This window comes from Schistosoma haematobium, chromosome ZW, assembly GCF_000699445.3.
Source record: "Schistosoma haematobium chromosome ZW, whole genome shotgun sequence".
Lineage (NCBI taxonomy): Eukaryota > Metazoa > Platyhelminthes > Trematoda > Strigeidida > Schistosomatidae > Schistosoma > Schistosoma haematobium.
In genome coordinates, this window is record NC_067195.1 from 42,619,777 (window position 1) to 42,691,865 (window position 72,089).

The following is a 72,089-nucleotide window of genomic DNA, read 5'->3' on the forward strand; positions in this document are numbered from 1 at the left end:
CAAATAGACATCACTTGGAGTGTCATTTAAAGACAGGGAGCACAGAATAACAATGTTTGTTCCGGTACTTGAACTCTTAACAGTATGCGCTCATAACTCCTTGAACGATAGAAACCCGCATGTTTTGATTTCACGACAAGCGCTTAACCTGAATATTTCATTACTGCGCTTAGCAATGCAATATGGCACTAAAATGAAACGTTTGTTCAGTGCTCGATAGTCTTGAACAGTACCATATATGATAACGGTATCTGTTTATAATTCATATATAGTTTAGTGAATGATGTATTTGGTGCATGATTCTCAAATAGACTAAGTCAGGTTTCTAATTATATCATAAAAACAAATGTAATTAACAATCTACACATAAGTGATACTCACTGATCATAGTTTTGAGTATGCAATATAAGTTCTATATATTTTTTCAAGCTAAAATTTATGTCCATCTCATTCATACTTATTATATCCTAATTAAATACACACTACAATCATTATTCAAATGGAAAGGTTCAAAACATTCAAGATACATTTACGCAAATATTGACTTTTATCTAGATAACACACTTCAGTAAAAAACAACAATATTATAATTCAAATTTAAAATCATGCCGACTGAATACATTTCCGTAAATTAAATGATGTTATTATAATTGATTTGATTGTGAAGTTCAAACATTTGAAAGAAGATCAGTGTAGTCAGTAATTCGCATATGCTACATCATCCAATGTCAGTAATCACATCGCTTAGGTAAACTGTTTCATGAGCTATTATTAAACATGTTCAACTATATAATTACTTTCAAATGACAATTAAGAGTACCACAATATCATTGTAAACTAGGGGAAAATATATTTGGTTCTTCATTAACAAAATATACAAGTAAAATAAGTAGTAAATTTTTATAATAGAATTTATCTTAATCTATGGTCATTCTACTTCAAAACAGGTCTCCGTTTACATAAATTATGGTAAGATTTTATCTACTATATAGATATTTAGTGAATAATCACTATATCTCAAATGACTAAGTAAACATGATAAGCTGTGGTACTTGTATTCTACATTCCTTTATTTAAGATTCAGTCTTACTTATAAATTCAAAGATTTCTCTTGTCTACAGAGAATATTCTGATCAAGTAGTCAGGCCATAAGTTGAATGAATGATAATTTCTGTTTATGGAGAAGTAAAAATAAGTCTTTTAAATATAGGGGTAATTAATAGGTAGTCTCATCCTGTATTCATAATCTTGTAAGATTATTTTTAAAAAGATGTTTGGTTTGACTAGAAACAGTAATTATATCAAAAAAAGACCTCAATATTGTATCCTAAGACGGTTCGGTATTTTTAAAATTTATTTTATATAACTCAACGGTTGTGTTATTATAAGTTCGAACAATTAGACTTTGATGTATCACTTGTTTTTCTTATAAAAATCAAATATGACTAATAATAGAGAACTTTAATTCAATAAAAACCAACTTATTCACATGATATTCTGGTGAAATTAAACAATTACTCTTCTTCTCCCTGGGTTATTCGTCTTTTATTATTTAATCAAAACACTATCATCGAGATCAATTTCGAGAGTAAATAATACCTTTTTTGTGTATATTAATACAAAAACTAACTCCCGTAGGAATAAAAAGACAAAACAGGTCTCATGCTAACAAATTCATATATATGTATATATACGTTCAGTGAAAAAAGGATCTAGATATTGAATTTCATATTCGTCACTAGATTTATGTTATTCGTTCGAATGTTATTGTTGCTTTAATTTTCAAAAATCGAAATCCTAGAAGACGGCACAAGATTACAAGTTAGGTGACAAAATAGTTCAAGAAAAACGGTTGTTCAGAATAATTACTTTCTGTAGTTAATGGCTTTTTCTACAAAAATATCATTATTGGAATCACTATAATATTGTTGTTTGAGTTAACTTTAAGGGGAGTAGACGATTCATACTCTTCAACCATTTTTTCCAGACTTTTCACTATATATATAAGTTATCATTATTTTCATTATAACAGTGGCACTATTTTTCACTTCATATAAAAACTTTGACCGGTTGTGTACTTCTTTAAAGCTGTTTTTGTATGCCATTTAGTTACATGTGAATGATTTACGAAACAAGGTTTTTTAAATATTCCATCGGTAAGATGAATCTATCTGCATTTATAAAATTTAGCGATTTCTACATGATTCTACAAAAATTATGAGTACTTTTTTACATTTAATTCATGTATGCAAAATATTTAGGGTTTGTTCAAATGCCAAACACTTTTGATCAATTTAAGAATTGACCGGAAAAACAATTGCGAAGAAAATCATTAAAAATAAAACTCCAAAAAGTACAAACCGGAATTAAATCAACAGGATTTCACTCAGTGACATTGATTTTACAATTTTTACTCATCTGATAACAAAATCTATGTTTTTGATTAAGTCAGTGAAAGAAAGTATCTTTAAGCCAACCAAATAATATTGTATCCCCTAGAACCATCAACTACATTAAGCAGTCATATTGATCACTAGTTGCTAGGCTTTTTTATGTGTTTACTAAAGAGTCTGAGCATCTTGTAGATGAAAGTGAAAAACTGCATGTTGAACAGTTCACTTTTTCGATTACTAATTCACTTTAAAATTTGATTGAAACGAGACTTGAGTAAGGGGCGGATTTGACGAAAATGTGTTTATCTTATTCAGAAGACAAAAGAATAGAAACGTAGATGAATAAAGATAACATGAAGACTAACGTTGATTCCAATACTTAATATTAGTCAACAAAGCTTCATGATGCGAATCGAGATATGCCACGAATTTTCTACTCTGCCTTGATCTAAAATACTTGACAGCTTTCTCATTGGCAGCTTTGTGTAATTAAGCATTTTTCTGAATCCGAACTAAGTTAAATTATGAATTGAGAAACTGGTCCAGAAAAATAACAATTCATCTTTCAATAACTATTTGACCGAGTAAAGCAGTAAAAAATAACATGAGTTGATAACATATGAAGCAATCTTTTCCGAGAATAAATGATAATCTAATAAATTTTTAAAACGCAAAAATAACATTTGGAGTGATAAAAACATCTAAACACCAGAATCATTGAGTTAGTAAACGTTATAAAAATCTACGAATGAATCCCATAAGCTAGGTAAATAATTAGAGTAATGACTTGATTAAGCTGAAATTCAGACACAATGAACTTAATGATTATACTAACGGCATGCCATCTAGTTTAGAATAAACAATTTTCAAGGAAAATGAAGCATTTCCACAAAGTTGTTTTTATCTAGTCATATGTATAAAATTAAATCACCTTAAAACGCCGTTTGTTTAGCAAAAAAAAGCTGTTTAATAACTGTCTCATCAATGTTTTTCACAGTTGCATCTGAGACATATGTGTCTATCCACCTTAACTGAATAACGAAGTATCAATTTGATTACTTTGAGTATCACTGTCCACTACAAAAATGACGTGGAACGCAGAATATAGAGCTATACTGGTTCTTCACAAAAAATTCCTCATCTGGTGTGTCAATTAGAATATAGAACATTCATCTGTAAACGCACGAATGCGTAGAATACCCATTTATTCTAAATTTTTACTAATTATATACCGTTAAGCATTACACAATCCGATAGTTATGAACTACATTTCAATAACAAATTAAGTCTTCGATTGTTCTGATTTCTTTGCTTATTCTTGATCGACTTCAAAGATGGACATAAAAACACTAAGAAATCATTTAATTAAAAAGAGAAAGAGCAAGAGAGATATTTTGAGCATTTATCATTTTAGTCTCAAGTTTGACCTGACTTCGATTTACATTGATTTGTAACACTGTTTATTACTTCTTTTTAAATGTATTCATTGAATTATATAATGCATCAGAATATGTTTTTTTGGTTATGTTGATCACCTGATCAGAGTTTCCCATAACTTTCATCTTCTAAATAATGTTCTATTTCTCGTAAGGACATACAGTCACAACAGCGAGGCTAGTATTACACAAAAAACATCCGGCAATAGTTTAACGTAAAATGTAATAATCAAAAACGTTCATTCAGTAAATATTGGATTAAAAAGTATCTTGTAATGCATTATAATTGACGTAACCTCCGTTTGACATTTGTGAACCAACTTTCATGATTTTATTAATGAATAAAGAAATTCCTCAAATACAAACAACGATCAAAGGTAAAAAACACCCGTGAACCACGTTTTTCTTCAAACTAGCAGCCTTTTGATCATCAGTCTGTCTTCTACTCAATTAGGTCACATAATGGTATTATCATCTGATTTCAACTTTGGTTAGATGCAAATCTCCACTGTTTCAGGATTTCACTTTAATTTAATCACTGAGTGTTATCGTTGTGTGTCAAAGTAGCGATGAACATTGAATAAGATGGTACTAATTAAAAACTGTTAATCATACAGAGAATTAATGAATTATATGTCACTACACTGATTGTTTGAATTTGCTTGCGATCCAGGATTAATTAATTTGGCAAACGTTTGTATAATTTCATAATTATTCAATTAGGGTTTTCAAAAGAAACTCAATATATTTATAACTTGTGTAAGCTTTACGTTTTTCCCAACTGGATATAGAATTATTTCCTAACTACTCAAAATTTGTTAAACCATTCTGTAATAAAATATACACATTTATCTGTAATTTGAATACATTTAACGTAAAAAATAGGTATAGCAGATTCCAAAAACCATACCCCACTCTATATACATGAAAGTGTAACATGTAGTCATCCAAGCTAGAAATGGAATATTTATGCATCAACTAAATTCAATGAAGATTATGATATATTATGAAAATGACGAAAGTTAGATATTAATCATAGGAGGTAAATTCAATTCAATTATAACTACCCCACTCCAAGTCTTAAAGGCGTTCGGTTTGTTCCCTTATTAAAGATGACATCTGGCATTGTTAAGAATTCCTGGTCTATGAATAAACAGTAATTCACCGCTTTTAATTTCCTCAATTGTTCTTCATTTATTACCAGTTACTTTAATTAAACATCACGAAGCACTCAGTTCACCTTAAGCTAAAACTCCAGTATTAGGAATAAATAAACAAGAAAAGAATATTTACACTTTTGTTTGCTACCATATGATCACGGGATGCTTTCAAAGATTATGAAGAAGTTCAGTTTCTCCTGTTTTATTTCCCCTCAGTTCTCTTTACCAAACTTTTATCTTCTATTTACATAGCGTGATAAGAAATAACGCCGTAACACATACATACACAAATACAGAACAACAAAAATCAACACCAAATACAAATTTATTCATCAAATAAAACAAGCAAAAAGAAGTAAAGGTCAGTTTATGATTGACATTCGAAAAGACGCTCCAACCCAATAGATAGTTCAATGTACAAGCTAACGGATGAACATCGGTTAGTCGCAAACATGCCTTTTAAACCACTTTTATTCACACTTATGTCACAAAAAAGGAGGAAAAAACAAACAAAATTCGTCAAAAAGTTTGTTATTCTTGAGTGTCTTTCATATAAATGATACTATATAATCGAAAAGTCTGGAAATATAGAGCTCTCAGAAGACTTTTGCAGAATCACAGTGTTGTTAAAATCAAAATATTCACAAAGGTTGTTAAAAAATATGTTGCGGATTCTTCAAAGAAGTAACAATAAAATATTGTGTAAATAAAATGACATTTTATAATAACTTTCACATCAAGTAATACCAAAGTTACTTTGTTACCAATTCAAATGTTTTAAAAGACAATGTACATTTTGCAAAATATAATGAAATAAAAAGTTGAATTCGAACTTTTATCACCTAGCATTACGTTTAGAGATTGTACACACGTAATACAGGCGAGTATCAACTTACAAACAAACGTAGGGTCAGAACGTCCCACTGTTGCTTCAACCACATAACATCACACAGAATACATCATAATGTCAGGTCAGTTAGGCTAGAGGCCAGAACTAGAGTGTATTATAGTCCCGAACTCATCAGATTTAAGATATCTACAGTTCTGTGTTTGCAATGAACTCAAACTTACTGAAGAATAGTTTTTACCTTAAGTAGAGCTTAGTAAAATCTCATTCAGTTCGCTAAAAATTGATAAATAAGTGCTAACTATGCAACTACATATATTATGTAAGCTCATTTACGAGAAACCCTTGCTACGTCTAATGCAGATCGTACCTGAAATGAAAACTACACAGTAAATATATTTTATGAGATTCTGAAGGTATTTGGTAATTTGCGTAGTGTGTCTCGTAGGCATCTGTATATTAAGAATTCCTTGATACAGAAAATTGAGCTTAAACCGTTAAGCGTTTTATTTTATATAACAAAATACTGATTTGTATAAACTACACTATAGTGGAGTGGCCAGATAAAATTTCATTACGAACCCACACCACCGCCATAGAAGCAATTCACGGACATTTTGAACACTATTTACCATCGTATAAGGAATCATTTTAAGCCTTACAAATGAATTTCTTTACTGGACGTCATTATACCCCTCAAACAATGAACCAATTTACCACCTGGAAGAATTCATTGATCACATTCGAATTTTATACCAGTTAAAGTTTTCTTATTTTAATCTTACTATGACTAAACACTGTCTTCTAATTGACCGAAAGTCTCCCAAGATATACATAATAGTTTACTTTGGTAGTTGGCACACTGTAACTTGGTTCGCTGAAATTTATCAGCATGCCGGACTATTGTAAAAAGTATAAACCCACTGAAGGCCAGTTATTGACTGAATAACTCTGAGATAACTTATCTGCCAATAGCACTAAATAGAAAGTTTCACATATTATTGAGGAATATTAGTTCCCTAGAGGTTGCACAAGCGTGAACGAAATCAGTATTACGTCATGACAAGCTGTCAAAGTCAATGTAGATAATCTCGAAAACTGTCACAAAATAAAGACGATCTGTTTAGTTTTAGTTTTAAAACGATATTAACCATTCTCTGACATCTTACACATTAAAACTTAAAAAAACGTGAATCTCCTTGAAAACAGAATTGAAAAACATACCGTGATAGGTTGGAAATCACTTTGAAGTTTGAAAACGACCGCGTATCGGTGCTTTAACCTGGTAACCGATCTTACCGACTTTTTCTCTCTTTTGTAACTTGAGTAGTCACGTTAGTAAAGTAACCCTGTTTTGATAGTGACTAAAGATCTATTACCATGAATGTGCGCGGTGCGACTGTGAACCTTATATGTTCTCCTACTGCTGAATTAGCTAGTTTTTATGCACTCTAATTACTCTCCAGCCAACTGCTTTAAAACCGTGTAGATTCATTCTATGAAAAACTTCTGATTGACGGATACTAAAACCTGTAAGCAAAGATTATGTTATCGCGCTTGCTGCACCTGAATATACTGTTTCTAAATCACATTATTTTATGTCAAAAAAATTCATTGCTAGACTACATTTTATTTCAGCCACCTGTGTTTTAGTGACCTTGTTCTTTTTTAAATTTTAGACCATATATTTCTCGGCAGAGACATTCCTTTCAATTTGGATATTTATTGATTATTTCATACCTTACAAGTAAAACTTGACAACTACTTACACCATAATACCCAATCATAAAAGAATCTTACGCAATTCACTATATGAAACAATTACGAATTTCAAATGTTCGCTTTGTGACTTTATTGAAATAAATAAATTCTAACTTTAAGGGTAAGTTCCCTAAAGATTTTAAAGTCTAAATGTATCAATTGGCTTAACAGCTCTTAGATATTTATCTCGAAGTTGATCATTAGTAATTATTGGATTATTATTTCACATGGTAAATTTTTTAAACAGTACACTTTAACTGAATATTTTTATAACATATGTCGTTTTAAACACATTCACGAGTAATCGTTTGAAGGTATTATCTAAACACTACTAATGTGTCATTTCATCAAAAAGTAACGCTATGTGCGGCGTTAAAAATACGGTTCATTGTAGAGGAGTTAAATCAGCTGAAGTTGTGAAAAATAGTTAACCGAAGAGACTATGACTGTGTTGTGAACATCGTGTTTTTTTTCATTTTCGGTCATTAAATGTGACGGTATTAAATTGAAGCTATGTTAGATGAAGCTTCCAGCGAATAAATCAATCTGTCTTATTCATTGAAGATCTTTTAGTTTACATCTGTAATGCAGTAAAGTATGAGAATTCGAATTAGTTCAGTTTCGTACAAGATTCTAAAATGCGCTATTTGTCCATTCTATAGATGAATACCACTTTACTGAACAACAAACCAAAAGGTATCAGGTGACTTTCTTCAAGATATTTCGTATGAGATAACTTACATGATAAATGACGAAGTCTTGAGTTTATGGGAAAGAATCGGTGCTCACCGAGGAAGTTAGATGATGATTGTTTCATATCACAAGACAACTAAAATAGGTCTATTACCGAAAGATCTTAATGGAATTAATAGCTTTGCTCTTATTTGAACTACAATGAATAAGCCACGGAGTACTTTTTATTTGAGGATAATTTACTTAGTGACATTTAATAAATTGGTGTGCAATGAAACAAAAACTTGACAGCAGATTTTATCAGTAATTATTTATTGTTTTTTTCTTATGATAGTTAACTAACCCATGAAGAAAAAGTTTAAAAATCTACATCTCATATTCTTCAATAGTAAAATACTGATTGATCATATATATTCAATTGTATATTCTTACAAAATTGTGAGCAAAAATATCAATAATCCTTTTGAATGTCATATTTTATGTCTAATTTAAGCAAAGAAGTCTGGTTCTTTCAGATGGAAAAAATGTTTAATTACTTACGACTTGCATTTATCTAATAATCGCAAGTGTGAAAAATTCATTTCCTTCCAACTGGTTTCACAATGGATAAAAAAATCAATGTGTAATAAAATAATATTAAAAACGACAATCAGTTTCTGCCTGCTTACAAATAGATGACGATTTATTTGCTTTTATAAAATTATTCAGCAGTTAAACATACGTTATTGGTATTATTAGCATTGTTATCATGGAAGTTGGGGGATTTTTCGAGAAAACCCGGCTCACTTTCAGCTACTTGTTTTGGTGGACCTATTTTAACATGTTCCGCCATTGTTGGTGGTAAAGGTGGTCTGCCACCACCGGGGTACCATGAACGGTTTAAATCACCTATATATTTATATGATGGTGATGAATGAAATATTGACAGTGATGGATGTATATTTACTGTTACTGGAAGGGAAGGCTTTACTAAATGCTGAAAGAAGAAACAAAAAACAACAATAGGATAATTATGGATGAATATATATATATATATATATAATAGGTGAACATAAGTTAAAAGCAGGTGATCTCGCTATGACACTAGTTGATAGAACTTTAAGCTTATGAATCTGCAAACTCTGTAGACTAGAGTTATCAGCAATATCACATCAAAGGAAGCTTCTTGTTTCAATTCCAAATACAAAGCCTTAAATCCATCATTGTATTCCATTACTCCATCAAGATTTGATGAACGTAATGCTGAGGTGTCAGTATCCAGCATTCAATGATCTGTTCTCTGTTGTTAATCATCAATAATATTTTTATGCTGCGCTTACAGATAATACATCATTGCATATCATGTCCATGTCATTTTTCAGTAGGTGGCGTTTTAGTTTCACCGAGAATATCAGTGAATTTATCTGAGAGTTACATTTGTGTAAACAAGCTTGTTTTTTATTCTACTACCACGATTGCAATTGTTTAAAACGAATCATACACGGTTTTACATAAAATGACTGTGTTTTTGTAACAAAAATGTCCCCTAGAAAACACACGTAATAATTAATTTCGCAATAAAAACAAAACATTATCATATTTTCAGCAATTGTATGTTTACTGATGTATTTCGGTGAAAATTTATAGATTAATTCAGTATTGTTGTCACATTTGAATTTACTATACGATGAACTATAATTAGAAGCTAAATGTTCTTTAAAAACATAAACGTGCCTAAGTGTTCAATAAAAATATCCAGATTATATTTCTATTATTCGTTAGGACTGTTGCATATCTGAAGTCTCTCCGATAACTACATTGTTCTTAAATTACCTAGCTAGTATTTATTAAAACACTATTGAGAAGTTCAAATATAATTAAAAATTACTTTTCACGATGACCTGATCATCAACTGGTTAACTACAGAAACAATGAAGCATTAGATGTTTGGTTTTTTCTAATTATCAAAGTTACTTAAAGGTAAACACCTACGATTTCACATGAGGTAGAACCCAGGATTCTCAGGTATCGTGGGGAATATTATTGTTTTAGACTTTCCACTCAGTTTCCAAGGATTATCATCTTCAAGTTTCGTCAATCCACAATAAGGTGCAATCACTTCTCAATGCCACCCATGAAATGTTGTTTCATCTATGGATTAGTTGACACCATCATCACCAAAAATGTCATCTAATGTATAATTTTAACCAATTCGCATGAAATAAATCATGTAAAAAGTTTCAAAAAATACTTATGTATCACTTTAAGAAATCAGTAGAACAAAACAATTCCAATATGGGGTCAAAAATGGTTGAAATAAAGTCTCATTGGTTGCTCGATAAAGAAAATTACTCATAACCTAAAAGTTTCTTGTTACAACTGATAAATGTCCAGAGTATAACTCTGTTTTTATCACTAAATCATCTTCCCTCGTTATTGTATTCAGCTGAATTTTGATAATTAATTTTTGTCAACATTGTGCCCTAATAAAATCATTCTCAAAAAGTGACCTAACTGAACATGGAGGAACAATTCCTTAAATTCGTTCTGAAGCGTCAATCCAACTGTAAATATTCTAATCACTGATCATTATTCATCCGAATATGGTGAAAACAAAAATGATTTCTATGAATAATTTATATTTTTAATTGATTGTTGTATTGATTGTTTGATTCCTCTCAATGATTTTTAGAACTAGCCTCCATCTATCTCTGCATATAATGGTTGTGACTGAAGGCAATATCGAGGCAGTCCGCAAAGTATGCATATATTCCAATAAGAGACTGATCAATTATAGTCTCTGACGTCGATGGTAAGATCCAAACGACTAATACAAAAATTAATTAGACTTCACTGAATTAGGCAAGCCAGTGGCTGTCTGAACTCATTAACTAAATGGAGAAAAAAGGGATGTCGTTTGAAGCGAACGGCAATGAGTTTGAGTCTTGGAGTGAATATCAACTATGAAATGTAGGCACATCTAGTTGACGAATCACAAATAGGACTCTACCACCATCTCTATTTCATACTTTTATCATCAGACTGTGTATTAAAACATTAGGATGAATGAACAAACCATATTGTCTTACAACTATCAGTTCAAATCAATTGATCAAAACAGAAAAGCCGTTATTCAGATATTGAAAAAAAAATCACAGAAACAACTGCTAATCTAAACTATGGATTAGTAACTAACAGTAATGATAGACGTTTTTAGAACTTGCATAATCACAATGGAAATAATAAATGAATACACTAGAAATCGGCATAATTAATATTAATTTAGCCTAATTCTTTATTCCTATATTTACGTTTTGACATAAACAGAGACAGTGTATAATACAGATATATTTTTTGAAAGTAATAAATGAAAATGAATAACTCGCATAATCGTTATATTTCATTCGTTTTTACTAATAATCCTAGAGGTTATACAAATAGGTATATATTAAAAAGTGGTTAGCAGAGATAAAGTGCACACACTCCTATGACTTGATTTTTCTCATGTTTGGTTTTTCCCGATTAATTGAAAACAACATGAAATATTGAATGCATAGGAGAACGAGAAAAACCGAGACAGTAAGGAAAGGAGAAAACTACTGTTTACATACTTCTTCCTTACATTTTTTGAATAGATAGTGTATTTAGAAAGACGGTAAAATTATATCAATATTATCCTGAATTTTATGCATTCTCGAGTTCAGTCTATTTACACGAAGGGTTATGAAAATAAGTATATTCCTAATACCATATGCATACATCACTTGTCCTATCAAAAAGCTTTCATCAAATGAAATATACTAATTTTTAAGCTAACTAAAAGAAATTAATTAATCAGCTTAACCATTTGGTATAAATGTTAAATAAAATCTACTCATATGCCTGTAAAACTTGCTTAACTTTACTAATTTTCATCTAAATAGTCTCACAATTATTTACCTCGTTGTTCGACAACAATTCAAAACGGAGTTACCACGATTATATACACAACGAATAAATACATAAATTATGCTCCTTGTTATAGAAACGAATGTGTACCATATGAAATTGAATTTACTCAATTTACAACATGATAACTGAAGTAAGAATACCATGACACAATGAAATTCTCACTGAATTCAACTACTAAAATATGTATCAGAAGACTGGTCACTTGAGAAAAATAAATTAGAATTTATTTCTATCACTTTTCCCATAAGTTCTTCAACGAATCGACTTGTTTTTCTCGAAAAGGATTTCAAAAAACATCTTACTACTTATAAGTAACTAACGAAGTAAAAAATACATTTTTCTTGTGTTTTCCATAGAAGTTGTGAAGCAGAGCATTAGAATATAAATCGGTCTTGTTATTATCAGTTATTTACCAAGATACCAAAATCCTCTGAATCAAATTATCCCCGTGAAGTTTTTTTTGACCTTATTACTCTGATGTCATTTATAACCTCAGAAGTGATGAGTTGTTGAAAGAAATCGCTGGCAGATGTATTTGATAACTAACATTTTGACGCACGTATATTAGATAATGTTGCATTCTCCATTTATTAACCACCGAGCATTGACCATCATCAGTCTAATGTAGTCTTCAGTGCTAATTGAATTTCACCAATTGATTTGGAATGTGCCCGTTAGTCTAAATGACGAGACAGTGTACGATGTTAGTTGGTTTTGTAGAGATCCAAAAAATCCTTGTTACTAGCCAGCTATCGATATCCACGAAGTATCAGATTATGATTCCTAGCGACAATGGTTTCAAAACTAAGACTGACAATATGTGAAAACTATTATGAAGCCTAGGTTCAGGGGTTTACATTAATTGCCTTTAACTTCCTTCAAGTGTTCCTAGCCCCTAGCTAAAGAGCTTAATAATAAGGCTTCATGAAGCAATTTTTATTGTTATTCAAAGAACAAGTGAAAATTTCATGATTAAATCTTACCATTCGTTACGATAATGCAATTCAACAGTAATTTATGAAATTATAAATCGATATAAACATTTCGAAACTAAACCTCCAATATCATTAGTCCGTGTTCATTTCTAGATTGCTTTTCTTAAGACTATCAATTTATAATTTTCTTTTCGTTACGTTTATATGCACACATAAAAATTCTGAAATATTTCATTTAATTGACAGGTCGATCATTAAGATGTAGTGTCAAAAATGTTAGGCGTTTATAGTTGTGGCATCAAATGTAAAACAGTATTCTAACGAACTTTATGGATGTTAATTAAGGTAAAATACTAGAATAAGACAAAAAGTAAGTGTTTGTATATCTCCTGAAAGTGAGGAAAATGTAGACTCCAAGGGAAGTAATGGCCCTGAAAAACTTTAAGCTGACTTTATTTTAAAAGAAAATCTATTCGACAGAAACTGGCATGATCTGACCAGTCACTGTATGTCAGTGAAAACAAACAGATCCCTTAATATTGTTTGAGAAATCTAACAACTTGTAATTAATTTACCAATTACACATTTATACACTAGACTTTTAGTTGCAATTTGTTTATGAGGGCTCAAATTAGCATATTGACATATTTTGAGCACACCTAATGTTGCAATATAATCTGAACAAGTATTTGCATTCTGAAGTATTCAAAATCCGTTTTTCCTTCCTGAATGTTTACATGCATATCTCGAATGACAGGCTTTAATATGATATAAGACAACTGATTAGTGTTTAACGTTTTTCGTTAACTTTCGATTAATATCAATTTACACTGAAATCTGCACTTCACTTTAGCAAACTACATTTAAATAAAAATAATAAATGAGTATTAAATAATATTAATAATTGTTGCAAATCTGAGTATAAAATAAAAAGAAAATCAACCTCGTTGCATGACTAAAACAGAAAAGTACAAGACTCAATCTCTTTAGGAACTTTAGGATGAGTTCGCTTACCTCAAGTAATATAATGCTGCAATATTAAACATTGTTGTGCCTCATCAAACAATATATTGCTTGAGGTTAATACAATTCACTTAGTTTATCAAAATGAAAGTAACAGTAAAAGTAAACAATGCTCCACGGTTTTTAGTAGTTCTACAGTTGATATCAGTGCTCGGTATGATTCATTTTACAACTGAACTGATATCCTCAAACCACCCAACTGAACAAAAAAGAATTGTTAACTAATGATTCCCTTTAAAATGAATTCTCAAACTTCTAGTGCGAAATCGTGATTGGTAGGACTAAACTATCGCGTACGTTAGACAGTTATTGCCTCTATCACTCAGTAATCCCACATTGACTAGTGTTCAAGATGTAAACTCTGTCTAAAATCCTTACAAGACCAGAAGGTCTTGTGTTTAATCTGGTATGTGGTCACAAGTACACAACCCCATGGTGTAGTAAACTTTTCGATACTTTACGGTATTCAACAATTCTCCAGTTAATATAATTATATAGCGAAAACAAACGTAAAAGTGGATTGCTTACTGCAAGTGAATTTACTTAATCAAAAGGTAATAAATTTATTTATAATAAAAAGGAAAACTTCTTACATCTTTGAGAGCCATTTGTTCACTAACTGGTCCATAGAGGGCCTCACAACCTGGAAAGCTTTGGGTATAAAGACCACCAAATGGTGCATAAACTTGATGTCCACCACTGGCTAACTCTTTTCTAACATACATACTAACCTATATGTGTGTAGATATAAATAAATAAAAAGTAATTATATCATTTGTAAAACAAAATAATCTAAAACATTACAGTTGACAATATTTGTAAGGCTTTCAATTTGTCAGTTTCATAAACAAAAGCTTTCAAGATATATTCAATGCCGTCAGTTGTTTCATGATCAACTAATGTACTGAAAAACAAAAGACAAAAAAATGAGAAGGTGAGAACCGACATATTTTTGGGTAAAAGTATATGAGTTAAAGAGGAAAAAGAATTAGGAACATTAATATACATATCAACAAAAGTATCCTGGTTAAATTATGTTATGAAGGCTTTGTACAATTCATGCGTAAATTAATGGCCTATGAAGTCAGTCAAACCAAAAGAGAAATAATAACCCATTAACAATACCAATCACGGTATATAAATGTTTGACTGAAATTAAAAGTGTGGACCATTAAGGTCGTAATAAGTGATTCTAATTATACGACCAGTATGTCAGCTGTTAGATCTGGCTTGGAGTTGTAAGTGTACACAATTATAGAATTTCTAACTAAGACTGTAAGTCTTCTCAAACTTTTACAATAGTTCCTTAACCGATATCACTGCTATAAAACGGGTCAACTAATGGTGATAATCAAACCGAAACAAAACAATTGATTCTGTTGTTAAAATGACTAAAAATCTATCCGTTCAATGGTAATTTCGGAAGTTTGTGATTAAATCACGATCAGGTAGAAAATTTACCGTGAACGTTTATAACATACATGATGAATATATCAGACTGTTAAGAACTTTCAGGCCTGACTGTAACCTACAAATCAACATAATCCCTTTAATCAACATAACTGGACCTGATAAACATAAAGACAAAAGAGGATGAGTCAGGAAACATTCGCAAAATGAATTGTCGAAACCTTGAGGAAGATGAGATCAAAATGACGACCCTTTTCAACCTGATATACGTAAAAATAAATTGGTAATCTTAACGTTATAACCCATATTCATGCGTATCATATATGTGAACATGAATTAAACTGAGAAAATATTGAAACCCTGTACAAATGCAACACAAAAAATGTCAAACAATCCTTAAAGCCATAGCATTCAAGTTATTAATCAAGCGGTCAGTATTTTATAATTAGTTAAATCGAAAAAGATGTTGACAAGCTACAATGAAAAAAGAGTAGAAGAGAAAATAACTACCGAACTATATACAGGCCTTATGAAAGGATAGCTGACATTAACAACCAATCAAATCCATCCATATCATGAGAACAAACTGCCCATCACTTGTAGAGAAATTCCAATAGCTCACTTCTTTTAAAAGTCGCCAGTGAAGACAATCAAAGGCTTTATAAGTGAAATATCTAGTTTAGAAAAGGCGTAACTATTGAGATCTTATTTATGAGCTAAACATCTCTAACAAAAAACATCTGTCACTCCATAGTTTGAAACCTCTCTGCACTTTAATAATTTATTTTCTAAAACTTACGTAAACTAAGCACAAAAATTAGTTAATTAATTGAAACAGTTAATCGAGTAACAAATAATTTACTGTTTAATGCAGTCTAATGCAAATAATCGATCATAATTGGTTGATTGTAAAATATTTAATATTTCAATTGCTTCAGCACATGTCATACGGCATAATCTCTACAAGGAAAAATAAACGAGAGAATTGAAGTAAAACAACGGGTAGAGTTTGTAGTCATGACTAATATTTAATATCAGACTATATTATTTATCTATAACAGTCCACTCAATGCTCAATTTATTCGAAATTATCAAATCAAACGTTGGTAATGATACATATATTAATAAAAGGATGAAAACGTACTTTTTGTAAAGCTTTTATCACCCGGACTCTTTCTGGAGCTGTTTTATAACAAGCTAAAATGGCAGCAGCCTAAAAATATGAGTGACAACGAAAGGGAAAGTAATGATCAGTAGCCTAGTTAATTAATAATAAAAATACTATGAAGTTGTTTTCATGATAGACAAGATATTTCAATGATTCTCAGATATTTTTATGGTATCAGATATTGAAATATGATGACGACTGCAGCCGACATAATTTATCCTATGCAATCAGATAAATTAGGAGCAGCAAATTATACTTTCATGGTGTATGTATGGGTCGAGTAAAAAGCAATCACTCTGTTGATATTTGATTAGTAATTGATAAATTAACAAACTTTCAACTAACATTTTAAAAACATGAAATGTATATATGATGGTTTCATTCGTCTACGTATGACGTTTATTTATCAGATGGCATTGTCGATATATTTGGAGCTGCTTTTTTATGCAATTAGTCATACATAGTCATTTAAAACCACACACAAAGTCCATCAGTCGAAGTTACAGTAGTTAACATTCTCACAAATAAAGGACTTTAAAAGTCTGATACAAATTAAAGTGGGTAATCAAATGTTAGAAGCACTCTTTGAAAAAGAAAGAATGAACGTGAGAACTCGAAGGTATAAAATAAATAAAGAAATTTGTACTGCATGAGACCGATTTTTGAGCTTGCTAGTAGTTAGTAATTCTCAACACATGTTAAAATTTCCTGTTTTAGTGGAATAAAATTTCTGTACAAAGGATGAAAATTTTTGCAAAGTCTAATGGTGGGACCGATAATGTCATAAGTTACATTTCCTTCAAATTACGTAGTAGGTTGAAGTTAGTTGATATTTTACATCTCCATGTTTAAGTTGTTAGTTATTTATAGTTTTATGTATGTATATCGGTCATGATTTCAATCTTGATATTTAAAATTTTATCATTGTGAGACTAATCCCTTTGTGTATATCACTCGTTCTGATATTTTAAAACACCAGCAAAGTTCAAATTAATTCACTATTTATTTTTCAATATTTCATCGCATGTATAAAAACTACTGCACTTTCCAAATTTGTCAACAATTCGACATGGAAATTCTCCATGACATGAAGGTTGGAATAACCGCGTTAAACCTTCACAAATAATCCAGACTATTAGTACATAGATTGGTATTTGTTCAAATACACCACCTGATTGATCACCTAGAATCAGGATTCGAACCATTCTATTTGTTATTCACCTATTTTACATGGAGAACCTTAGAGAAAAAAACATCTGTGTATAATAATTATACTTTTAAGAAAAATGTCTTACTGTACTGCGTCAAATACGTTTGTCAGTAAATTATATAAAAACTCAGTGACATGCACAACTAAACACAGTTTTAAGTTTTCATACCTAATATACGCACGGTGAGAATAAATGAATAATACACTATGCAAAGAAATAGTACGCAAAGTGATGAAAATTATCAAGAATAGAGAATGGAATATGAGACGAAGGGTTAAAATATAGAAGTAAAAACTGTGATATAATACTAACAAAATTTAAGAATAAGAAGAAAGACAATAAATCAATTCGCCCTACTGTAATCTATCTTGAGTCATGTTACCTTAAGTCTACAATTCGTAATCACAATTAACATAGGGATTTCAACTAAGCGGTTTAAACCCATTCACACTGCCCTGACTATCATTATACGACTACCTGAACTGATGTTATCTTTTATCTTTACCTCCTATAGCTCTCTTTCAACCTAATTCTACGTCAAGTACCATCAATAGTCATGTTACACAGTGGGTGGACATCCGCAACGTATTTCCCAATCATGTCGGCAGATGAAATTTTACATAATAGTCGGTGAATTTTACATCTCCACAAACGTTATGACCTTAACCTCAGCACTAATCACTTGGTTGTCCCAAATACATTACAGACTAAACGATTTCACTAAAATACTGTCAATCAGAATGATTCGCACCTAAATCATGATATCGCAAATCGGTTGAAGTTATAAATGGAAACTACTGGATGATAACTCAGTGGTCCGAAAATCAAATACTTTCTGCAAGGCCTGAAGGTTCAGGATTCGAGCCTTAGTGGAGTTGTGTAACCATACTCATAAAGTTTCGCTATAGGATGAAACAGCTGAGCAGCACTTGATGGTTCTTAAACGTTGTCTATCTCAAGTTAGTCCATAATGTAAAGCCACTGAATTTAATAATCTTCACTACCCAAAATACCAAAATTTGACGATCAATCAGAGAACAAACAAATATAGTGGCAGTTTGGCAGCTGCTCGTCTTCATTGAATGAGTGAATTTAAAAACGCTTGTCATGCATTTCAGGATGAGTTTCAAAAAATAAGAACTTCAAACAGACAGATTTCATTATATCTTCGTGACTTATTAATGTTTCAAACGACAATTGGGACTAGTATAAATATGAGGTATACTGAAACGACGTTGCAAAGAAGAAATTTAACTTTTTCAATCTCCAAAATCTTTTTATTGTCTACCTACCTGCCTTCCTGTAAGGTATCCTTTAGAATAATACAGCTTATCAAATTTATCTGAAACACTTGTTGATTCTGATATAAGTGTAGTTCTTAGATATTCAAATTCTGTGTCATTCAAAGGAATCTTTGTCATATTCTCTTGATTAGTTTACTTCGCCTCCTGCTTCCGTAAATTCTGAAAGTGCAAAGTTGTATATCATAAGAATCATTCGTGTACTTCTCAAACCAATTGTGGTATTGTTAAAAAACAAATCGAAAAGGAATTGGCCCTGATTAAACTATTTTACTGTTCGAACTTGCATTTGCAATTTGATCAGGAGATATCTACTGGATTGTCGTTATTTATACAGTTTGAAAGAAATATTTGGTAAATGTTTATGTTCCAGCCAATATAGCTTGATTGGCTCATTACGATAGATAAGACCGACCACCACGTCAAGGTAGCAGCAACGGTCCAGATCTGTGACATAACCAGTGATCATACTTAAACTCGCCTAAATGTGTGGCGAATAAGCATTCCGGCCTTTAGCGAATGTGCTTGAGTGATGGATGAGTTATTTAACATTTACTCAACAATTGAGAAGATATCGCTTATTTCTAAGGTTACTTTTAACTCTGTTACGTTCCTATTTATGTCACGCCTAAAATCACATAGATCTAACAAGTATCTGTCACAGATAACAAAATGGGTCAAAAAGTATCTTAGATATAGAAAGATACATAGGAACCTGTTCACCTCTTCAGACTCAGAACAATTCAAATCCATTTACTGTAAAACTAGAAACGCCTCTGAAATGTTTATGAGTAGAGCTTTATTAGTTTATGAGAAACCTGTGGTCTTAGATCCTCAGAGCAGTCATAAATGGTTGCTCTTTTATATAGTGAGGTGAACTCAAAAAAGTGGTGAAATACCGCTGCAACGAAATTCACTGAGACTGTCAATTAGTGATGTCAATAAAGCCTCATTTAAGTAGTTCGGTGATTTTTCAAAATGTGATGTTGAGAGCCCGGACATTAGTTCTAACAATTTTCGACGGATCCTGTATTTACTGAGGATGAATTTGTTCAACAAATACTCTGACATGTCAGACTAGATAAGCCTAGTGGTCCTGACAATACTCGTCCTTGAATCATGGAAGTTCTGGAGGATATGATTGCTTAGCCATTGAGCAGCCAAAAGTACAAATATACTCCAAGGATGCCATAGCCTTGTAAACATCCAGTCAACAATTGAAAGGTTTGTCCAACTAGCATCATTATCAAATTAATGTAGATTATTCTAGCCGTTATTTAACGTCACGTTGGAGGAAGTAATCTTTTATCAGAGATAAAAAGTGGTTTCAGAGCATCTCACTCATCATGTTTGACCGAATTCTTCATTGAAAGAGATCTGACTGTGGTGAGACATAGATATATTCCAGCACACGTAATTAATAAACAAACGAAATCACAATTTATGGACGAATCAGTCAGATATAGGATAACAGGTGTTGGGTTTTGGCGCAAAATTCATTCATCCATTTGGCTAAATAGCGCCTTGGCATTTTACCTGATGACAGTTAGTGATGAAAACCATAAATCTGGTTCCTAGCCCTAACCACCAACCGTGAACCATAATCATACACTGGTTTAAAACATCGACAAAGATTTAGCTATACATTGCTTATTTTATGTGTTTCCAGAAATAATGCAAATACATTAATACTGCTTAGTAATCATGATGAACTCATATGGCCAAGAAACTTAGAAGCCGTCGACGAATGTGTGACGACGCGAGGTGTAAAAAGAACTAAAAACCCTTGAATACATGAAGGGTGATTTGGAAATATATGGTGAAACATAGGGTGACATGTCATCATCACATAATAACACATTTAAGATATCGGTCATGAGCTAGAAAGTAATATATTACTCCGACTGCAATGCAACAGGTTATTCAGAGAGATAATTCAATTAACGGCCCTTTCTCTTACATTCACATATGTTTAAGGTGAGAGCTTAAATGTTGTCATGACAACAGTTAAAACAAAGAAATGTATAATATTCCATTCGTTACTTGTTCATTCTAAAATATCATTATAACACTTTTTTAAAATTTTAGTGAAGGTTTGAAATAACACATTTTTCGATGTACAGAACTTGGAGAGCTTAATTTATTTTATTGCTCAACATATCGGTTTATACCAGGTAGAGATTGTTCTGCTTAATTCTGTTATGTTGTTTGTATTTCTGTGATTCTAGTCATTGTACTAGTCTATTAACATATATCTGTATGTCGTTAAGTTGTGAATCAATCCTGTGTGACACTGGTACTCGCTCTTCCACGTAGGTCCTATACATCTGAAGTTAGACCCGGGTAGTATCACAGCCCTCACACATAACGAATGAGATTTGTGTGGCGCATATGTATTTGGTGCCTCTTTGTACCATTATCTATGTGTTGAAATAAATAAATAAATGAGACTTTATAGTGTTTCTATGTTTATCCCACTAACCAAACTTTATTTAAAATCGCCCTCAGAATTTCCAGAGGCAAGTTTTTTTGTGGCACACATGTTAAAAAACAGCGAAAACTGTGGTTACGATAACAAACCCTATATCATAATTACTTTTCTTACTCGAAAAAAAACGTTTCAAGTGTTAACCCATGTTTTTATAACACTGGTTTAAATATGCTTCACTGGGAAACTTGATTTTTCCTTATTTCATGAGTGTATAAAAATCAGTGTTTTCATATTTTAAACATTATGGACTGAATTATTTCCCATCTGGATAATACCACATCTAGAATGCTGTATACTAGAGGCTTCTTCCTATATGATCATTGATGTAGACGTTTCTGAACGTATTTATAGTATCTATGTGGGTAACAGGACTGTCCAATATCTTTGATAAAGATCTATTAAAACAAATGTGTCATTTCCGTATATTACTCTCGCATAAATATCTCTAAACAACTGTTTAGTTTACTACATGTATTAAAGTGGTCTTAGTATCTATCAAAAGTTTTGGGAATTCATTAATCTCCCAAAAGCAATAGTGATGGATATTTGATTGTTTTAGAGATTTTATGTCTTGTCAAACCTAGAGATAATCAAGAATGAACTTCTAGGGACTTTCAGACAGTACTGTCGGGTATCAGTTCTCATCATGCCTAATGTGTTTATGATAAGCCGGTATCAATCAGTATGATTAATTTGCGCTTGAACCTCAACGTTGAAGCACAATCTTAAATCTTTGGTATCAAAAAAATCCTACTGGATTTGACACACTTGGGGTAAGTCGTTGGTGATAGACAGCACCAAACATCCTGTTAAATAGTATGGTGTTGTTTAAGTCGGTTTAATTCATATAAAACTGCTCGAAATCGGATAACATTTCTTCGTGAATCTTCAAAAATTCATTTTACTCCAGTTCATGTATTTCATCTGTTGTATTACTGTGTCTATACACAGCTAACGTTACAACCAAAAGATATAATTTTCATCTATGAGCTTCTGGTAGATAAAATATGAAGTCATTTATCAAATGACCATCTTTCAACCAAGATTTATATATGTTCATAGAAATTAACTTAACAGTGTGTTATGAATAGTTCCTTTAAACACCACCTATTACACGTAGTCGTATGTTAGTGAATGTTATGAATTCTAGTGAATTCTATGTCTCAGAGTCGAGCTCATAAACCTGAAGTTGGTAAAGTAATTACATTTCTTATATCAATGAAGACGAACGGACGAAAATGTAATCTTAATTTCGGTAATGTTTTAGTTAAGTTATTTCACCAACCACTTCGGGTAGATCAAACTCCAAGAGTTGATGACTCGATGTGAAAACCTGTTAGCATAGTTATTTTGTTCGTTTTTGGCCTTTGAACTCGCCTGTTATGCACTCTGAGTTGTTCTGATCTGTTGTGAAGGAAAAGATATAATACCTTCAGGTCCAAAACCATTTTTAACTATTTTATACATCATAATCAGATTACCTCTGTATCTGCAGCAAGGCAAAGTAAAGAAGTAAAACTTCTCAAGCCATTGTATGTGTGAATTCTGGAATCCTACAGGTAGCTATTCTTTTTACTGTTTTTCATGATCCAAGATTCACATATCGAATGGTGGTCTGCAGCCTAGACGCAGTCTTCAACTTTAAATCCCACCAAGGTTGTGTATACTGTGGTGGACATACTTATATGTAACCTGGTAAATGTTCATCCTAAAGTCCATATGGTTCTGAACCCTTTAGCTTCAACCGCACGGCAACGGGCCGTGATCTTAAAGTTGTGACTCACCGCTACCCCTAGGATATTGTGAGATAGGACAAAAAGCACCGACCCTTCCTCAGTACTGTAATTATTTACTTTTGCATCTCCAATGTTCATGCAGATCCACTTAGAGGGATTAATTTTAGATCAGTTAAGCAAAACATCTAGGTTGGCCAGGAGTGTACGTGCATCTTCGCCTCCCGTTACTGTTGGCGTTATCAGTATAAAATAGGATTGGGGGTTTAGCGGTGCACAGGAGTTCATTTACGTATAATACGAAATGTAAATGGTCTAGAACAGAACCTTGTAGTACGCTACTGAGTACTGGTTTCCATGTTTAAACGTCTCTAACTACATTGATTAAAACGTAGTACGTGTTTCAACTGAAAATGTTCAGTCCGTCTTTTAATACAGTTCGAATTATCACATGATTTACTTATTCATCACATGTGTTTGGACTCATGATGAAAGTCTAAACGCATCATATTGATGAAATAATTTGATCATTACCATAACTATTTTCTGGATCAGTATTTCCAGCATGTTTGTATAATCTATTTACGGTGTACGTTTCCAATATACTGAGGCTCTTCATAACCACTAAACAAACCATAATGATGACGTAATTTCCCATTGTAGCTTTCAACTTACATTATTCAGGAAGTTTAGTCCATTTACTGAAAGTAAAATGCACGAAGATAATAAATATTCCAGTCCTTCACCTGGTGTTTGCTTAGTCTGCTGCAATACAAGCTCTTAGTTAAAGTGTTAAGGTGGTCAGAAAGTTGCATAACTTTCTCCTTGTTCCTCAGATCATGGTAGTTGGGAAACTCAAATATGTCTAACCTCCTTAATAATCTCACCGAACGTGACTAATGGAATCTTTGCGCAGATGTTAAATGCCCGTTTGATTCCTAGCTTTAGTCAAGCGTGGTACATTTGAGTGTCAATTTGTCTACCAAAAAGTACGTCGAGAAATAGTCCACTCTGTATTACTCTACAGTCGTAAAACAAAGTCACTGAAAGTTAAAGACATGTATGTTCCAAGTTTCCAAAACTGCCTACGTGTTACATAATGCATGACTTCCACATACCCTGACGCGCTATGCTATTTAGCTAAGTTAAAAAGGACTCGGGGCTATCTAACCAAGATATGGAATGAGTTACTAACTAGTAGTCTGAATTGTTCTCGAAAATATGGGCTATCCCGTTACGGTTGGCGAGGTATATTTAGTCATCTGTTTACAACGTTAAATAACATGACTCGAACTCGGTGGTACTGACGCACATGTAGGGAATTTTAAACACTTAGTGGTCCTATCATTCTACTAAAGTTGTATCTCCATAGTTTAAACTCTCAAATCTCAAGAGGTCAAGCCCATGTTTGAACCTCGCCTTGCTTATTAATACCTGAGCAACTGAATACTATCGTTAGCCCCGACATGGGAGACTTTTGGGTTGTATTATTATTGTTTTATTTTATAACAATTTATTGTTTTATTACTCTAGTTTAAGCAACATTTTGAAGAAAGTATACCTTAGCTTTATCAAATAAAACTTATTTTCCTGGTTTGCATGATAAATATTAGGAATATTCGTCTAAAGTTCTTACACCAACTGAAACAAACTTTTAAGCTACCATTTCATCAGGGCAATCCCAAAATTTTTGTTAATTGTTAGTGTTTGTTTGTAAGCGTTAACTTTTTGTTCCGCTTTCATCTGCGTGCTTTTATAAACCATAAATCTCACATACCTCATTTTTCCACATTATTTATTTCATTTTCATTTTTACCTCCGACAGACTATTGTGTCATATACTACAGTGTCACTTAATGAGTATTCGTACGACAGTTTTTTCCATCTTTCTGCGTATTTAATCCCCCACAACGAATCCTCGTACCTGTCTTATCATCAGCTTATGACTTCACATCACCGTTAGCACAGAACATAATGCGTTGTCTCTAAAAGACGTCATGAGTTTTGCTGTTATGTGCTTTCAAATTCCTTCAACAATTAGAGTTCATACTTTATAATTACAAGGATTCCAATCATACATCACTGTGTTTATGGGATTTATCATTATTTTATCGTAGTATCATATTTGTCCGACACCTTACAATGGGATCGCTCACAGTTTATTTGTGTGTTTAAAATAAAATATTGCTCCAAAGATGCTTTTATTTCAAGTATTTTAATTAATAATTTTTACTATATAAGCTAGTAAATTCTTGAGCTTTTGGTAGTAGTTTAAATTGTCACAAATATCACTTGGTTGCTAAAATTCTGGATAAACTCATAATAGTTTGGTATTTTGAAATGATATTGTACCTTAATAATAATCGCTCATAAGATTGGACCATCATTTACCTATATTTCTATTATTATTATTATTATCATCAGCTTTATTCAATATTATATTTTTGGTACAATATAAAATTCTCAGCGCAAAGTATTTCAACAAGTTGCCATTTCTTTCTTCTTGGTCGGTCCTGGAGATAGATGTTGAGTGATCGCCAGTTAGATGTTAGCACTTCAGTAAATGAACATCTGAATAATGTGTATTCTTTTCGTTGTATATTGCCAGCAACCACATTGTCTCTTATTGAGTTTTTTGTAACTTTGACAACGAAAGGTTGTACACTTTTCAGAAACACAGCAGAGTAGGTTATGTGATTAATAAACATAATGATATAATAGAACAAACAAAAATAGATAACTTGTTGAAATATCCAGATGGCAGGAACAGGTAGCCTAGATGCTCAAGCAGGCCACCCTTCTAGTATGTTTTTAGGTAGTGGAAACTTCTCGATACCTCTATCCTTTCTCATGTTTCTGTCAGAAAGTACTTAGTACACAATCATGATATAGAGACATAATCGTTGTTCTGTATCAAACACATCAACTGTCTAAATTCAAGTTAAACAACATATTATAGTTTTATTTTATTTAAACACGTAAACATTGGTACAAGGAGGCACCAAATAGATATGCGCCACATAAATCATTCGATTTGTGTGAGGGCTGGGATACTGCCCGAGTGGTTTTCTTAGGGGGCCACATCCGGAGCCTTTGACCTAAAGGTCCGATCCACAAGGCAGTGGAGTAACATTAGGAGATGCAGTCCCATGCTAGCCGGTGACCGATAATTGGTTCGTACGCCATTTGTTCCCTCAAGATCCTGGAGTCCATGTGCACCATTGGTTTGGAATCAGGGTTTTTTAACTCCCCTAGGTGGATCTTCTATATCCACAAACCTGGTTAAAGCGCCGGACATTTGCTTTTCGTCCTCTCAATTTCGTAAACAACACCCCTTCCACGAGAAGGCAGTGAGTAGGTCCTCCCTGACAGTAGCTGTATACGCGTGGCCATGTGAGAGCATTTCGAGAGGGAGAGCTGACTCAAATATACTCTCATAACTACATCACCTAGTTTTTTTTTATTTACGAAATAAACGATTTTCAAGTAGCCAAAATTGTTTCATATCGATCCATATTCATAAAATGGACAGTTAAAAGCTCTTCTGTTGTTTTTTAATCTTCTTCCGACACGTATTGTGATAATCTCTTAAATTCGCAGTAATCAAAAGTAAATGTAATAAGCAAAACATTTCTATCTACCAAGTTATTTTTCACTCTAGACACGAGTTTTTGTTACGAAATACTGTTTGTATACGTATACTTGAGACTTGTGGTAATTAAGATATTTTAATTTTTTTCGAATTAATTATCATCAAGTAAAAAATATTCTGGCTTCATGTACTCCCACATCTAATTATATTAATGCTAGATTAATGGTTGGTCAGCCGTTCTTAAAGTGTATAGAACATAGGGAAATAAAAGTATACTAAGCATTGTTTGGGATCACTCTTTTTACATAAATGTGTAGAAAACTATATGAATTATTAAAACCGAAGTTCAATAGGCTTATGTAAGTCAAAACGACTGTTCAATTATCGTCTTGAATTTTGTGGGTAGAAATCTACAGATACATTTGTGTACCGTCAAATATTAGTTGATCACTCGATAATTGCAGGTGACCCTCTAAAAATTCTACTTCATCTATGTTTTATGTATGGTAGCACTCCCTAGTAATATTTATCCACAATCACGATGAAAGTTAGTGGTCCCCTTTATTCATCTCCATTTATATAAAACAGCTCTGCAGTCCAACGCTGTATCATTTGTTCATCTGAGTTTAAGTTGACTATCTGTAAGTGTAGACCTTTTTTTTTTTTCGTCCACTAAAAAGTAGTAAACTAGTTTTTAATGCTGATCAGGTTATATAATTCAAGCTCCCAATACTATCACTAAATCGGAGAACATGATATATTGTCCTAGTATAATTTTTATATGATGTTTAATATTAACTGTTAAAAAGCTCTACCCATTCTCAACGATTTCACAGTCACCATGATTGTTATTACCTTCACAATGGAAAATGAGACAGTTTAATACGTTTACCAGTTTGCTCGGAATTATTACTGAACTTAACTGATTAGCTTAAAGTAATTAGTGTCAACTGACTTTTTACTATGGAAAAAACTAAATTTAAGGTATTGGACAGTGTTACTTGCTTTGTCGTATGTGGCAATCAGAAGTAGACAAAATTAATTCACCACTCACATTACCTACCAAAAATCACGAAGATAAGCAAAATAATTGAATGTATAGGGATAATGTTACTTCCTTTGATGTCTACACTTCAACAACTATACTCCAACAGTATCAGAAGAAAAAGTGAGAACAGTATAGATACAGAATAAACCAAAACAACCTCCAAAGCAAGTGTACAAAAGCAGAATCACAAGGAAATAAATAACATGTTTATATCATACTCGCACTGAACGAATTCATCAGGAATCAGTTCTCTTTATGGAGTCGTCAACCTAGGTAAGTTACATGGCTTTGAATATCTAAGGCGAATCACCTAATTATCATGCCTAAACATTGTTACTTAACTGTCAGTATAGTCTCCTTTTTGAAATTAATATTGGCACCTTATACTTAAGTGACATTGAATGACAATTAAATTTACTTTCTAAAGCAGCTGGCTGTTTGAAGTTTCTATAGATTTTGATTATTTAACTCAATGGTTTGTTTATTTATCTTCGTAAATTAAGGTTACTAATTATGCCGTAGCTAGGGAATTTTTGTATTATCACATTTAATGACTTTATCATAAGTTTTACTTTTTATTTCACATTTTAATATTCTACACTTAGTGTATGTGTAATTGTCGTAATTATTTCTACTGAATTTTAAAATCACTATTTTATTTTCCCTTTATATTTGACCATCATAAGAAGCTGAATAGTAAACCAATCTATGTAATAATTCTTTTTAATTTATAAGATGTACCAAATTCCTGTTTATCTAGAAATCATTACATTACAATAAATAAAATGAATCGTTATTCAACAATCTACAGTTCAAGTTATCGTCCTTTTGATGAAAATCGACGAACAAATGTGATTAATAAAGCTACCATTCCCCCTGCGCCTCAGTCATCCACAATTTTACCACATCAAAATATGAATGGCACAAGCCTGTCATATGTAGGTCAAACGTGGGCTTCCGATTCCAATAATCATTCAACTATTACAACTGGCACAAGTAATACAAATTACACCCACGCCTCCCCATATATTACTTGTATTAATAATCGTTTAGTAAATAACAGTACAACAAATCAGACAGCAAATAGTCTAAGTTTACGTCGTAATATGTGGGATGATTGTGAACCACCAATTGGTGATAAGCAAAGATCAAAACTGTTAGAATTTTATAATTCTGATTTACCTGTTAGTAATTTATTGAAGACCAATGAAATTAAAAAAGATGACTACACCAACACACCCAAACGTAATTTTAGTAGCACATATACCACAGTAGTATCGGATAAATTAAATCCCTGTTCAGTGATTTCTGCTGCTGGTGCTTACGAGAATAATCGTGATAAACAAACTACATCTAACACTATAACAAACACTACACAAACAGTGCAAAGTAATTCATCTTATTGTCAAACAAGATCAAAAACACCGTCAGTCACTCCAATATTGTTTAATTCGTCAGATAAATCACAAAAAAGTTGTGATACACTTCCTAAATCAGGAAATAATAATTCTGCTATTGGGAATCGAAATACTACTGTCACTCCACTTATACCATACAATACTGTCTGTCAAATAGATTTTATGCAAATGTTCAGTCAAATTGCACGCATCAATAATCATCTGTTTCTGAGTAGTTTAAATGCTATCACACCGGACAGATTACGTCAACATGGTATTACATTGTTAGTGTCTGCAATGATTGATTCTCCACCGGTTCATATTCGTAATGCTGTGATGAATACTATTCATGTCCCTGTTGAAGATATAGAAAGTGCAAATTTACGTGTTCACTTTGATAGAGTATCCGATCGAATAGCTGCTGAAAATCGGCGTGGTGGTAAAACGTTAATACATTGTATGGCAGGTGTTTCACGTTCCAGTACACTTGTATTAGCTTATTTAATGCGCCACACGAATATGAGTCTTGCTGATGCTTATCAACACGTGCGCAGTATAAGACCATGTATTCAGCCAAATCCCGGTTTTTGGCGACAATTATTAGAATATGAAGAAAAACTACGCGGTAGTCGTTCGATTCGTCTACTTCCATCGCTTACTTATAGTGGAACATCAAATGTGAATTATAATACAAATCGATTATACACGAATAGCCCAAGGAATATCATTGGCGGGTCATCGTATTCCGATATGTTTTCTAGAACACCGAATGATTTATTACCAAATAAATCATTCACTTCATTGTATCCTATGGAGATAATCAGTTGTCGTCAACCTCTTAGTTAATTAAATTGTGGAAATGAAACAATATCTTATGGATTTTACAGTGACTAAATAAATTGCATATTGTGTTACAAAGCATTTAAACTGATATTCTATAGAGATATTCATATATCGGAACAAACTCATTCGTTTTTTCTGCTTCAAACATTTAACATTATTCCACATACGTATACCGCTTTTCTCAAAAATATTACATTTTGAGAAAAGTAGAAAACCATTTGATTTATTCACTATTAGTTTTAGTTTATATTAGTATCAAATTTCACTGATGACCTTGTATTCATATTACACATACACAGACACACATCTGTATATATATATATATATATATATATATATATATAATGGGATGAGGTTATTTAGATGTTTATTTTCGGTGAGTTTTTACTTGTGTACAGATATGTGTCCATACACATAAAAACAGATAGATAATTTGCTTATTTTCTTCTGTTTCTAATCTGCCAAACATGAATATGTAAACGGTCCTACTTTTGTAGTTTCCTTTCTGAATTACTATTTATCAATTTGCAATTTTGATGTTTTTCTGTATTTGATTATGTATGTGTTTCGTCCATCGAACAAGCCTATTCTCCTCACTCTATACTACTAATATACTAAACTACTCACAAGTTTATATCTATTTATTTACGTTTACTTTTACAAATCCAGTAAATGTTAAATATTCATCAAATCCACTAGTAGAGAAAGAATTCATCTATTTTTTTAGTAGAAAAACTTCTCCACTGAAGAAAAAAATAATGAAAATCAATTTTGTACCTTTTTGAATAGTAGAAAAGATGTTATATTATTTTTCGTTTGATACTGATCTTGTTATCATTGACGATAGTAATAATAATAAAGGTTTAAACCTGGAAAAAAATAGTTGACAAATAATTAACTGTTTTGTTTGTGTTTAAATTGTATCTCATTTTCGCTATTTTCAATTTCTTTAGTGTTTTAATTTGTTAATCCTAATTTTTTTTTCATTGTACACACATAAACCTTTTGTTTTATGTTATACGCTTTGCCAAAAATGATAGTTTCATCTGTTCATCTTTTACGATACACAATCGATAGTTGGCTTTGTTACATTGTACTGTTTATTTTTCGTGAGTGAATAATACAAACCAAGGGAACATATATTGAGGAAGAGTTTCTTGTATATTTATTTAGTAAAGATTATAATTTTTTCTCTTTACTTATTCTTCATCTTCCTGTACCCTGTGAATGTAAGACCAATAATACTAATAATGAAAATCGAGTATATAACAATTAAAGCTAGTTTTGTTCTGCTACCTGAAGAGTAAATATTAGTTTCTCTCCAGAAAAGAATATTTCTCCTGGTTTCGCTGTGTTTTTGTTTCTCCTGTTTTCAACTTTACACATCTTGTACTATTTTCTATTTTCATAACTATTTTAGTATTCATTACTCTCCATTTGATTTATCCATTTCGTTTTTTTTATTGTTGTCGTTACAATATTTTTTCAATGAATTTTCATTCGAACCATTCTGTTTTATTTTAAATATTTCCTCGAAATATTGAAAATTTACAGACATGTCACAAGCACAATGCTAACGCCTAGATATTATATATATATATATATATATATATATATATATATATATATACTTGAGTGAGATAGTGGATTATCCCATATTTTTTGTATGTTATTTATTGTTATTTTCAATGGTCAATTACTCGACACCTATTTTGTTTTGATTTTATCACAGAATATATACGAAGTAGATGAATTAATGCACACGCTAAGAATAATAATAATAAAAAGGAAATTATTCTCACTAACTGAATTTAAGCACAATCAATCAGTGAATGCACAAAAATTGCAAACATTTTGCTTGTGTACACAATTATATCTTTTTATTCTTTCATATTTTGTTAACTTGAATTCATTTGTTCACAATAGATTTGTGTTTTAAACTTTATTGTTAAAAAATGAACAGAGAGATTTCTTAAAGAAAAAGCAATAAAATGTCATTTATTTTTGTGTGTAATAAAATTTAACTTCAAATTTTTCAGATTTCTATCGTCTCTTTTTTTTCTGAGCGATTTGTCAGCGAGTAATAATCAGAGAAATAAGAAATTCGTATGTAATTAATATGGTTGGGGATTTTAAAAAACTGGATGCTCATTTCGTTGTATTTCCTACTCGTTTAGTGTTGAATGAATTGTAGTGATTATTATGATTGTGTAGTCTAATTAATAAGGCAACGGATATTCAGATTGAGTTTCAGTTTGATCCACAACACTAAAAATGCATGTTCACCTAGCTGACAAGTCGAAGATATCCTGGATCTCATTGGTTATTGTTTACAAAAATACGATTCACTTGTAAACACAGAATATTGAAGTATCGATTTAAGGAGTTTGTAAGTTCACGAAGACTGGTCAAATTCAGTTCATAATATTAACAACTGACAGAAAGAACCCGTATGAATAAAATATTAAATAGCGCTCTATCCACTTGCTTTGTCACTCTGTCAACATTATTCACTATGATGTCGAATAAGCTTTTACGGTACTTGATGCTATTCGAATGTATGTAAATGTATCACATACTAAACTACTGGTTTCGTATAAATCCCCTAATATACAAATTTCATCTAATAATCAAAATAACCCATTGTGTAATTAGAAGCAAAGGCAAATGAGGGGTTTCATTTCCTTGATGTCCGATTGGGAAGGTCAGATGGTTTTTTGCAGAGATCTATCTATAGAAGGCCTACCTGGAATGGGCAGTACACAAATTTACATAGCTGTGTCCCACTGAGTAGAAAGAGGAATTTAATTCACTCTTTATCTTCAAGGATCAGGCGAATATGTTCTACTGACACAATATATGAGAAGTTACTTCAACTTCGACAGACTCATTAGGAATGGTTATCCACCTAGATACGTCAATAATAACTTAACACTTTGACATCATTCGGAAAAAGCACCAACAGTACAAAAGAAAACGTTTTATGAATATGGAATTTAAAGGAGATACAGCTGCTGAAATCTTGAATAAATTATTTCAAAATTGCTGAAAAAAATTTCTACTCAGCTAAGCTCCGAATTGTTTTCCCAAGCCGGCCTTCCATTCATGGATGTGTTAAAGATAAACTTACGCCTGTTACAATTAATGGAGCATAAGCCACCTACCAGAATTCTTCAACCCACTCTGTCCTGGGCCTTCCTTTCTAGTTCTATCCAATTGTTGTTCATTCTTCTCATATCTTTCTCCGTTTCTCAGCGTAATGTGTTCTTTTGCCTTGAGGATTCCAAGTGACGGCTTGCCTTGTGACACAGTCGGGTGCTTTCCTCAGTATATGTGTCCTATCCACTTCTTCCACTGGAATATGGTTTGTTCTCTCCCATAGTAGGTTGTTTCTGATAGTGTCTGACCAACGGGTCCGAAGTATTTTACGCAGACAACTGTTAATAAACACCTGTATCTTCTGGACGATGGCTTTCGTAGTTCTCCAAGTTTCCGCTCCATACAGTAGAGCTGTCTCGACATTTGTATTGAAAATTCTGACCTTGGTGTTAGTTGACAGTTGTTGTGAGTCCCAGATGTTCTTCAATTGTAGATATACTGCTCTTGCTTCGCCGATCCGCGCCCTAAATTCCCTCTTTGGGTCACAGCAATGTGCATCTATAAATTCACTTGTTCATGTGGAGCAGGTTACATCAGCCGCACAACGCGATCACTTTCCAAACACATCTCAGAACACTACCCGCCATGGCTTTTAATAGGAGAATGCAAAACATTTACTAGTTCAATACAGGAGCATTTAATCAACTATGTACACATCGCTCCAAAGGAGTCTTGTTTGAAAATACACAGTCAAAGTGATTGAATCGAAGAGAGGTCGAATCAAAATCTTATGTACTGCTGAGTCATTGACAATCCACCATCTCAACCCGAACTTTGCGTGCATAATCTACACGTCCAACTTCTCATCCTTCCTTGGCCCTAATTCCCTTTTGTAGTGTTTCGAATTTTTTTTCCATTTTTCCTTCATTTTTCTATTTTCATTATTATTACTGATTTTTTAAATTAGTTTTTTGTAATTTAAAAACTCAGTTATTATTACCCTGAAACAAGTTTTCATGATTATTATTCAGATTTCATTATTATGACCTTTGTGATTGTCGTTTTTCTTTATATCTGCCAATTGGACAGTCAATCATTTTTCATAATTCAGATCCATAAATTATTTCCAGCCTTATGCTCTTCTCTTACCCCATGACTATTGCGTCACCTCATCTGATAATAAGAGTCTCGAATCAATTTATGATGTAATATTTTCTACATTTCTGAATTCTCTTTATTTTCATCTAATACTTGTTCATTCTAAAGCTGATTTTGCAAAACTGGTATGACAAGTTCTTGTGATTTAGAATAAGCAGTACTTTCCTTGATCGAATTATGGTTCTAAATGCTTGAATTTAACTCACTGTATCATACATTGAAAATCATCTAATCTAACTTTTCTTCTGTCGTAGAGGAGTTCATATTTTACGATTAAACGAGCTTCTGTACACTACTGAATATCATTTTTACGTGATCTTGTCAACAACTAGAGTGTAAATAATAATCTCTTCTACAGAATTTTAACTGTTTAGTCATTAAGCGAAAGACCATGTAAATATTATATTCTGGTGTTACACAGAGTTGTTAAGATTAAATTCTCTACGGATACTGTGTCATATAAAAACTATTAACTGAGGGCCTAAGGTGGTGTACCCCAAGGCACCATCTTAAACCCTCTGCTCTTCCTTCTCTACGTTAATGAGTTACCGCCGCTGCTCAGGTCGTCGACATTATTGTTTGCGGATGACGTAAAAATCTGGAGAACAATAAAAAGTGAGGCTGATCATCTGGATCTCCAAGCTGGCTTAGACAATTTAGTTAGATGGGCTCGAGGTTGGGGCTTAGAAATCAATCCCAGGAAGAGTGTGCTAATGCACATCGGTCACAGTAATAGTTACCATTATACTATTGATGGTAAACCTCTTCCATGCGTTCAAGAGCATAAAGACTTAGGAGTAATAATAAGTTATGACTTAAAAACAACTACGCATTGCAAAGCAGCCGCTGTCAAAGGTTTCCGTGCGTTATGGTCACTTCGCCAAGCGTTCAAATCTTCTGACGAGGAAATGTTTCGAATTTTCTATCCCACCTATGTAAGACCACAGAGTACTGTATTCAAGCAGCTAACCCATGTCTGGTAAAGGATAATAACTCACTTGAGCGTATCCAGTGTGTGGGAACGAAATTAGTGAAGGGTCTTTCTAGACTCCCTTACGATGAGCGTTTAAAACGCCTAAATCTTTTCCCCTTGTCGTATCGTAGGACACGAGGTGACCTTATACTGGCATTTCTTATCTTTAATTGTGATTTGGATGTTAATATGTCTTATCTTTTTGCTCCCTCCATCACTAATAATCCCCGAGGTCATAGCAAGAAGGCTCATAAACCACGACCTAATAAACTTGAAGTGGGGTCTCGTTTTTCTCATCGAGTAGTCAATCATTGGAACGCCTTACCCGAACAAGTGGTATCAGCCCATCAGTGAATGTTCTCAAGGAGAAACTGGACCTTCACTGGAAAGCAATCTGTCAGGATTAACACAGGTTCACCAGCCTACTATCCTTATTACTGAAGACTTATATAACTCAACGACTAATCAACGATGCATATACTGGGAAACTAGCCATGCTTTTTTGTATATCTCGAGTGTATACTATTAGGTCCCCTAAACCCACGTGGACGAGTCCAGGTTTGAGTCTGAAATTAAAAGTCAAGTTCTTTAATTTTCCACACTTTCGTTGAAGTGGATTATTTAGGCAATATATCTTTACTTAAATAAAAAAACAGAATTTTTCTTATATCTATTAGATGTTACACAAAAGCGTTATTTTGCTTAGGAAAAATATCCCAACCTAACATTAACTAATAATATTCCAAAAAATATCGACTGTAATGAAGATAGTGATTTTCAGTATGCTTATTCTTAATTCATCTTGATAGATGCATATTTTAGAATTAGGGATTTATTTATCACCTGTATGTATGTATGTATTTTAAGGACATCTTAACAATATTAATGAGTATTCAACCTACTTCCACTTATCAAATGTACTTTTAATGGTAATAATGTAGAAACTGATATGTATACAGTCACAACAACAATTTCTCATTTACCCCTTGTTTCAATTCAAATAATTTAGTCGTTGTTGTAACTGATTTTTTAATAGACGTTTTTCTTCTTTTTACCTTACTCCCCCTGTTAGTATGTTAATGTACTGGCATGGCAAAATGTAAACATATCCACGTGACGATAATGATGGTAACCTGTAAATCTTTTATTTAATCACAAGTAAACATAATGTTTAGAAGAAAGGAACATAAAAAATTATCCAACTACAAAAAGTTTCTATTTTCTTACATGTGATATTTTGTTTCCTTTATTGTAAAAAGAAAAACAGAACAGTGACTATCACATGTTCATATTTGTTTGTTTGATTGCTTCTTATTTTGAAAATATCACAAGCATACATTTGTATGTTACTATCGTAGTTGTTTCTTAACTCAAATCTTCTGGTGTTCTTGTTGTTGTGCTTGTTTATGTTACGGGCAAAGCAAAAAACGATGAATTTTATGTTTTTGTTGATTGGTTGAAAACCTCTTGTTCAGGGACTACCATGAGATTCGTTTACTACTGTAGCGAACGAGAACGAGAGTGGGAATAACTGAATGTACCTGAATACAACATTGCAGAATATCTTGGTAAAATCTGAGAACCATACAGTAAATACTTCACTTGCGAAACATCCATCACTTGTCTCAAACTTTGTTATTCCTTGTTTTCCATAACAATCACTCTATGTTCTTATTCTCTTTCCCTCGATTTTCTCAACCATCTGCCTCCAGGCATTCCACTTCCGATTGCTGATACATACTACTTATGCCTGTCGACATCAATAGCACACACCACAATTGTACCCTTGAGAAAATCTGTTGAAAAAAAACACATTATGCTACTAAAATGATTGTAATGCGTCCAAGATTTTTAAGAGAAGGCGGAAGTTTAAATGAGCCTTCTCTTAAAATGATTGTCACTGAGAGGAATAAGCCTATAATTTTACAATGAATTCAATGGTGCAGAAATGATTATGTCACCTCCTATTGCATTTAATAATCACATAAATTAAAATCATGCAACAATCTAATTAAGAGTCGTTGGATATGTGTTTAAATAACTTCAGAATCAGTTAGCATCAAAAACAGAGATAGCCATTCTCTTCGACAGTGAAATATTTAAGTGGAACAGGCCTTAGTGTTGATCTAACAACGTTCAAAGCCTTATTTGGAAATCACCAAGGCCTCATTCCGCAATCTGTAGAAATCCTGGTCATTAGAAAGTTAAGACTCCTTTGTGTGCACAGAAACAATTTGTTGTAACCTTGATTATTTCCTGGTAATCTTCAATCTATTTTCATACCTAGAGTGGTGTAAAAACTTGTTCACTCCATATTATCTCATTCTTCTGATTATCACCATATATAAGTATATTTATTGTCTAAACCTTAGCAAACCATGTTTTGTAACAAACAAAGCTCAAGCTTTTACGGTTTGTTGAGGTACACAACTAAAAAATTATTAATGTAATTTGCTTTTAATACTATTGAGTTCTCTAAACTAGAATGGTAACACGACGAATGAAAAGGAAATCTTATTAGTTATATGATTCTATTTTTATCACAATTATACTCTTTCAGTCTACTATATCTTGGTTTGTAAACGATATTTTGAATCTCCCAGTATGTTCATTCAGTCGGATCACATAAAGTCAGTCATTCCAGTATTTTATTAAATCCGTCATAAAAATTTATTTCACGACAAATAGTTAAACTGAATCTTTTTAATTCAAGAGCTGACTTCATATCATACTTGCGGATTCTTGATCTTGTCTACTGAAGTGAAACGAACTGGCGGTTAAATCACTCGGCTTTAAACCACTGGGTCGTAGGTTCAAACCCTGCATTACCTTCTATGATTTAAGCAGCCACCTAGCATCATTAACCCTACGTAAAACGTGCAGTTTGAAAATAAGTGATCGGTATTTATTTCCAGTATTATCAAGCATTCACAGTTACATATTAATAGGATGCTTCGTTTCGTGTACATATGAATTGTTTTCTTACTTCACCTATTGGTAAGGGATTTAATGTTACTACATCTAATTTCTCTTGCATAATCGAGCAATGTTAATAATGTGAATCTAGGTCAAAGCTTAATACATGAATGTCTACTTAACTAAACTGGTAATGATTTACATTATAGTGAATTTTTATGTTAGCTATATTAAATAAATCAATTAAAAACCAATCTTACGAATAGGAATATCATATGAATAGGTTCTAGGAATAAATTTAATGTCATACAAGTACTGATTTACATTCTATTGGATAATAGTTGTTCATAGGAAAGTAAATGCAATCCAGTCAACATCTGGCAAATGAAAGTGATATTATCCTTAAAACATAATTACACTTAATACTTTGTAATCTGTGATCTAAGGATCGAATTAAGGACCTAGATTACGTAGACCAGTGTAATAATGATAATACCATTTCTAGTTACTAGAAATTATAGTAACATCCAGTGAGAAAAGATATTGTGAATGAAGTTCCTCGTCAAACTGATCCATTTTATATTTGTGTTTATGTACAAAAATTAACTCATATATTTAGATAATTCATTATTCCTACAGTTAGGGAATTCTGATTTTCTGTGTCTGACATATTTATATCGACTCCATATGTATTTGAAAATGTTTTTCATCGCTACTTCGTGTCATCATGAAAACGAAATATTATTAGTTAACTGATTTATTATTTTTTCATTGAAAGCATGAACCGATCAATGTTAGACCATCATTAAAGACCTGGGAGCACTTAACGATCAAGTTAATAAGCTTATACGTAGTAAGTGATCTTCGTGGACATTCATATTACATTGAAAGATTAACCATATTTTTTCTCTTGTGACATTCAATGCTATATTTGTGTACCAAACTGCATATCTTAAGGTCATTTTTCAGTAGCTTCTCAAGTAATTTATTATAAACAACTCGGGAGTCAAATACTCACAGCTACTGACTAGTGATTTTTATTTATTTCTCGATAAGAGTCGCAAATTTAGTGAACACGCTAATCAGTTGTGTCTGCGTGACATGAAATCTCATCAACTACACTCGCATTTAATTTCTGATAGCCTACAATCACTATGGTTAACCACATGGTACAAATCTATCCTCAAATTAAGAAGATCACTTAAAGTTACCTAACTAATTAACTAATAGTCACATGCTTACAAGCCATCAATTACCGTAATCGCTTACTGATAACTTTGAAATAAAGTAATCAACTATCCTGATAATTACTTCTGGTTTTATCAGGCTGCTTAAGTGTGAAGCAGCTGATAAAATGATCACTTCCTGAAATAAAATATCTCACAAGCTTGTATGAACTAGATGATCCGGCAAATAATAAATCCGTGCTCAAAACTAAAGTAGTTTTAAACTCTGTTCAACTGTACTATTAGTTGGCATTGGTAACCGAAAACAAATCAGCTGAGCAACAGTCAGGTGATAGAATTAATGAAACTTTATGTCAAAAATTAAGAGTATACATCGTTTATTTTAATTAGTTTTTTTTTGAATAATTATTAACAGTTAATGTAATAATTGTTCAAACTCTGAAACCCATTTTAAAAACTAGTGTATATATTTATTTTATGTTAAATTACTTTGTAAGGGAATTTGTCACAGGTTGTTTATGTGAAATCTACCTTCAAATGTTTTGACAGTCAACTTGTATTAGATATTCATGCCACAAATGTAAATGTACCAGTATTCATGTGACAGTTGAATTGTGTAGATATACTTATCTGGAAAAAAAGTAACGATAAGTAAACTATAATATACATGTACAGATATCCAATAAATCCATAAGCGATAAATGTAAACCGATACTGGTTGCTGTGAAAAGTTGAAGATATTGAAGTACAAGGTTTCGCCAAAATAAGTTCAATTAGTAACTGATGATCTGTGAAGTCATTTTCAATTATTGAAATAATACAGTTCAGTGTTCATAATTCCTTATCATGAGTTAAATATTCTGTCATACACTAAGCTAATATATGAATATAATCAGTATTAATACATTACAAATAAACCTATTCAATTAACATCAGTAATTGTTTTGTCAAATGATGAGTACGCTTGCTAATCAGTGTACAGACAAAAACATATCTACTGTACCCGTACAGTAGAACTGTTTTGACGTTCGTATTGAAGATTCTGACTTTGATATGGGTTGACAGTTGTTTTGAGTTCCATATGTTCTTCAATTATAGGAATGCGGCCCTTGCTTTGCCAATCCTCGCCTTTAAGTCTGCATAAGATCAACCTCATACATCGATGATGCCACCCAGATAAGTAAAACTTTACACCTTTTACAGAGCTTCTCCATCAAATGTGATTGGATTGGTGTTATCTGTATTGGATTTGAAGATCTTGCTTTTCCCCTTAAGTGTGTTGAGGCCTACTGATGCAGAGGCTTCTGCCAAACTAGTTGTTTTCATCTGCATTTGTTCGTATATATAGGATAGAAGGGCCAGGTCATCTGCGAAGTCCAAATTTTCTAATTGATTCCGAGGTGTCCATTGTATTCCGTGCTTCCCCTCAGATGTGGAGGTTTTCATAATCCAGTCAACCAGTAGAAGAAAGAGGAAGGAGGAGAGTAAGGCAGTTTTGTCTAACTGCGGTCCTAATGTGGAACGCATTTGTCAGCTGTCCCCCATGCACCACTTTGCAGTGTAGTCCGTCGTATGAATTCTGGATGATATTGACGATTTTTCACGTACTCCATAGTGTACAAGAAAGCTCCACAAGGTTTTTCCATCCATTCTATTAAACGTCTTCTTATGGTCAAGGAAGTTGATGTATAGTGACGAGTACCATTCAATTGATTGCTCAACGATGATCCATAGTGTCGCAGTTTGGTTTGTGCACGACCGATCCTTACCGAATCCAATCTGCTGATCTCGAAGTTGGGCGTCCATTGAATCTTTCATTCGGTTCAATAACACACTGTTGGAAATTTTTCCTGGTGCTGACAGTAGTATGATGCTTCTGTAGTTCTCACATTTGCTCAAATCTCCTTTCTTTGATATCTTGATGAGGTGTCCTTCTTTCCAGTCCGTCGGCACTTGTTCCTCCTCCCGAATCTTCCTGAATAGAACGTGAAGCATACCTGTAGTTACTTCTATGTCTGGCTTCAGAGCTTCAGCTGGTATATTGTCTGATGATCATCCTGATTTCTTCCATCGTTGTTGGAGTGACATCTATAATGAGGTCTGTGTGTGCTGCTTCGATGTCCGATGGATTCAGTGGGGCTGGTCTATTCAAGAGTCCCTCGAATTATCCTACCCTTCTGTTACTCCGTTCTTGAATCTCGGTGATTGGCTTGCCTTCTTTGTTCTTGACCGGTCTCTCTGGTTTACTATATTTCCCCGCTGTTTTCCCCGTCGCATCACATGGTTGTCTCATATTTCCTTCACTTGCCGAGTTTTCCACTTTCATTGCTATGTCTTCCACATATTTCTACTTGTCAGCTCTAATGCTTTTCTTCACTCTCTTGATTACTTCTGTGTATTCAGCCTGTGCCCTGACTTTCTCTGCTCTTGTTCGGCTGTTATTAATTGCTACCTTCTTGTTGTTTCATTCGTGAATGTTGTCTAGGGTTTTGATAGAGATCCATTCCTTATGATGATGATGCTTGTTGCTGCCAAGAACCTCTTGACTTGTTGAAGTCGGTGATTCTTTGATCCCTTTGTAGTTGTGGTTCATAGTAGTTTCTTCTTTCAGTAGATCCTGTAAGGTTCGGAACTTGTTGTTGAGAGTTGTCTTGAATTCGTCGAGTTTGACGGTATCTCGAAGGAAGGCTACATTGAACCTATGTAATGTTGTTTCCCCGTTGTCCACTGCTTCTTTAGCTTCAGTTTCATCTTGGCAACTACTAGCTAGTTTTGATCTGAAGCTATGTCAGCTCCTCCCCTGGTTCTCACATCTTCCATTGATCTGAATTTGTCGGTGATGTAAATCTGATTGATCTGGTTCTCCGTGGTGTGTTCCGGTGAGACCCATGTAGCTTTGTGTGTGTGTTTGTGTGGGGATATTGTGCCACATATATGCATATTGTTGAATACACACAAATTCGAAAATCTGTCACCATTCTCGTTCCTTTCTTCTAGTCAGTCCATGTTGTCCCATGATGTCTTCACACCTGATGTTGTCCATTCCGACTTTGGCGTTTAGGTCTTCCATCAGGATGGTCAGGTCTTTACCTAGGCACTTCGCTATGATTGATTGCAGCCTCCTTTAAAACTGATCTTTATTGTCGTCATTGGTATCATTGGTGGGTGCATGACACTGCTTGACATTCATTGTAAATCCCTCCTTCTTTGTTTTTAAAGATGCTTTGATGATTCCGAGTCCGTGAGATTTCCATCCTGCAAATGCATCACGTGCCTTTTTGAACAGCACCAGAGCCACTCCCTGAGTGTGCCAAGTATTTTCTTCTTCGTGACCAGAGTACAACAGCATCTTTCCCGAATCTATCCATTTCTGTCCAGCTTGGGTCTAATATGTTTCCTTGACTCTGAGCACTGCCAATTTGCATCTACTCATCTCCAAAGTTATTTGAATGGTCCTCTGGGTCATCTACATTGTCTAGACATTCCATATACTTGTATTATTTGTTGCTCTGATTGTTAGAAGGGGTATCGGCCTCGTGACTTCCAAAGAATGTTGGCTTTTACCATGATGCATCATAAATCTTCTAAATGAAAATCCTTCAACTCGGAAGGCAGAGTTTGAATAGTTTAAATTGTTTATTCTGGTTATTGTTTTTTAGCAAGGTTGTTTTCTACGGGATAAAGTTACTCACCCTATACTCAACCCTCCTCCTTTACCCCGGCTTGGGACCAACAGTAGCCTTAGAATAGCTACAGGAGGAATTCGATCAGATTATGCCGGAAAATAAATATACCAGTTCTTGTAAATTACTAGGGTCTTACGAGAGCTTTCACCTTTAATAGGGTTTTCATGAACAATTATCGACACTGTAATTAAGACGATATTTGACACTTTCCAATTACTTTCCTAATGGCTTAATATCTAGTCTATGTTATTGTAGACTGATTTGAGTTAAATAACTTTAAGTCCAAAATTTGCAGTTTTATTAAATGACATCTTATTAAAGAACAATTTCTTTACTGAATTGTTTTATCTTTTTAAATATTACTTCATTAACAACTTATGAATTTATATTTTCAAATCTCCAACCATTTCAAAATCGTTAAGTAAGAAGGTGATGTAGCAATTAGTCTAAAGATATTGTAGACTATTTTTATAAAGTCTTAAACTTTGTACTTAGAAATTACAATCTTCATAAACATTGATGAAACGTATGTTAGTAGTTTGGAAATGACAGCCCATTTGACAAAAATTTAATTGATCTCTTCTATAAGAAATAATCAGGTTTCACAAATGTTTAAAAACCGTACTGAATTAACTCAAACTATACCGTTTATTAATGGGATTATTAATCATGTATTGCATAAATTGTTATCCACCATAGCCTATAGTCACTATGTCATTTACTTCAGTTGAACCTGCCTAGAAGTATCATTAGACGTCATACAAACATTGTAGCTCAAAACTAAGAACCAAAATTTTTTACTTGATAAATGAACCCCATAAACTAGTTAAATATAATACATCCAAGGTTATTTTATTCACTAACATTGATGCGATTGCATTTGTATGCTCGCTTTACAATAACTCTGACGAATACTCTATGAAAGATAATGGCAGAATATGCAGGCGTACTTAGAAATAACTTCATTTACGCCAGTTCATTGTGTTCTAAATGAATTGCAGACTTAAATATTTATAATTATTTAAGACATTTCTTTTCATATTCTCCGTTCACTAACAAAACGTTTCGACTCCTATTTAGAAACGACATTATGTATCGACCAAGCAACAAGTTTACTGTTGACATCCTGTAAATTGTTTCCCATCTTACTACTGTAATTAAGTTTCTTATCCAGCAGTTAAGTTTATCATGCTTACAGGTTTTGAATCAGTTTACGTGGATAACGGTGACAAAATTTCGATCTGTCTTTATTGATATGAATACATCTATTACGGATTGCTGCAGCATAGTCATTTTGCCTCAAGTTTTATGGAGTAGATAGATTTTGAATGCCAATTAAATCCAGGAAGTGTGTGTTTTCCCGTTCGAGACTAAGCAGCTGAATATACCGGCTTCCCAATGATGTTCATATTCTTATAAATTAAGTCCATACCAGTTCCACGACTTAGTGGCTATCTGGTGAGGATGCTAGATCCCCAAAGACCACTTGGTAAACGTTTCTATTTGTAATTTTATTTTGAAAACTTGAATTTCTCACTTTTGTGTGAAAAGCACCAACTTTTAACTTCAGTTTTTAATTCCTACTTGGAAGAACCTTAAATGTCATTGGTTCATTCTCTCTTTTATGACGTTTCCCAAGAACATTTTTGTACTGTATATATACGCATGAGTTGTGTGATTGTTCCTTCGCGCTTCCCAATGCATGTGTTACATACTTTTCCCTCGGCTGAATCTTCTCCCTCTAGTTAGCAAGGCTATAGAGCAGTGGAATAGTTTAGCTAAACCTGTTGTTTTGTTGCTGACTTCGTTCCATTCACCGGTTAAGGTGATATCGCAATCTCTTTAAACGTAGCACTATCTGGAATAAGTAGCTATGTGGATAACATCTTGGATGTTTGAAGTGAAAGAAACTGGGTTCAAGTCCCACAGGAAACATCAACATTTACAGGTTCGTCCATCTGATTAGTCGCAAATAGAAGAAAACTCCCGCCCTGAATTCTACTGCCAGCCACAATCCATCTATTTTACAAAACAGAGTAAAAGAAGATCAAGAATACAAGAAAATATGAACGCTTTATTCTGACAATATTGATAAGTGAATTAAAATCCAGCTGTTTAACAGATGATTTGGCTTTACAGTTCAATCAGTTCAATCAAATATGTTTGCTAGGAGTAACTTATGATTTTGTTTGTCCCATTATGAAACGGTTTACATATGTCCATCCATGATCGCGTATGAAGGTGTTTATTAATAAGCAGTTCCTATGGTTAAACTGAATTTATTCATTTGGAAAATGTAACTCAATATCGCAAGACAATGAAGTGATTAATAAATAGTAAACAATATTATGCTCTTCTATTAACTAAACAAAAGCTGTTGATTAAGTTATAAAATATGTTGTTGATGTGATGAACAAAAAATACTGAAGGATCATTGGTTCCTTTGTCATGTTCATTTTCATACTTCATTAATTATCTATCTGAAAAGTCATTATATCATGGTTAAATATATGATCAGTATAGGGTTGTAGAGATTGCTGGGTCTTAATTGAGACCATGAACTGGTCAATGTAAGATCACCACTGAAAACCTGGAGGCACCAATAACTATTTCATCCTAGTGTAGGACTCCTCGGCATTGATCATCATGTGCTCACTAGTGACTAGCCTCGAGAGGTAATTTTCGGAGTTCCAGTCAGAAGCCATGACCATTAGAGTTCAATTACCCACCAAAGACAATGAAAGACGGTCACACAACATCGTGGATTGGTTGAAGTTAAACATTGACACCACTGGACCTCAGAGCAGCGGTTTAGAAGGTAAGAATTTGCGCGATGCCGAAGGTCCTGCGTCTGGTTTCTGCGCGCGGGATCGTGGATGCGTACTGGTGTAAAGTTTCATACTAGGATGGAACGGCCGCTTAGCGCTTTCAGATTTTTAGTGGAAAATCAAGAAATCAAGAATAATATCATATTACTGAGATGGTGGAGATGTGTAGCTCAGGTGGATGATATTGATGGAGTTTTGTTCTCTGAGCTGGATGGTTTGGTCCAAACCATCAATATCATATTACTTATCATCACAAGTAGATTCATATATTTAATTTACTTTTCTGTTGAAGTAAAAATGTATAAATTTACATTTTTATGAATATCTTACGTCCCTGTTGTTTTTGGTCTCAAGAAACGTAAAAACAGAAATGAAATTAAGTTGAATTCATGTTCTAACACAATGTATTATAAGTCAGATGAATAACTCAACAATATTTCCATAAAAGCTTAATTATTCATGATTTTATGATGATTTATCAACAAATTTATTATTCAAATACATAAAACTGTGTAATTGTGAGATCATGTTAGGTTTCAATAAATAACAAAAAACTAATTATTCTGGATCAAAATTAAATCTTTGAAAATCACACGTTCATTACATATATATATATATACTAATGAATTCAGTTTACGTATCCACTTTATTGATGTGCGATTAACGGTTATTAAGAAGAAATAAATAAACAAATCACAACTAAAAGTTCTAAAGTTCCAAAACAAAAAATACGATGTGAAAGAAAGTAAATAGGTCGGTCACAATTTTCTTTTATTTTAAGAATATTTGTTTTCCTTCTTTAAAAAAAAATAGGTCATTCGCAACAGTTGTGCAGTTTGTTAACTGATAGAAAGATAACAAGAGGCATTTTAAAATACAAGTACATCAATCGAAAATGGAACAGAAATATCAATTGATTAATCACTAAAAAAAATAAACAAATAATCAAGATGAAATATAAAATTATAATAACTTCAGACAACGGAGAAGAAACTATTGACAGTTGGATTTAACTAACCTGAACGCGAACAACTACAGTAACTTTATTTTGTATTGTTTGTTTGAATCTTCTTATTCATGTTTAGGACTGCAATTGATTGGTCTCTTATTGGCATATTTACATCCTGTGCGGATTGCCTAGATATTGCCTTAAGTCACAAGCTTTTATAGGCAAAGATGGATGGTGATTAGCAGTGGAATCCAGGAAGCACGTTTCGTTCTATTTGGGACTCATCAGGTGGATGGGCCTGCATCCCACAGTTGATGTTCACTTCGGGACACGAATCCAGCACCTTTCACTTCAAACGTCACCGTGTTTTCTACTTAGTATTGGAAGAAGCATCAACTCTGGGATGCAGGTACATCCACCCGACGAGTCTCAAGTAGGACGAAACACACGTCCTGGATACCACTGCTAGCCAACATCCATCATTATTTATAACTAAAATAACTCTCATCATTAAGAAAGACATTTCATTACAAAAGTAAAAAAGTGTAAATGTTATTACCAAGATTGGACCAAACGAGGTATTGCAAAATAAAATATTCAGTCTAATAAAGTAGTAAACAATTTAACGAAAGAAAGAAGGTGGAAACATCGGTGTTGGTGAAACAAAATTTAAACCATCTCACTTAAAATATTACAATATTGATTTGCATATCCTATCAAAAACCATCCACCTGTCTATATAAATCAAATGTACAAAGAATAAATTTATAAATACTTCCAATATCATGGTCTGGTCACTCGTTTTTTCCTATGTCCTAAACACTTCAGCATACTGATCCGTGTAAATTGTATAAATCACTTTTCAGCAAAGCGTATTTTTAAATTTATTTCTTTTTCGTCATTAAATTTTAGTCTGAAATTAACTTTGAGATGTTACTAGAGTTGTTTGAACGAGAATAATGAACGTACAGTCATCTATTCGATTTCATTTAAATTCACTCGAATGTTGATTTGAGCGCGATCCCAAGTCACCCTCAAAAGACACTACACTTATTGGTATACAAGTATCGACGAATAAAAATTTAACTACTAAATTAATCAAATGTAAATTTATGTACCGAAATTTAATTTGAAGCCAATTACTACGTCCCTTGAAGCTTCTAGTGTTCTTTCTTATAAATATTACACTTGGAAATATTTTCCTTTGCTTCTCTAAATAACATTGTATTTTTTTTACTGAAAGCGTTTAGACTTCTTGTTGTTGATGCTTAGATTTAAATCGCCTAGTTTCTCCTAATAATTCGATTCATTAAAAGTACTCCTAGATAGTCTTTGCACATATAGGCCGATTATGTTTTTGATGGTGTCTAACAGTAAGATTCAGTAGACATATATCCTAAATCATTTTAACTACTCAAACTTACTAATATCTCACTTTTCATGTTAAAACTTTTCCTCAATACACACTGCTTTAAACTTCAAAGGACTATCTTTCAGATTAATGATTCAGAATATCTTTCACTTATTTAATAGTTATAACACCACTTTATTTTTTAGTGACTAAAATTTCCTGTCCGTTAGACTTAGAGTTAAAATGATTCATTTACGTTGAGATCATGATCAATTAGTCTAAGAAATAACACTGTTTAAAATGATAATAACTAGATATAAGTTACAAGAGTAATGTCAACGCAATTACTGACATTTAATTGGTGAATCCCAACTAGAGTAAATAAAATGAGTGTCTTAAGCTCTATTGCTAATCAATAATGAATGTGATCAAATTATTTTTCGATTGAGGTCATGAACCGATTGATGTTAGACCACCGTTAGAAACCTGTAAGCAGTGGACGGCCGTTTCGCTCTATTGTGGGACTCAGCAAAGCGCATCCACGATCCTGCTCGAGGGATTGAAACCCAGAGTCTTCAGTCTCGCGCGCGAACACCTAAGCTACTGGACCACTGAGCCGGCATCTAATGGTGTTATTATCTAAAATCAACCAATCCACAAAATTGTGCAACAATCTTCCATTGTACTGAGGTAGATACCTGTCTTTACTCGACACAGGTTAGCTCTATTGGTCAAGGCTTCTCACTAGAACTCCGAGTATTTCCTCAAGCAGCTAGTCACTAGTGAGCACATGTTAGCTATCAGTATAGGAGTTGTGGAGATTACTGAGTTTTTGATTTATATCATGAACCGATTGATGTTATTTTATATACACTTAAATATGTGACATAATTAAAATTTTCATGTACCTTTCATTTTTATAAAGTTTGAATAAATCTCTCAGTAGATATTTCATCTAAATTCTTTGAATAAATCACGTATAAGTTAAGTGAACTAAAAAAATTGTTCTATTCAATAAATTCACTTTTAATAACCATTAAGATTAAGGAAAAAGTGCAAATTAAAACCGATCATAAACGATTAGAACACTTTTTTTCATTAAAACAGTTTCATTCAATGATTTCTATAAGCCAATAGTAAAAGAATTCAATTTGATTTTCAATGAAAAATATGTATTTAATTTGACAATAATTAAAACTCAAAGAATATTAATCATCGTCTTTTTTCTTTTAGTTGAAGAGTTTGAAATATTGAACGTTTGGCTCAGTAGTTAAATAGAATGATACTGTATGATCAAAAAGTTTTGCGTTGAATACTTCGATTAATCGAAAACTAGATAGAAACAACTGTTGAATGCTCTTTAACTTCTGTGTTTTCATTTTCTGAATGTTCTGATATTGACTTTTCACTACAATGACAAGACATAACTATATAACCTGACATAATCTTGTTAAAGTGATAGTTATATTATGTTGTTACGGCTCATTTATGATTAAGCAATCAGTTATGAATAAAATGTCAACAAGTCAAGTTTATCGACGCAGATTTAACTGGCTTAAGATTACAATGTAAACAAGTGGATTATAAAACTCGATAATCTGAATGTACTGTATTCTCCATGAGGAATCAACGTTGCAGTTTTCAGATGAAGAGCTGTGTACTTACAACTAACAGATTATAAATTAGGACGAAAATCATATCGGAATTCTCTCTGGTTTCCAAGAGCTCTCCAATTTGTGATGACAATTAAATCTACAGGATTGTTTGCGAAGATCATCACCCATTTATATTTCATTTATAAATGGATAAACATCGTACAATTGGACTGTTTCTCAATTTGAAGAAAAAACGTTTTTTTGGGGACTATTCGAATCGACAATGATAACAATGTGAACGTTGCATATGTCTAAAAAGATCTAATTTTCGTTGGATTATTTTAGCACGTAGTTTCAATTTCACGATAGAATTTCATCACAGACTTACGTTCACTGACGTAATTTGTTAGAAACTAGGGAGCACTTAAAACGAATTTATATTCAATCACTAGTCCATAAAGCGTAACTTTAACACTGCATTTTCCCAAATGATCTTATACAAGCTTACCGCCTCACCGTGAAAAATATATCATCAGCAAAATCAAAATTGTGGAGTGCGAAGCTATCTATATAAAGTACTTCAGAAACTGTTATTTATTTAAAAAGTCTTCCAAAATGAAGTCATGTTCATCACTTTACTTCAAACTGTCGCAAGAATTAATTCGTATAATTCACAACAATAAGAAATTTCCACAATATAGAACAGAGTAGACAAATGGTATTTTTTTTAATACGTTTTTTCCAATCTCAGAAATCGAAATTTAAATGGTCACAACTATTCGGTCTGAGTTTCTGCAGCAAAACAATCAAAATTATCAAAGACAAACGTTACAGTTTATCAACTATAATCGCTAGATGATAATCAATCAGTCGAATGGGATCAATTCGACAAAAAGTAATTTAATATTTTTCGTGGACAGTATGTAAGTAATAACTCATTCAATAATAGGTGTAAAGATGATTAACTCGACTGTGCATAGGGCCAAATATCAATTCTACTGTCTTATTCTAGTTTCAAGTTAAAACAATAATCCAGCAGTTACCTATTCCCAATAATTCTTTCCCCCTGCTAGAATTACATAATGAAAAAATCTTATTAGTTGACCAAAGTGATTCAAAAATTTCCTAGATTAATAGTTTTTAAACAAATTAAATTGATCGAATTAGTATTGACAAGCCAACTTAACATAACAGTTTAGTGAGGATAGGAAAAATGATAAAGCATCTTAGTTGTAGATACTGTTTGAAAAATTCAACAGGAAAAATATTTGAAAAGTAAACTTTGGCACGATTCCTATATTGAACAAAGTACTATTGGTTAGAATGAAAGAAACTTGAAGGGTAAAAAGCAATTGGTTTCAAGGTTTATTCTAAAAGATCTAGCGAGAAGTAAGGACAAGCGAAGTTCAACCATGTAGATAGTGAGACTGTTATCCATGAATCGCACCAAATAATTGTTATGAAATTTTTAGAATCCATCCATGTTGAAAATATTAACCATCGGTTTATAACTCGGTAGCTAGAAGTTGACATGGTTTTCACGTTATATGATAACCCCGAGTTCGGCCTTATAGGTCTGGATTGCTGATAAGTCCCAAATTAAGACTAAACATTCGTCCAGTGCTCAATGACTTCAAATGGTTCCCTACCTGATGTCAATCCTCGACGAATGCTATCTTCAAAGATTAAATTGTTAGCTTAATGAAAAATTTGACCGACATTTACAATATGAGTTATGTAAACTTTAATGATATTATGGGCTCTAATGGAAACAGATTATAATTTCCATTAATAAACTTAATTAGTCAGGGAGTTCTTAATAATCAATTATTTAGCTCTAGTTTGTGAGGATGAACACTTATGATCTGATATCAAATTAAGTTTATTCGATTAAAGTTTCTTAAAAGCATCAAATTATTATGTTACTGATCCCATATGTATTAGACCACCTATTCCAACTTCATTCAACCAATTACAGTACACAACTCTCATTCCATATCACCACTATGTGCGCACTTTATTTGTGAATGGATTAATTCATTAGATGAATTCGAATCAGATCGTATTTCTAGGTGTTATCCATTAGGCTATTGGACTAAGCTAAGCACATTTTGAATACATAAATACACGTATATATTCAATAGACCATCAGCATACAACTTAAAATATCTCAACTAAAATGTCTGGCCCTCATAACAATAAACAGTAGATAGTTTAAAAGTTAGGAGAGGAATTATTTTTATGATTGAAATTTTACTATGGTACCGATGCTTCTAATTATAAACATATATATACAGATACAATCAAATTGTAACCTTAGTAACAACGGATTAAAAAAGGAGGCTAGAGAACTGAACATTTCTACATGCATTCACAATGAGATTAACTAATATTTTAAAATAAAACAACATTTTTCTATATTCTAAAAGGGATTCTTATCACAGTATACGCAAGCCACATCAAAAGAATAGACTAATGTAGTGTCTGTTTGAGCCATATCGGTTCAATAGATCTAGTGAGAAATAACGACTGTAAAGTTCAATCAAGCTTGGAGTAAACGACATCATTTGTCGGTAACGTCATCATCCTGAAAAATTAGCCTGTTTTTACAGGTATCTTAAGCAAACACTAAATGAGCCATTGAAAACTGACATGTTTAGTATGATACATTATGAACAATTTGTACTAATACTATAACTAATAATACCAGACATGCTTTCACATCAGAATGTAATGACGTTGGATTTTCCAACTGACAATAACTTCGTATACCTTTACAGCTTTATTACTCATTTTTTTATTCTCAGCTATTTAAAAGTTCCTATCATATTGATTTGAAGATATTTAGACAAGAATACTCTTTTCAATAAATTCTCATCTTGTTTTTCAGCCTTAAGTCCAAATTAATAACTCAGAGAAATAACCAAATATAAACGAGATACATAATCTAAAACGACAAAATGTGAATTCAGGGTTATAGATGAAAAAATATTGCTAGCGTTAAAATGACTATTATGTAGTGCATGTTAGTAATTACTTGGCGAAATCCGTCAGACTCAAAATCCTTCAAATGGCATCAGCAATAGCTATAAAGTCTCAGAGTGTGAAGCTTTGTGAATAGAAGGAAGCATGTGCCCACTAACGATTAATTTCGAGAGGTAAAAAATCAGAGTTCTGTTTAGAAGCCATGATTAGTGAAATCCAACCATATCGAACGTGGGATAGTTACCTACCAATAACATTCAAAGATGTTTGCATAATATCGCGACACCATTAGATGCTTGGTCAGTGGTCTGACGACTAATAGCTAGCTTCGACATCGAAGGTACTGAGTTCGATCCCCGGCGGTGTCATAGATGCATACTGCTGTCCAGTGCTTCTTAGTTTTAAATGGTTGCTTATCTAAGATTAGTCTGTGATGCGAGTATTAGAAAAATGTTCAGCCTCTTCTCTTACGTTGGCCAACCCCAAACACAATGCTCATCTTATTCACGAGATAACCAGTTTGACCTATGCCCTTCCGTTTTGAATATTCATAACTAAAATTTATCTTGTTCAACTGTCATTATTATTATTAGTGTGAAAAGTTTATGGGACTTACTGGATTTTCAAATTTTACATCACGGACATTTATGCACTCATTCAGAATGACATTTGTTCATTAAGATATTCATTTGATTTACGGTTAATTAAACTTAATTAATAATCACTACTATGAGAAGCTATGCATAAAAGAGCGGTTTTTTTTTTCCTTAAAGTATATTCTTTACAATTACAGGCCTGGTTTCGCCTTCTGATATTCCATGGTGAAATAATACGATCCTGGAGAAATCGACATGTTTATTCTCCATTTATATATTATCAGTGCAAATCCGTTTCCGATTGCCGAATACAAAATCTGCTCATTCACATTATTTAGTTGTGTCTTTCTCCTCACACTATTTAAATTGTGCTTTAATTACCATAAAGAATAAATTATATTGTTTGTTTGAAGCGACGTATGCATACAGTTGACAATAAAATCTAAGTATGCATTAAAGCTTCCGAAGACGATTACAAGTAACATGTAGATTAGTTTGAAATGGAAAAAAATTTGTTTATTTATTAATTTCCCATTTTTTCCCATGTTTATTTTTCCATTAAAAAAGTAAGGTTATCATCTGATATCAAAATTAGGTTGACATGTGTTTTTCTTCTTTTATCCACATGGTAATTTATACTCACGCACGTATTATTGATAAACAGAAGAATGACAATCACATGTTAATAATAAAATATTTACACTTCCGTTCTATTTGTTTAATATTTTGAAATTTAATCCTGTGAGAAATATATTTTAAAAAAACTGTACTTTCTCCCTTGTATAATTCGGGCATTTGTTTGCGTGAAATGTGGTTTACCCGGTTAAGTTATTATTGAATAAACTTAATTTTTTGTCTGGAAATTCTTAATTCCAACCCATTGTTGAGTAGAAAGTGAAGTTTATGTAAAAGTTTTTTTATTGACTTGAAAGAACTAAAATATTCAAAGTTTTGAATGGTGATTAGCTGTGAAATCCAGGACACAGGCTTCCTTTTATTTGAGACTTGTTAGCTGAGTGCGTATTGTTGTCATAGGCAGTGTCCAAAATCCGATAATGATACATGGTTTGCTACGCGCCAACCCCCCCCCCAACTAACTACTTGAGCGTGAACACAAGAGTGAGCGAGAAATTGTATCGGGCTGCCGAATAAAATTCATAAGTACTCATTCAGATATATACCACTCATTTCCTTAGAAAATTGGTCTATTTCTTAGCTAATGGAATGCACTTGTCCTTTAGGTCACTTCTAATTGCCATCGATTAACTTTCTCATTCGGCTACTTGTAACTGATTTTCTATATCACATATGTATTCTAGTATTGATGTTGATATTGAAACTTGAATCTGTCGCCTTAAACTTTCGAAAGACATCCATTAAACTACCGAGTCACGGCAGTTACGAACCTATTAAATTAGTACGATTTTCAACGTAAATTATTAGATTTATATATTCTTTCCGCTTAAATTCAGGAGTAAACCTTTGTCACCATCTGGGTTCCTAAAATGAGTATCTTGATATTGCATGTATTTACAAGTAGATTACATTTAAAATGGTTGCAAGTAGTGTAAGCTAAGACCCATGCCTTATCCTATTCAGGAATTATCACTCAAAGGAACTCTCACTCCAGCGTTGCTGTTAATACTGAAATATTCATTTTACCAGCAATATTTTAGACTCTAGGGTGTCATTTACTAAATTAATGGACTACGGTAAACACCTTTTTCCAACACATATTAGCTATTTTTAGAGGATAGAAGTTTATATTGATGATATTTACAAATCAGAATTGATTAAGCTTAACCAACTGGTAGTTTCTACACACAAGTGTCTCCCTTTTTCAGAAATTATGTGTTAATGTTTTCAGATACCGAATGATAGTTGAAATCACGAAGTCACAGTTATCTTATCTGTGACTAGACTGTGTGATAATTTTGAGTTAATTTACCATAAACAGACTGGCTGAATTATATTTTTTACTAAAGTGGATGAAAGAGATAAGGGCTTCCCTTGAATTTCTTCATAAATTTATTCCTTATCTTGCCAACTATACTACTACCAAGTGAATCTTTTTAAGCATAGACTATCATTTTTGATATTAGAGTCCAGATGATACAAGCAAATCAATAGATCCAGATAATTTTACACTTGATTATATTCATCTGTTTCTTCTGTTTGGCCACTGCTGATTTAATGTAATTCTGATCGATGCTTTAAAAGTCTCATCAATGCTACTCCAGTTCGATTCATCTACGACTATTTATTGAATTTAGTACATCATTATGCGGTTTCATAAGTACTTGTGTATTTTACAAATTTCTAGTCAACAGAATCTTAACTCATAATCAAGTCACTTAGATTACAGAAATATAAAAATGATATTTAGATACAGGTATACATTTAGTTGAACATCATGTGTAATCAATTATTTTGCTTCCATTTTGAAACATTTGGCTAATCACCTAGAACTTATAGTTAATTCATGTGATCACGAATTTTTCTTTGGTTTTCTCCATCAGATATCATTTTATAATTATCATTATACATGTATTATATTACCTTGGATATTTTGTTTTAGTAAGCTTAAGAAGACCTTTTCTCTTGAATCAATCTCATCAACTTATTTAGGTACGTTATCTCCTAAACCCAGTTCGTGCATAAACAATCAACATGCTAGTTTTGAGTTATTTATTTATTCAATTATTTTTGGCACTTAACTAATATGCACTTAATGGTTACTATTTTCCTTATAGTATAAATTTAAGTGTTTGTTTAAGTTGGCAGAGAAATATGTTTAGGAATTAATTAATTCTACCTCCCAAGGTTTTATGACTTCCAGTTATAAACATTATGTAAATAACCATTGGAACTTTCAGAGAGTCATAGTTTACTTTTTCTATTTTTAAAAATGTAAGGAGGCAGTTACAGAAATTCACATAAATATACAAAATCTCTACATCTATAAAAAGTATGTATGTCCTCCTTCTTTGCCCAAGCCATTTAATTATTTCGTACATCATACTTTCATTTCTAATCAGCACCATAATGTAACTAATTCTAATAATAGACTGAATACTAAACGTAAACTTACGCCCACGTATCTCGGTCTTAATTCTTAGATAATCAATAGAAGTAAAGGGAATTCAGTGAAGAAAACTTTCTTTTCGACGAAATCATTCACTTAAGCTGTATATGAGTAATAAACATATGCATTTTTCATATTTATTCTTATGTAATCAGTCCCAATGGCAAACTAAGCGACCCGTCCTTTTATAGTCGAATCAGTACAGTGTTAGCTGTTAAAAACTATTATATTCGATCGTATATGTCATTGTAGAGTCATGAATAAGAACTAATTGAAAAGATATTTTTTAAATACAATCTGTATTCTTATCGTATTGTTATTATTAGTCGCGTGATTTAGCCTATCAAATTATAACAAATATTTCCCAACTGAAAAATTATAGTTATAATATGGTTGAGTGATTTATATTTATTCCAGCAACAGCATGTACTGTAGTGTAATTATTCAGAACACTTCTTATCAACTATCAAGTTCAATGACAATAAAAAACCCCGTAGTTTAACTCGTATAAAAAAGATTTATTCATAGGTGTTTTATTAAAAAACATCCATCTTGTTAACTTCCATGATAATAAAAAAATTAAAACTTTTATAGAGGTTAGAGGCCGTATTAAGAACTCTTGAATCTATATTTCTTGCTCAGAGCATCAGTTCCCCCAAGATTTCAGGTACACCTTCTTGACGAGTACCAACTAGCATGGAACCTATGTTCAATGTTTCCTGCAGATTTTTGAAAACCATTTAGCACCAAAAGCAGTCCATTCGATTTTGAATTACCTAGGGCGGTGGTAACTCGATCTATAGAAGTTGATTAATATTAAAAGACTAAATAAGCATCATATTGATTACTACTTATCAATAAACCAACGTAAAAACCAAAATGATTAACTTTTCTTAGCTTGCATAATATCATCGTTTATCCGATGGTTCACAGCAATCTCCAATTCACTTACTCTTGTTCTTAAAATTCAAACTCCAATTGTTCAGACTTATTGGTGAATATATCACAACTTATGCAACGTGATGACAATTAATTCATACTGTAAATGAGTAAAGAATAATATTTGACCTGGAAATATTTCTACATCAAACTAGATTTTTAATTGACTTCAACATATACAGTAGCTATGTATATTCATACCTGAAGCACATAAACATATTTTGTCAAATTTAGTAGATATAATCTAAACTTCACATCTAACCCCCGTTTTTGTATACACAAGTAGGCAATATTTTTAACAATTTAATATGAGTTACCTGGAAATATGAATCCTTACTTTTTCATTGGGTATATTATTAATCCATCTTCAGATAAATAAATATTGTATATGAATATGTTATCACATAATTACTCTGTCCCATTTTAGGACTCTTCACTAACATAAACCAGTACTATTTCCAAAAGTATCCTAATAGAACAGTGAATTCATTTAAGCTCATCTATGCAAAATCTTTATGCTTAAGTGACCCCACTGTGCTATTTTATTTATATCACCGTTAGATTGTCAACCTACAAATCATATGCTCTCTATAGATCAATGAACTTTACCCTGGCTCGTCTAAATTCCGATATCATACTGCGTTAAAAAAACACAGTATGATCAATGATTTTTATTCCTAATATTCAAGTCATGTGACTATAGTGAATACATGTCAAACATATAGACGCGTACCAACAAAATGAGCCACAAGAATTTGTCAAATACTCCATATTTGTCTTGCAAGAAAGTTTTGGTTTTTTTTCTAGTTTTAGTACGTTACTTTAACGTTCGGTGAATAGTAAATACTATTGGATAAAATTTTCATTCTTTTTGTATTTTGGTGATAGGAATAACAGAAATTAGTAAATATAAATTGGTATTGCAAAAAAGATTGGAAAGCATTTAAATATGAATCTCAATCACTTCAAAATAATTAATATGCATCTATAAGCAGAATTGTGTTCTTTCTAAACGCTCAAGTATTCAAAATCCCTTATTTTTGCATAACTGAAAACGATCCAGTGGCAAACAAAGACTTGGGATTATATGATGGTTGGAGGTAGTCAACAGGAAACCATGGTCCCGGGTTTCACGCTACTTGGCACTCGTCAGCAAGGTGTACCTGTAATCTTGAGGGAACTGGTGCTCCATGACGGGTTCGATCCCGTGTGACCCAGTTTCACAATCAGAGACGTTACCACTGGGCTATCCGGATCGCGACCGACCTCCTGTAGGACTGAGATGTAATCACTGGGTGGTAATCAATCAACTGTGAAAGACTTGGGATTCACAAGTGAATATATTCTTCATGAGAAATTGCTTTTTATTAACGGAAAATTTACGTTGCTTGTACAATGTAAACATATGAATATTCATCGCTACAGTGAATGCCGTGAATTTTGAATGCTATGTGGTGAATGACTGAATTTTTAAGTAGTTTTCGCTAGAAAATGGTATTAACTGGAAAATTATTGAAAACAAAAAGGACGCTGTCTTGCCAGTGCCTGGAATTCTCGATGTCAGTGAATATTCAAAAATCTATAAAACGTCCAGTTTAAGATTTTCAGTTATCCCACACAACACGATATGCTTAAACTGTTGAGCTGGAATTTAGTAGTCCGAATGCTTCAAACTTCAATCAGCTTATGATATAAATCGAAGATCATCTGATATCATCGATTATCCCTGTCTCACACCTGACAGGCGTAAGCATCAGAGAGCCAAATTCTCACTAGGACCTCGTGAACCAATCTCGAACCACAGATATTGACTTATGAAACAATTAGCGTCCTTGTGATTAGTTTCAATTACATTGAAAAACGAAACACAATCAGAACACGTCAAAATACAAATACTAATTTTCCTAATTTTCGCTTTCTGTCAGACTTGAAAAAAACAACACTAGTAGTCGAAGGGAACCAGCCATTTAAATGTCAACGATGAACATTTCAACTTGGTGAAGTGTAATTAAATAAGTATTGAGATTTATTATTCATATAAAATTGAAATTCTGCAACATATTTTTTTCAAAATAGACGTTTCAGGAAACTAATAGACTTTTCTACCTATATATGTACGTAGACACAACTGATGCAGTATTAATCATTGACTAGTCTAATCAATGTAGTTAAATAGTAAATAAATACAGCGTATTTTACATTTCGATTTTGTTTTCAATTAAATAAACACAGATTTCAAATAAACGGTTCTCTTTAACAACTTCATTCAGAACTTCGCTACACTATCCTGACATGTTGTCATATTAAATTCTTACTGAAACAACTTCAATTTCTAAACATTACAGGTTATGTAACGTGTTACATAACGAGCTCGTATGAATTCACATTATTCTGACAACACTCCAGCTCAGGCATTGAAAGCAGACGTAGCAGTAACTGCAACGATACTCCACATTCTCTTCAATAAGATTTGGGATGAGGAACAAGTACCAAAAGACTGGAAAGAACGACTTCTGGTCAAAATACCAAAGAAAGGCGATCTCAGCAACTGTGACAACCACAGTGGCATCACTCTTCTCTCAATACCGGGAAAAGTCTTCAATAGGGTATTGTTAAACAGAATGAAGGACTGTGTAGACGCCCAACTTCGTGAAAAACAGGCAGGATTCCGTAAGGATCGAACGTATACAGACCAAATCGCAACTCTACGGATCATTGTGGAACAATCAATTGAATGGAATTCATCACTCTACATCAACTTCATTGACTACGAGAAAGCATTTGATAGCGTGGACAGAACAACACTATGGAAGCTTCTTCGACACTACAGCGTGCCTCAGAAGATAGTCAATATCATGCGGAATTCCAATGATGGATTCAACTGCAAAATCGTGCATGGAGGACAATTGACAAAGTCGTTCGAAGTAAAGACCGGTGTCAGGCAAGGTTGCTTACTCTCACCCTTTCTCTTCCTCCTGGTGATCGACTGGATCATGAAGACGTCAACATGTGAAGAGAAACACGGGATACAGTGGATAGATAGGATGCAGTTGGACGATCTAGACTTCGCAGATGATCTGGCCCTTCTATCCCAAACGCAACAACAACTGCAGAAGAAGTTTACCAGTTTAGCATCAGCCTCAGCAGTAGCAGGTCTCAAAATACACAAAGGAAAACGCGAAATTCTCCGATACAACACAGCATGCACCAATCCAATCACAATTGACAGAGAAGATTTGGAAGATGTAAAAGCCTTTACATATTAAGGGAGCATCATTAATGAACATGGTAGATCTGATGCAGATGTGAACGCGCTGATAGGCAAAGCAAGAGCAGTATATTTACATGAGAAAAATGAACAAGAATTGGATGGAACTGGAAAAGAAGGCCCGGGAAAGAGTGGGTTGGAGAATGCTGTTCGGTGACCTATGCTCCATTGGGAGTAACAGGCGTAAGTAAGCAAGTACTTGGTTACTAGGGACGAAATAATAACTCGTAAAAAATATCAACTACTATCTTAAATACATTATATAGTACAATACTTTCGTCGGTGAAACTTCTTGACAATTGTTGAGTCGTACATCATGTTTGACCATCGGGTTGTTATCCCCAGAATTCTTCAGCATCAAGTCCAAAAATAGTTCCATAGTGAGCACACGGGAATTAAAAAGTGAAGTCACTGTCTCGAGGTTACACATACTGTCCATCAGTGGGCCGTGATATAGAACAAGTGTCGTAGCTGTTGGTCCGCAAAGAATTCGACTAAAGTAGAATCTCAACCATAGCCAATACCGAACGGGCCTTGGCAAAGAATACATGCTGATTTCACTGGTCCAACACAAGGCATAAACTACTTGGTTATTGTGGATGCTTTCATAAAGTGGTCGGAAGTACACGATATGCCGAACATGACGTCAGAGGACGCAATCAAAAAATTGACCCTAGAACTAGCAATGGCACTCAGTTCATGTCATCCGCTTCCAAACGGTTCAGCAGTGAAAATGGCATTACGCATCTAAGATCTCCTCCGTACCATCCCCAATAGAATGGCCAAGCACAAAATTTTGTCGATATGATAAAAAGGCTCTGATTAAATGAGAAGGGGGGTATTCCAGCACAAGTGATCAGCAACATCTTAATATTCTACAGAGCAAAATCAAATCCGGCAATGCCAGAAGGCAAGTTTCCACCTGAGTGTATGTTCCAAAGGTAAGTTCAGACAGTCCCCAACAGTATGTTGCCACTCAGGGAGACAAATAAACCTTTAAACAAGGATCGGACGGTCATTCGCAACTTCCGGGTGGACAAAGTGTACTTATCAAGTCATATCAAAGTGATAGAAAATGGGAACCAGGTATTATCAAACATCAGATTGCATAAGTACTGTACTTAGTCCGGAGAAGTGTTGGGACTTCTATAAAACGTTCCAATCAAATTCAAAGAGATGATAGAACAACGATTACGTGAAGACGACTCTCATCTCAAAAAATCTCTAAAGAGAACGAAAGCAGAAGATCTAAAAGACGAAAGGCCAAAACTGTACAATCTTCGGGAGTAATGGACCGCAAGGGGAATGTGGTAACTAAGTTTCGAGTGGACTCGAGCAGAAAGTCTTACATAAAAGAATTTAAAAGTTGGAAGTGTGTGGACGGCTCCCGGTGAACTCAAGCAAGCTTTAAGAAGCTCTGAAAAAGCCGAAGACATTCCATTCAATCATCATTTGAAAGGACTCTACAAAATCTCGACACGTAGTTACCTGATTAGATAAGTGCTAGAAACCAGTGCATGCGGATTGGATGATTGTAATGATGACTTCGTTTTTATCAAAAACTATAAGTACCCGAGTATTTTTGCACCATATTTGCAAATGTTTGGAATCAGATTCCTTTCCTTGGAGGGCTCAAGCGCTCGAGTATATCAAAAATCCAAGTCTTATATACAGCATAATTAAGCGTCAATTACAAGATAAATTACATAAAATACTTGAAACCTATCTAAACATTTGCAAACATAGGTAAGTAGTCGAATAATACCTGTCGTCTTATATGACATTGATGCATAACGAAAACTACTATCTCTAATTCGACGGAGGAAATATCCGAATTCCGAATCAAGAAAACCCTAAGAATACTAGAAAGTTTTTCGAAGCTGGATAATCAGATCAATCTACGGTCTCTACACACGTCGACTTTAGTCAAATCAATCAACCGATTATACAAAGGTTAATCAACCATATAATCAGAAAATAAACTTACAAAACAGTTAAGCACATTGTAACTGAATATTATCATTTCACGATTTTAAGGATAACTAATAACATAATTAATGAGTCAACACAAAGCACTAATAAATAGGTGATACTATATTTAGTTCTCAAAATAACCATGCCAAAATGATATCATATATTATTACATTAACCAGTACTGCGTATTAATCAAAGCCAGATTGTCTAAACTTTGTGTTAATTAAATTCTTTTGATTACACTATTTTTTTCAGCAAGACACCTTGGCAAAATGAATCAACATTGTGATGGTAATCGATCGAAAAGAATGTTATTTCTCGTCTTTTCGTTAGTATTAATAGCTACATCGGTGTAAACTAATAATTTAAAAATCAACTACAGTACAAATATCATAGCTCGAAAAAAATGTGAAATACGCTTAAATAGTATAAAGACAAAAAAATATAATTTGAAAATTTAAACTCAGTGAGCTGAATAGAGATTATAGTCTCAGTGATAGAAGAAAGTTGTAGCTAATGTATATCCATTAATAAAGTTTCGAACTAAGACGCGATTTAAACCCCCAACACAACAGTCATTATGCTAAGAATAACCAAGTGCTTACTAGGGAATAATTTTAAGAAGTAGTTAAACTATGTCGGGCGTGAGACATATATTACCAGTGACAGCAAATTATGGTTTCACAATACTTAAGTTGATGGAAGCTAGAAATTTGAACCAATGAACACCAGTTCACTGATTTGAAGGTGAAGCCTTCACCCCGAGCCCTAAATGTTATGGGTTCGATACATGTTGGGGTTATAGATTCTCAATGCTGAAGAGCTCCACACTAAGAGAAAATAGTGGTTCAATCGTCCCTGATTTTCAAAGTTCCCCTGATTTAAGTTCTGACCTCTTCTGTTTACACAAAAATATATCTTAGATCCATTTTAATAAACTAGGTGTTGACAAGAAAATGGATGATCAGTAAATAACCTTAAGTCACTGAAGAAATGAACGTAGACCAATCATCTTGGTATCATTTCTTTGTAGCGCATATTTACTAAAAAATAATTTTATCCCTATTGTATAATGTTTTGTTCACAATTATGACATTATTTCTCATGTTAATATAAGCATATTATTCTGAGGGCTGGATGCAATCATCCAGATAATCAAAACTAGAACTAATGGTAGTTAGTAACTATCAGGTAAGTGCAAATAAAACATAAGGGACTCTCGTGCCACCTCATATTCATGAGTGATCACCACTTAATTTACCAGTTAATTATAAGCGCTCAGTCACTGAATATTAATCGATATAATGTCATACAGCTGTGCGTTTAAAATGAATTATGTCAATTAAATGATCAATGAAGTTACTTGTCGACATAATTCTACATCAACAGTCCAAGTATCTGAGATGGCATAGATCTTCTCCAATTTACAAGTACCATCAGGACTATAGTTTATATTCAATACTTCCTGTTGATAGTATCAACGTGCTGAATTATGATTACGTTGCCAAAGTAATCTATAAAATTTGATTAGTATTTGACAAAATTGGTGTGTTTCAGCGTTCTATAAATGATTTTGGTCATCATCTCAGTTGATGATGAGAATTCTAATAATTAAAGACCTATGTGTTCAATAAAATGGTCAAGTCTTCTGAATTTGTGATGATAATATTCTATCTCATTTAGTTATTATCCTTTGAGTGACTGAGTAAACAATTATGTGTACCAGATTTATAATATAAAGCCTAATACGCATGTCGAGGTAAATAAGACGATCCAGACAGAAAACATGTAAGCAATGACCTTAGTTAAGTAAATGATTGTTACCTACTGTAACTCATCCATTTATAAATTCAGTTTACAATGAAATAAAACCAGTTCGCGCTACTGGATAAGGCATATCTTGTTTTTTCATCTATCATTTTAATCACATAAACTATTAATTGATATACACTACTCACGAATCCTGTCACAAAATAAAATATCTGCACAAATTATTTGAAAATTGTAAACAATTAATCAGATAATCACCTTCTTCAATGCTGAACACAACCTAAATGTTTCATTGCATGGAATCACTACCATCTATCACCAATTGATGTGATTTTACAAGAAAAAAGAAAAGAACTCTATTATCAATTTTATTGGTCGCTCACTTAACTCTGTTAACCAAAGATGAATTTGTTGATAAACTACTTTAATATAATCAGTGCATATTACTATTTAGATTGCAACACTATAAAAGCTCACACTTATGAATTCTTGATAATTTCAAAATTATATCATTTCTCTAAGCCAAATTCAATACATCGTACTTTTTCTCCCTTTTACCGTTTTGTGTTTCTTTTTTCTATCTGGTTCCATTTATTAATTTATAAGTACTTGACAATGATTGAGTTTTTTTTCTTTTTAGAAAGTGACTTGTTTAATTTCGTCCTTACTTCCGTAATATAACAAAAATTAACAATGAGAAGCATAAATATTCACTTTTATATACTGAATAATCAATATTGTAAAATATCCCATCCAGTGATTATATTCTTTTCACATAGAGAAATTTATTGATTGGAAATTTGGAATGAAATAAAAATTTCAATTACATTTTGGTTAGAAAATGTTAAACTGTCATTCTGTTGATATTCTGAGTTAAACTGATCAATTTCTACAGGTATATGAGTTCATTCAATAGACACTTCGATATTGCCTTCATTTTCATAATGATAAAATATTTTCATAGTTCATAACAGTCAAAAACAAACAGTTCCATCCGTTTATATACAGACCGTGAAACCCGATACCTGTCACATCAAATACCAGAATGTTTTTCATTAAACAAAATAGTGTCAGCAGCCACCGATTCACCAAACTGGTACAATATACTTCGAGATGGTGGAGATTTGCAACTCAGGTGGATGATTTTGACCATCCAGCTCAGAGAACAAAACAGTATCACAATATACTATGTTCGTTTTTAAGGTTTGGACTTTTTACTTTTATAATTCAGAATTGAATTAATATGTATATATGGGTGTCCATTTAATGGGCTCATATGATCATAGAAGCAGACCAATTCAACTCTGAACATTAACAAAACGAAAGTTCAAATTTTCACAAAGAATATAATATTTCATACTCTTTAAACAAATAAGTAATTACTGCAACTCACAAACCTAGTATTCAACACTCTGACACTTAAATTAATGGGCACTATGTCCCAGTCTAAGCTAATAGATAAATCTAACACGTTTTAAATACTATGTGACTCACGTTTTAGACTTCAATACTAGTCACTATCGGATTCTGAAATGAAGAAATTCATCCTCGTTCTATTTAAAAAAGACTTCATGAATAAATACCCAGTTAGTTTCTTCATCAAATCATTATTCCTTATATTAATCTCATTCTGTCATATAATACTGCAATACATTGATCAATTTAAAGCATATTTAGATAAATATATACATAAATTGAATTCGCTCAACTATTTATTGTATTATTGAAAGAATAAGTTGTATTGTGTTTTCATGAAAACACGTGTTTCACCTAATCATGATCACTATCGTTATCATTTACTGAATTCACTTTCTTCTTATTTTTTTTTAAATTTTATTTGACATCTTATAATTGCTTCATAAATTTACTTAAATTGTATATTTGTTCTATCATTTATTGTATAATTTGAAATTATTGCCAACCTTATTTGAGATTGATAACAGTTATAGATTCACTGAAAACCAGAAGGATTGAATTGTGAAGCGTTGCTTCTTATTACATTATAATCTTTCATCAGTGCACATATCCATAGTTGTACACAAGAATAAATTCAATGTACTAGCATCTCACTGAATAGTCGTATTTATTTATTTATTTATTTCTCAAAAAACAAAAACTAATAACTTTACACTATAATAAATATGTTCTTTGTATTTACTTGCAAAACAGAATAATTTAAAATCTGTACTTTTATATTCATAAACCAACTTTGAAAGTTGGATACCAATAACAAACATCATTAAACTCAATAGTTATCTTGTTTAATATCCCTAATAATTTTCAATCAACTTCAATTATGGCTTAATAGGTTGGTGAAAAGTTACCACAATAATTGAGTGAAACTAATGCAAACGCCTAAATTATAAATGAGTGGTATAATGGCCAATTAATGAACTAACCAAAATATAATTTAGTCAGTTAAGGTTATTGTCTCTGTACAAAGTATACAACCAAAATAATATAACTACAAGTTATTTATCAGTTGATGCCGGCTCAGTGGTTTAGTGATTAAGCGTTTGCGCGCGAGACTGATAGGTACTGGGTTCGAATCTCGTGGGTGTGAACTGTTGAGGAGCCCCACAATAGGACGAAATGCCCACCCAGTTGTTCCAGGTTTTCCATGGTGGTCTAACTTCAATCTACTCATGACCTTAACTATTAAAATTACTATGATATCCACAAAACCCCTTCTGAAATGAATAGTGCATTTAATGCACATGGTTTTTCAAATATATTGAACCCGTTAAATACTGTTGCTGATTAACCATGAGATTCAAATCAGCAATCTCCAATATTAACTAAATTTTAAGTTCGATTGTTTCTTTAGGGCTTTGACTGAGAATTAAAACATTCTTATTGGTTTTTATCACAATACAGAATTAAACATATTGTCACAAAGCATTTAGCTTGTTGTTTTGACAAAATAATAAATCAAAACTCCGCCTGGAGCCCTACTAAGGCTACTCTCACTCCCAAGCACGGATAAAGGAGGAGGGTTAGGAACGGAGTTAGCGACCCCATTCCGTAGAAAACTAAGTCGCTGAAAAACACTAATCACAAGAAATTATTCAAACCTTCTAAACTCTGCCCTGCGAGTCAAACTGTCTTCATTTAGAAGAGTTGTGAAGCCTCATTATGAAAGCAGAGTTCATCTTGAAGTCACGAGGTCGATGCCCCTTCTGACAATCAGAGTAACCATTTATTTTTTTACATGGAATACTCGTACAATGTGAGAGACCGGGAAAGTCTTCCAAATTGCTGCAGAAATAAGGAGATACAACCTAGAGGTGCTAGGGATCAGTGAAACACGTTGGATGCAAGTTGAACAACAACGACTAGCTTCAGGGGAGTTTCTGTTATACCCCGACCATGAAGAAGAAAATGCCCCATATACACAATGAGTTGCACTGATGCTGTCCAAACAAGCACAAAATGCATTTATAGGATAAGAATCTCATGGACCAAGGATCATCAAAGCCTCCTTCAAAACAAAGAAAGAGGGCATTTCAATGAACGTCATCCAATGCTATGCGCCTACCAACGATTACAATGAAGACGCTATATATCAATTTTACGATAAGCTGCAGTCAGTCGTCCAGAAGTGCCCAACAAAGGACCTGACCATTCTGATGGGAGACCTAAATGCCAAGGTTGGAATGGACAATACCGGATATGAAGACATCATGGGACGACATGAAGTGGGCGGAAGGAATGAAAATGGTGAGAAATTTGCAAATATATGTGCCTTCAACAAACTGGTCATAGGCGGCACTATATTCCCACATAAACGCATTCATAAAATCACATGGACTTCACCAGATCACACTAAGCAAAACCAAATCGACAATATCTGCATCAACAAAACGTTCAGGAGGACGATGGCGGACGTGAGAACCAAGAGAGGAGTTGATATAGCATCAGATCATCATCTGCTGGTCACCAAGATGAAATCGAAACTGTAGAAGTACTGGACAACGGGGCGGACAATATCACAGAAGTTCAATCCAGCTTTTCTTCGAGACAAACTCAATAAAATTCAATATAGCCCTCAGCAATAGATTTCAGGCCTTTCATGATCTACTCAACATCGAATCAGCACCCACGGACATCCCAATCAATGTTGGCCCACCAACAATTGAAGAAATCAGCATGGCCATCAGATAAATCAAGAGTGACAAATCAGTAGGACCAGACAACACTCCAGCTCAGGCATTGAAAGCAGACGTAGCAGTAACTGCAACGATACTCCACATTCTCTTCAATAAGATTTGGGATGAGGAACAAGTACCAAAAGACTGGAAAGAACGACTTCTGGTCAAAATACCAAAGAAAGGCGATCTCAGCAACTGTGACAACCACAGTGGCATCACTCTTCTCTCAATACCGAGAAAAGTCTTCAACAGGGTATTGTTAAACAGAATGAAGGACTGTGTAGACGCCCAACTTCGTGAAAAACAGGCAGGATTCCGTAAGGATCGAACGTATACAGACCAAATCGCAACTCTACGGATCATTGTGGAACAATCAATTGAATGGAATTCATCACTCTACATCAACTTCATTGACTACGAGAAAGCATTTGATAGCGTGGACAGAACAACACTATGGAAGCTTCTTCGACACTACAGCGTGCCTCAGAAGATAGTCAATATCATGCGGAATTCCAATGATGGATTCAACTGCAAAATCGTGCATGGAGGACAATTGACAAAGTCGTTCGAAGTAAAGACCGGTGTCAGGCAAGGTTGCTTACTCTCACCCTTTCTCTTCCTCCTGGTGATCGACTGGATCATGAAGACGTCAACATGTGAAGAGAAACACGGGATACAGTGGATAGATAGGATGCAGTTGGACGATCTAGACTTCGCAGATGATCTGGCCCTTCTATCCCAAACGCAACAACAACTGCAGAAGAAGTTTACCAGTTTAGCATCAGCCTCAGCAGTAGCAGGTCTCAAAATACACAAAGGAAAACGCGAAATTCTCCGATACAACACAGCATGCACCAATCCAATCACAATTGACAGAGAAGATTTGGAAGATGTAAAAGCCTTTACATATTAAGGGAGCATCATTAATGAACATGGTAGATCTGATGCAGATGTGAACGCGCTGATAGGCAAAGCAAGAGCAGTATATTTACATGAGAAAAATGAACAAGAATTGGATGGAACTGGAAAAGAAGGCCCGGGAAAGAGTGGGTTGGAGAATGCTGTTCGGTGACCTATGCTCCATTGGGAGTAACAGGCGTAAGTGTGTAAGTGAGTAATAATAAATCAAAGTTCGTTAGATCAACTGGCTATTTTACCCAGGTATCATAATATAAAGAAGCGGAACATAAATAAGGATAATTCAAAATATTTCACTGTTTATTCACTACTTCTCATTTCGATGCAAATCAGGTTAAATAAGCTATTCATTGATTAATAGCTAAAGTACTTGATATAAACTTGGTTGATAAATTAAGTATATAAATACTGAGGATTAGATAACGATTTTAAAATAGCCTAACCTACAGCTAGATTATTAACATGTCGTTGAATGACCCAATGACTTCATTTCAATCACAAAGTGTTTCACTTCGCATTGTCATCTATACTAGTCACTGAGTTAAGTCAACATTTGTAAAACTTAACCGCTTTTTCAGGTTTGAGCCTCATCATTCTTGTTTAAAAACTCACCTACAAAACTTATTAAAAACTTACAGTATTCCATTAGTTATATTACAGTGATCCATTTGACTGTGCTGCACCTTATATCTGAATAGAATCCCCCAAAATCTTTTTTTTATTATGAACTAACAGGTGAAAAATTACTGAAAGTTAATATGAAATGGTAAGTATTTTATGATCATCCAGCCTATTGACAAGTTCTGAGTTATCAACACTATTATTTCACCATTATTAATCTCAATGTGTAACCTACTAATTACTATTTAGACTGACGGCTTCATTTCAACTTACTCGACAGAAGGCTGTCAGTAACAAAGAATACATAACATCAGTTATTACAATGTGGTGAAGAGTGAAAAAAGTATATAAATTTAATAGTTATCCTACCAAATAATGATTTTATAATAAATGAATGCAATTTTAAACAAAAATACGTATTCGTATTAACGAAGTATCTTTATATTGGTCAAAATAAATTTTCAGTCCCTTCCCTTTTTGAGACCCCATCCATCTATCAATTAGTACCCAAATATGCTACATAGGGAAAATCTGTAAATTACTGTTAGACAGTATATTTGAAATTCCATTCAACTGTAAATTATTTCAGGTATTTTTCTGATCAAAAATAAATCAATGGAATATGAATTATGTTCAATTACGAATGAAACTTCAACTATTCTAAGATTTGTTTTTGTGTAGTTGCATGTCAGTAATATGAATGTTTCTCATTGTATTGGTTTTTTTAACTGTCTTACATGATAAGATGTACCTACAGGTAAGTCGTTGTCGCTACCATGACCTTGTGTTTGTGTGTGCGTTTGTAAATTAGTGACCATAAGGAGGATAGCACGGTGGAAGGTGGGACATTTTATAAACTGTGCATTGCTTGTTTCTTCTTCGACAGTCCAATCATCCAGTATTTTCTATGTATTTTCGCACACTACTAATAGAATAGTAGTAGCAGGAACACACTGAACATGAACAAGACAAGCAATATATTTCAAAACAGAGTCTTTTCATCAAATTTGAAAACTATACGTTCAATACATCATTTGCAAATCCTCTATCAATAGTCTCAAACTTCACTGTTTCCTCTTTACCATAACAATTACTCTCTGTCCCCGTTCTCTTCGATTCGATCTTCCCAACCCTCCTTTGCTAGGCATTCCACTTCTTATTGGTGTTATATACTACTTATGTTTGTCGACATAAATAGCACACATCACAGTAATACCGACTTTTCAATTATTCTGTGAGTAAATGGCTATTTTCAATGTTTTCGAAGTCATAAGCGAATGGCGATTCATTTATCATATGAGACCAAATGTTTTAAAACTTTCGTGAACTAGTTATTGCACGAATTACTGATTATCATGTTTAAAAGAACCGAAAAGAAAAATGTCGCGCTGGGTTTTCAGCTTTTATGGGAATCTCTGACGAATTTCAAGATAACCTACATTTCTTCAAACATTTCAACCCACAAAACTCAACTTTCCAGGAGAGGGCACTTAAGCCAGACTATTCAGTTTACTATCTGAACACCAACAGCATCAGTCACACATGAACTGAAGATCAGATTTAAAATAATAAACGTTAACTACTGATAAGTATTAATCTAGGTGTAATATGGACCTTACTGGTTAATTTTTATTTCTTTACTGGTCTAAATTACACGAATTATATCTG

The 72,089-nt window shown here is 33.0% G+C and overlaps 2 protein-coding genes across 3 annotated transcripts; one reads left to right on the forward strand and one right to left on the reverse strand.

Moving 5' to 3' along the window:
* Positions 1 to 8,585: 8,585 nt before the first annotated feature.
* Positions 8,586 to 21,262, reverse strand: MS3_00003609 (uncharacterized protein). Of its 2 annotated transcripts, XM_012943510.3 has the most exons (7): positions 21,229 to 21,262; positions 19,260 to 19,430; positions 16,733 to 16,801; positions 16,451 to 16,548; positions 14,983 to 15,082; positions 14,772 to 14,909; positions 8,586 to 9,266 (listed from the first exon to the last, which is right to left on the reverse strand). In XM_012943510.3, exons 2-7 carry the CDS (start codon positions 19,386 to 19,388, stop codon positions 8,991 to 8,993), a joined length of 810 nt encoding a protein of 269 aa, XP_012798964.1. In that variant the 5' UTR covers positions 19,389 to 19,430; positions 21,229 to 21,262; the 3' UTR covers positions 8,586 to 8,990. The 2 variants fall into 2 exon arrangements, with proteins under 2 accessions (XP_012798964.1, XP_051071506.1); XM_051211443.1 differs by having other exon boundaries at positions 14,772 to 15,082.
* DUSP14 (Dual specificity protein phosphatase 14) lies at positions 21,063 to 32,400 on the forward strand (the record flags this gene model as incomplete). The annotated part of the gene is made up of 3 exons (XM_051218762.1): positions 21,063 to 21,069; positions 21,392 to 21,442; positions 28,868 to 32,400. The coding sequence occupies 3 exons, from the start codon at positions 21,063 to 21,065 to the stop codon at positions 30,373 to 30,375; spliced, it is 1,566 nt and encodes a 521-aa protein (XP_051071507.1). The 3' UTR covers positions 30,376 to 32,400.
* Positions 32,401 to 72,089: the final 39,689 nt, after the last annotated feature.

What these genes read in the sequence shown, in the direction of transcription:
- MS3_00003609 (XM_012943510.3), bottom strand. Translation starts at nt 19,388, where the DNA reads ATGACAAAGATTCCTTTGAATGACACAGAATTTGAATATCTAAGAACT. An exon ending in GATACCTTACAGGAAGGCAG is followed by an intron (nt 16,802 to 19,259) that starts GTAGGTAGACAA and finishes TCATATTTTTAG; the next exon opens with GCTGCTGCCATTTTAGCTTG. An exon ending in AACAAATGGCTCTCAAAGAT is followed by an intron (nt 9,267 to 14,771) that starts GTAAGAAGTTTT and finishes TTCTTCTTTCAG; the next exon opens with CATTTAGTAAAGCCTTCCCT.